The sequence below is a fragment of the Juglans regia genome, chromosome 4 (assembly GCF_001411555.2).
Source record: "Juglans regia cultivar Chandler chromosome 4, Walnut 2.0, whole genome shotgun sequence".
Classification (NCBI taxonomy): domain Eukaryota; kingdom Viridiplantae; phylum Streptophyta; class Magnoliopsida; order Fagales; family Juglandaceae; genus Juglans; species Juglans regia.
This window is the reverse complement of record NC_049904.1, coordinates 26,770,303-26,841,281: the sequence shown is the minus strand read 5'-3', so window position 1 is coordinate 26,841,281 and position 70,979 is coordinate 26,770,303. Positions and strand designations below refer to the sequence as shown.

Here is a 70,979-nt window from a genome sequence, read left to right as displayed (position 1 = left end):
AATTAGCATTTCTCTGATTTCAATCATTCCCAGTGTTTTTATCTAGCTCACATAATGCTGTCCCCTGAAGAGAAGCCTCAGCTGTAAGCTTAGCTCTTTATCATACCTTTTTGCTCCTTACATTCAAGTCTATCTTAAACCTATAAGACAGTCTCTAGGTAGGTTAAAGTATACTCTCCTTTTAGATAAAGATATTTTAAATGGTTTAACTCACTCAAAGACCGAAATTTTTGGACCACACAAAAATCCGCATCATTTTAAAAAAACTAAAACAAAACCAGCTTTATAAAGGAATGAAAAAATCATGTATGTGGTTTTAACTTCTACAGTATAAAAAGAAAAATAAACTAGACCAAGCACAACTACAGCAGCAACATAAAGTTACCATATAATTATTACAATTCTATGAAATCCAACTCCCAATAGAACAAATGTGAAGGGAGAAACAAGCAAAAACTACATAATTGGTAAGGATGAACTCAATACCCGCAAGGCGTCGGTTAATTGCCGTCCTTGCAGCCCTTCTTTATGAAGAGACCATTTATTCTCAGCAGTTTTCTTCTTTGAAAAGTTTGGCAAGCCGGTCACAAATCTACCAATAAAGTAATTCTTGTCGCTGCTAGAACTCACTCGAACAATGTATTCCTATATGTAATGCATAAAAGAGCACATAAGCGCTCGGCTTGCAACAAGAACACACTCTAGCCTGGGAAGTACTCAAAATAATAAAATAACAAAATTGGAAACACCGCCAATATATGCTGATCTGAATCTAGCTATATTAAACACAAAAAAACTTATCAATTATAGCTAAATTAAACACTAAAAACTTATCAGGTCCAAATATAACATGAATCTCTCAACCTATTGAGCAGTCCTTACACCAACCTCTTCATAAACAAAGAACAAGAGCTTGGAGAAACATGCCACCAAGTAAAAGTTAATTATGTATACATTTGAAGCACTCACAAGGCAAAAGTTCCTCAGTAGTCACTAGCATCAAAATTCATAACTCTGTTCTGTTCCAGAGAACAAAATTGAATTATAATTTACTCGTACAGATTATGAACTTGCTTTTCCAGCAGAAACAAATTAAGTTGAGCATTATAATAAATATAGCATATACACTGTAACAGGTCTCATAGCTCTTAATGAAAGTGGGCTAATAGATTGGCATGTGTGACTTAGCTAGTGGGCTGGTCTTTTATTAGTCATGGGCCCGTCAATTTAGCCCAGTTGTTGTAAGCAGTTAAGCAAGTGTATAAATAGTATGAAGTCTTGTAAGCAATTCATTCTTAAGATTGATAATGAAATTAGTTAGAATGGAGGTTTTGGCTTCCTAGAAAAGTAGAAAAGCCAGTCTACACTCTTGAGTTCTTGTCTTGATTCTACATTCCTTTGTTCATTCTTTTCATTGTTTTTCCTCCATTTTCAGTTAAACCAAACAAGATATGTTTGGTTCTTGACATTTAGTAAGAGTGTGAATCTCTGAAACTGACGGAATGTTCAAGTTTTTCACTAACAAATCAGAGACAAGCAAGAATTTCATCTACAAATAGACAACAAGAAGATAATCAAATAAGGGTATTTGCAGAAACACCTCTACAATTAATCAAAATTCAAAAAAAATGTGGAAAAACTGATAAAGAATTAGGGAGGAATTTGGAGAACAACAAAGAGAGTTGCAGAGTATTGAAGATGATACTTTTGCACTAAAAGAGAAAAAAAAAATTAACAATAAGAAGATAAACTTCTGCACAAATAAAGGCTGCAATCAACGTGGATATGAACAACGCACAAGAGCGTGGAAAGCAAGAACTTCCCAAAGAATCAAGTGCAATAGTTGAAGCTCTTACAGTGGAAAAAGATGTAATCTTTTTTTTTTTTTTTATAAGTAAGGATAAAATTTTATTGAAAGAAATAGGCATAGCCCAAGTGGCATGGAAAACAAAGAGAGAATAGTACAAGGAAAAGTAGCAGTTGAAGTTACAACTTACTTCTATAGAAAGTGGTAAGGAAATTTCACAAATTTCTTGTATTAACACTTTCAAGAATAAACACATTACCTATAAACAAGAACAAACATATGTTGCGGGTTCATGACGCACACAACAAAAAAGCCTATTAACGGGTGTGTGTTCGTGCGTGGGTTGGGGGGGGAGGCAGAGAGACTGAACTCGAATCAAGTGAGTGAGGGTGGCACCACAGTCGTAGCACTTGCCATGGTTCTCGGCCATGGTTTTGCCACAGGTCAAGCAGAGAGTCATGTGCTTGCAATTGCTTCCGTACAAGTCCGCGGTCGATCCACATCCACTACACGACGGCTTCAATAGCAAATCGGACGACATGTTCCTCCCCTCCCCCTTCAAAATGACGACAATATATTAATCTTCCAGGGTAACAAACAGAAATTCACGGAACGTCACAAACTACGAAGGCAAGGGTTTCAAAAAGAAGAGCGTGAATGAATGAACAAACGGTCAACAACATAGCATGCGATATTTTAGCCACGAAATTTAATTACCTTCGGAATTATTTTTTTATTTTTTGACATCATTTACTGAGAATTCAACTAGTGATAATATTTAAAAAAAAAAAAACTAGTGATAGAGTTTTGCTACTAAATCTCCTCTCCAATCCACCTTCCATATTTTTTTATAAAAAAAATAATAAAAATTAAAAAAATATATAAAATATAGAATGTGAGAAGGTTGTGAAGATTTATTGATATAATATAGAGGAAAATGAAAGTTGAAACCATATGCTCACACGAAACCGATTCACATTTTTGAAGAATAACACAGTAACTCCTTTTTTTAAGTTCGGAGCAATAGTACTCGTATGGATGCAATAATACACTGGGGTGTTTTTCAATGCTCTGAATTAATCTATAAATAGTAATATTTTATAAATCATAGTGAGATATATTTGAATATAAATAGATTGAGATATGTTTTTGAATATTTGAAGTAGGTTGAGAATAGTTTAAACTTTTTATAGGAAGTTTAAAAAGTAGTAAATCTCATCAATGATCGGTTTGAGATAAATTTGATCTTGACATCTAAACATATCCTATCCTCCTTACACAATTTATGTTTGCGATAGGTCTAGGCGGCACAAGCAACCCTACCTGCCAACAGGGGAAACAAGAGGCGAGGAATTGGTTGGGCCCGAGCCCACCCCTCTGCACCTCGCCCTTAAGCCCAGCCCAAAACATATATATTAAAAAAATATCATCAAAGCAACATTGTTTTGGTAACAATTTTTTTTAGAAAAAAAAAAAACAAATGTCGAAATTGCGTCATTTTGGAGTTAAGTTAACCATAAATCCCCACCCCACCCCACCCCTGTGCAGACTCTCTTCTCTTCCCCCTACCCCTCTCTCTCTTTTCTCTATGGCTCTCTACACCACTATCCTCTATCCCTCTCGCAATCGTCATCATTTGCTACTCATCCTCCACTTCAACTCATCCTCTTCTCTAAATCCGCGAGTTTGTTTTTTAGTAGTTTAGGTTTTTCTTTTTGTTTCCGATCCTAATCATTGTATGCATATGGCATTGTGGATTTTATTTGTATTTTGTTTATTATTGTGGATTTTTTGTGCGGTTTTATATTTTGTTGTGTTTTTTCTTTTGTTTGATTTTTTTTTTTTACATTCCTGTCGTGAGATCGTGGGCAGTGGACTGAGGGATCCACCCCCAAGATTGATGGATTCTATGGGTTAAACCCCCACCCCCCAATGCGGGAGCAGGATGTGGGAATGGGACAATCCGACCCCGTAGGGTGGGTGCGAGTAGCACCCTTAGTTTGCAAGTGGGTCAAGTAGTGGCCCCCACTACCCAACCCTAGTGGTCCTTGTTCTAGTTGCTACTAGGTGGACGAATGCTGGCTAGCAGGAGCGGCTCGATATGAACCACTCGTGAGTCGTGGGTGTCTAGAGGCCTAGCCATCGCGAGATGGCTGAACCAGGCCACCACACCTAGTAGATGAGATAAGTCTTTGCAAATCGGCCCATACGAAGTGACCAACACAAGGTCCAATATGGGCCACCATGGTTGTTGGGCTCACCTGTGGTGTCCAAGATCTAGTCGGCACGACTTGGCCACAACTAGGGTGGTCAACCCATTCATTTTTTTAATAAATTATTATATTTTTATTTTCAAATGGAAATAAGACTTTTTGAAGTGACAATATTACAGATTGCCATGTGTATTCCGTTCAATCAATTGGATGGAATCGATTATATTCAAAATTTGTCATAACGCAATTGGTCTTACTTAAAAACAAAAAAAAAAAAAGCATGGGGTGAATATAAAATGAACCAACCAAAATTTCAAAAATAAAGACTTTTATTTACAAGTCTATAGGGAGTCGAAGGGGGACGATGCACCGTTCACACCGTTAAAAAATGCTAGATTGAAAAGCAAATTAAATTCAAGTTTTTACAACTTCTTTTGCAAACGGGCTTCTATTAGCGGCTCCACATCAACTTGCAAATAAAAAGACTGATTATAAAAAACATTTAAGCGTCGATATCATGAAAAATTATATATACCATATCATTATCCTACTTTTATTTTTTTTATAATTAAGGGGTGCTACCCGTATATGTGGGGACGAGGTTGGCCCTTCCCCATGCCTCGCCCCTTCATATGCAGGGGTAGTATTTCCACCCCCACGCTCTGCCCCTATGAGGCGTGGCAGGGACGAACATCTCATCCACTCTGCCCCCACCCACTCCAATAATACCGATTAAAAAAAAGTTTGGGTCCAAAAAAATATCTTTTGACCAAAACTATTATATAATTTAAATTTGTAAATATAATCATAATTTAAAAACTAATAACATAGTTTTTAAATTTGTTAGACTTGGATTCACTAGATAATATTGTTTTGGCTTCCTAAGCCAATCTTTATATAGGAGGTCAAGACAATACAAGAGTCTTACATAAGCAACGTGTGACGCAATATATAAAGCTGGCCTAAGAGGCCAAAGCAATGCAATCTTGTGAATAAAAAAGTGGTGCTAACCACACCATACGGTGCAATGATGGGAACCAAGGTGGGCCTAGTCTTAAAGATATGTTGCAAGTTCCAGATGGGCCAAATACAAGTTCAAGGGCTTAAACGATGAAGATTATGCTTTGATTCATTTCATAAGCTATGGAAAAGGCAACAACATGACTTATAGACTTTGGACACTTGAAGGCTTTCAACTTATTTAATTAATTTCAATGACCTATTTTATTTGCTTAGAATAATTGGGTTTATACTTATGTAAGGACATGTTGGGAAAGTTATTATTTTATTGAACTAGGGTTAGTGTTACAGTAGCCAAGTCACTGTAGCGCGGCACTGTAGCCGCGGCACTATTCATCCAGGGTCACTTTTGGAAGATGGGGGCTTATTTTGGTTAGGGTTTCAATAGGTTTTGCTTTAAATACTCTATGTAGTCTCATTCTAATTAGTTTATGAAATTTATGAAATTTGATGAATTTATTCATTGTGAGTTGAGTTTTACTCCTCTTGTTCTTAATTGAACTTTTGAACTTATCAAAGGTAAATCACAACATTTGTGGCGTTCCTCCTTTGTAATCTGGGTTCTTGAGATGGGTTCTTCAACGGGTCTAGATTTTAATATAATCTAGGTTCTTGAAACAAGTTCTCATTGGGTCTAGATTCTCCATCCATAGACTTGATTTTGGCTTTCTTGGGAAGTTTTTCAAATTGATTGTGGGTTTAAGGGATTCCATTCCCGCGGGTTCATATCATTTTGTATTCAGAGCAAGGTTTCCAATCAGGTCTGATTCAATCTTTTATTTCTAGCATATTTAATTCTAGGGCTTCATTGTTCTAGGATTGATTACAAAAAAAAAAAAAAGTGGTGGCTAGCAGATTTCTTTACTATTGTTGAGGTTGCTGAAATTCATTGTTCTAGGGTTTGTGTTGGCTGAAATCTCTTGTTCTAGAGGCTGCCGTAGAACAAAAAGGAAAAGGAAAAGAAAAGAAAAGAAAATTCGAAAAAAAAAATGAAAAAAAGAAGAAGAAGAAAAGAGAAGGTAGCATATTCAAAGTTGCTACATAGTTACAACAAAGAGAAAGAAAGTATTTGTTGATTGAGCTTTTATCATCATAGGAGTTAAATACATATTTCTAGTTGGTATCTTGTTTTATAATTACTATTTCCCTCGTATAAATTCCTTGAGTCTCATATCATTTTATTCCTTCATTGTTTCTTGGATCTATGTTACTGGTTGGAATAATACAAGGTTGTATTGTCTTGATTTAGTTCAACTAGTTCTTAAAGAACTTGAGCGAGAAAACTATTGAGGTAAAAGGCAAGAGAGTGTGAGACTATTATCTTGAAAAAGCCAATTAAGAGTAAAACACAAGTGGAGTGCCATTATTCGAGTGTAAACACGTAAGGGAGTGTGTGAGGTTTTCCACTAACATTCTTTTTGTGCAGCGCATTACAATGTCTCGTAGGAGTGACTCATCACCAAAAGGAAAGGCAGATAACTCATCATTTGTATTGCAAGTCATGCAACAACAATTTGAGCGGTTGAACTTGGTGTTGGGTGAAGTGAGGGATAGTTTGGATAATCAAGAAGCAGTGATTAGAAATTTGCAAGGTGAGAGAGATAGGAGACGACGTGAGCCTAGAATTGAGAATGAGTATAAAAATGGAGAGTTTGGTGAGGATGAGGAAGGCTTAACATCTGAAGTTGGATTGGGTGGACATAGAGGAGTTAGGCATGGAAGAGGCCTTAGGACAAACTCAGGGGGTCGAGATAGAGTAGATAAGAACCTTGGAAGCATCAAAATGAAAATACCATCATTCCAAGGTAGAACTGACCCTAAAATTTATTTAGAGTGGGAGAAAAGAATAGAGTTGGTGTTCGATTGTCATAATTACTCTGAGGAGAAGAATGTGAAGTTGGTTGTAATTGAGTTCACTGATTATGCAATTGTTTGGTGGGATCAATTAGTGACCAATAGGAGGAGGAATCTTGAGAGGCCTGTAGAAACATGGAGAGAGTTGAAAACTATCATGAGGTGGAGATTTGTACCTAGCCACTACTATAGAGATCTCTACCAAAAATTACAAAATCTTATACAGGGGTCTAGGAGTGTAGAGGACTACCATAAGGAGATGGAGGTGGCTATGATTCGGGCTAATGTAGTGGAGGATCGGGAGGCCACGATGACAAGATTTTTAAGGGGGTTGAATAGGGAGATAGCCAATGTAGTTGAGTTGCAACATTATGAGGAGGTAGAGGACATGGTGCACATGGCAATGAAGGTGGAGAGAAGGCCAAAAGAAAAGGGTACATCAAGGTATACTTCGGTTTCTAGTACTCATTGGAAACCAAAGTTGGACAAAAATGATCAAGTTGTAACAAGGGGGAAGGCCGATGAACCACCTAAGGGAAATGATTTGGGTGAGACTGAAACCTCAAGAAAAAAAGAGAATGAGTTGCAAAAATATTGTGAGGCCGAGAGTTCAAAAAAAGAGGAGAGTGGAAGAAAAAGAGAGCGTGAAATAGAAAAAGAGAGTGAGAGGAAAAAAAATAATGAGGCCGAAACATCAAGAGAAAGAAAGAGTGAAAAAGAAAATAGAGAGGTGGCTGAGAGTCAAGAAAAAAGAGTTGCACAAGAGGAAAAAGAAAAAGAGATTGCAGAGAGAAACAAAAAGGCAAAAGTGAGTTTTTATGCTAAGGCAAGCTTTTATACTAATGAATTTAACGACTCTTTGCCTAGTGTTGTTGTTTCTTTGTTGCAGGGATATGGGGTCGTGATTCCTAGCGGTGTGTTTAGTGGATTGCCACCTATTAGGGAGATAGAGCACTACATTGATTTTGTGTCAGGTGCGACTATCCCTACCCGACCTTTCTTGGAAGAACATGAGTCATTGACACACTTAAAGGGACAAGGTAAGTTGTTGACTAGAATGCATGCTAAGTGGGAGGATTGTATTGAGACTTTTCCTCATGTATTCAAATACACACAAGGTATGGAAAATTTTGTAGTTGAGGCTTTAGCAAGAAGGTATGTCCTTATCTTCATTTTAGATGCAAAATTGTTGAGACTTGAATATGATAAGGAATTACATGCTAATGATGATGACTTTGCTAGTGTGTATAGAACATGTGAGAGAGCATCATTTGGTAAGTTCTATAAACTAGATTGGTACTTGTTTAGAGAGAATAGATTTTGTGTGCCTACTAGTTTTATGCGTAAGTTGCTTGTGTGTGATGGACATGGTAGTTTGTTGGGTGACCTTGGTGTAAGGAAAGATTTAGGTTTGTTTCTTGAACGTTTGTGGGAGTATTATTTGCCATTCATTGAATTGTTACATGGACGTTTCCGGGAGTATCATTTGCCATTCATTGAGTTTGCATATTGGAGTGGTCATTTTGGTTCGAGGAAGACTTTAGATGTGCTTCATGAACATTTGTGGGAGTATTGTTTGCCATTCATTGAGTTTACATATAATTGGAATGTTCATGCTACTACTAAATTTTCACCATTTGAAATTGTTTATAGACTTGATCCACTTACTCCTTTAGATTTAACACCTTTACCTGTTGATGACAGGAGTAGCTTGGATGATCTTTTCCAAACTCTTGAACAAATTAATGAAAATGCATGTCTAATGGATCTTTCAGGTAACTATCTTGTTTTTACTATTTTCAATGTTACTAACCATTTTCCCTTTGATCCAGGTGGAGATTCGAGGTCGAATCCTTTTGAGGAGAGGGGGAATGATGGGAACCAAGGTGGGCCTAGTCTTAAAGATATGTTGCAAGTTCCAGATGGGCCAAATACAAGTTCAAGGGCTTAAACGATGAAGATTATGCTTTGATTCATTTCATAAGCTATGGAAAAGGCAACAACATGACTTATAAGTTTTGGACACTTAAAGGCTTTCAACTTATTTAATTAATTTCAAGGACCTATTTTATTTGCTTAGAATAATTGGGTTTATACTTATGTAAGGGCATGTTGGGAAAGTTATTATTTTATTGAACTAGGGTTAGTGTTACTGTAGCCAAGTCACTGTAGCGCGGCACTGTAGCCGCGGCACTATTCATCCAGGGTCACTTTTGTAAAATGGGGGCTTATTTTGGTTAGGGTTTCAATAGGTTTTGCTTTAAATACTCTATGTAGCCTCATTCTAATTAGTTTATGAAATTTATGAAATTTGATGAATTTATTCATTGTGAGTTGAGTTTTACTCCTCTTGTTCTTAATTGAACTTTTGAACTTATCAAAGGTAAATCACAACCTTTGTGGCGTTCTTCCTTTGTAATCTGGGTTCTTGAGACGGGTTCTTCAACGGGTCTAGATTTTAATATAATCTAGGTTCTTGAAACAAGTTCTCATTGGGTCTAGATTCTCCATCCATAGACTTGATTTTGGCTTTCTTGGGAAGTTTTTCAAATTGATTGTGGGTTTAAGGGATTCCATTCCCGCGGGTTCATATCAGTGCGGGTTTTCACCCTCGACACCCGCACCGGTGTTCGGGGGCAGGGTACCCCGTCCGAATATCGGGGTGCGAGGCGGACACCTCCCCTCCAAAATGGGCCATCAACCTATAAGCTATTTCGGGGCCTAAAATGGACCAAAAAATCAGAACATTCACTCGAGCGCCTGTCGAGCAAACTGTCGTCGGGCACTCGCTCAAGCTGACTGTCGAGCGAGTGAAGAGTAAACTCATGGGTTGGTCTCCCTCTCGAGCTGACTATCAAGCAAGTTTCGAGCGAACTCACGGGTTGCCTTATCGCTCAAGCCAAGGTCAAACAAGGTCGAGCAACAGTCAAGCCAAGCCTTTGAAATGACATTTTCAGTAGGAAATCAAGGCAATTAGGTGATCCTTTTTTTTCTCTCTTCTTACACATGCAACACCTATTTATTGCTAACACTTATTTAGGGGCTCTTAACACCCTAGACCATAACGACGCCGTTTTGTATTTGACAAAACAGCGTCATTTTGTGACATGGGGTTTTTTTTTTTTTATATATATAATTATATCTATTAATAATATATAATATATGCAAGGCAGGGAAAACCAGAGCAACGCTAGGCCCCCTCTGTCGGACCGTCCCTTGCCTCCGCTGGATGCCCTACATGCACCCGCCCCCCACATCGGGGGCAAATACGGGGCAAGTGCCCCCATCACCCGTATCTGGCAGACGAGGGCAAGGTAGCAGAGCCCCACTGCCACCCCTAATTATGATGAGTTAGTATTATCTATCAACCCATTTTTTAAAAATAAAAAGTAAAAATGTAGATGATGAAAAGGTGATAAAAAGTGTCAAATTTATAAAATAAAGTATTATGCCTATAAAAAGATCTTATAGAAATTTGTTTACAAACTAACATGGTTTCATATGATACATTAAATGTATTTTATAAAAAAAAAATTATTTACATTTTGATATACCATACAAACTACATCAGTTTGCAATATTTTTGTTGTAAGATCTCTTTGTAGACCAAATAGTTTCCTATATATTCTTCCTCATGTGTAGTCTCTATGCTTGAAATTTTTTTTTTTTTTATCGCATCTGAAACGACAACAAGTGCATGCATTTCCCTATAAAAGCCCTTGTGGACTCAAATCGCCACTATCCCTGGCTGAAATTATATTTCATTTATTAAATAAATTTGTGTAATAGATTTCCTTTACTAGCCAATCGCACCTATTTGCTTGATTGATTGGCTTATACATTTCCTTGTAATTATATTATAGTATGCCATATACTTTATTATTATATACCACGTCGCATATAGAATATCTCTTCCTTTTAAAAAATGACAAAAGTAGGATATTAGTATAATATGCAGTATTAGTCTTAAAGTAATATGGACAATTTCAATGTCTCAAGACAATTTAATAAAATAATATTCTTTATTCTAAATCTTATAATCTTCAGTCACATAAGGCGATATGATATATTTCTAAGTGATTTATTTTATCAACTATTTAAATGGTATCTATTTGAAATGTGCTACAATACTAAATATGTCTAAAGAAGACAAAAATTAAGTATTCTCAAATTGAATTAAACAAAAAGATGGATATTCAAACATCATTAGTTTTAGAGTTTTGTTGTGAAACCACAATGACAAATAAATAAAAGCAAACAATTACACGGTACAAAATTAATGTAATTTGGTAACATGCCTATGTCCACAAATTGCAAGAGATTTTTCTCTATTCACACAGTGAGTTACAAAAACATCACTCTACTCACAAAATTTCAACTCTCTCTAGAGTTTTTTCTCTCTTAATATGCTCTCACACCTTTGCCTCTTTTATGTTCACTCTAATATGCTAAACATTTACCCAAGAGAACAAATATTACATATATATATATAGTGAAAATGACGCTGGAAATCCTAAACGACAAAACTGGGTTCTTCACTTGAGTGGATGTCGAGCACGCCTCGATTGAACAAGCAATCAACATTGGCTCGAGCGGTTTTTCAAGCGATGTTCGAGCAAACACAAGGATTAGTGCTTCACTCGAGCCCAACATCACGTGAACTTTAAGCGAACAATCTATTTATCCTTCGCTCGAACTCATTGTCGAGCGAACTTACGGGTTGAGCCTCGTTTGAGTGCCAGGTTAAGAGAAAATCGAACAAACTTTCTGTTTGCATCTTTTTCTACTCATAAACCAGGCTCCACGTGCAGCTCAACAATCTCCCACTTGGAGAATGGTTCTTCCCATGCCAGCCACTATTTCCAGTACAAGCCCTATTACCTCTACAGCTCACAGCTCCCGTCTTCAAGCCAGAAGACGCACTGAAGTCGAGCTCGACTTCAGTCTCTCACGTGCATCGCCATCAGTTAGTACATAGACTGGGCGACTCACAACTCCCACTGCACTAGGAATATCCGGTCTCAAACCGACCTTGGTAACCTTAACCAATGTCCACTTACTAGATCTCCCACCTTGCAAAATTTTCTTGTTCTTTCGTGGCTCACCACCTTCTGTCAACAGGATATAGTTCAAGTTAGGTGGATGGAGGTTTGGTCATCTTGGCAACTCTGCAAGCATCAACTGTAGGTGTAGACATCCCTGGAACACTAGACGCTCTGCTCCCATGTCTTACACCTCTACTCCGCACCATATTTATGGAGATTTCCTAGGCTTATATGAGGAATACCAAACTGACTCCCTTTTGCTAACCCATTTGATTCGCTCGACCAAGCATGTTCTTTTGCATTCATGTATTTTTCTGCACATGATTGGATCCTAATATCAAATACAAAGTGTTAAATCTCTTACCATGCGCCAAAACCAGCGCACCATTTGTGACCTTTCATGCTCCTCCAGAAACGATACTGTATGACCGTTGTCATCGATCTATCTCACATAAATCTTACTTTTCTTCAGATCTGAAACTTGTCTGACTTGCTGCAAAGTCCACACACTTCGGTTCGAAAGTGCGATGCGCACATCACCCACTCCCACTACATTCAGTGCCTCTCCATCAATCATATACATCTTTCCAAAATTACTAGCAATATAGTTCTGTATAATCTCTCGATATGAGTACTATAAAACAAAACCCCTGAATCCAACACCCAATTGACAACTGGACTGTGCACTGCAGGAATTAAAGCGTCCTGTGTCATTTAGCCACCATGTTCACATTGTCATCATCAGTACTTTCCTGATTTTGGCAGTCTCTCTTGATGTGGCTCGGCTTGCCATGACTCCAACAAGTGAGCTGCTTCCCAGATCTCACATTGCTCCTACCCCTGTTCTTGGAGCTTGACCTCTCGTATCTCTTGCCCCGATGGTCAACATGCAAGGCCAGGCCCAAACCCGAGAACTCACCAGAATCTATCATGCGTACCTCATTAGTAAGAATCATGTTACGTACATCATCGTAATTTAGTTTTATCTTACCGACTGAATTACTAGCTGTCATCCTCATGACCTCCCAACTATTTGGAAACAATATCAATAGAATCACTATTCTGATCTCATCATCAAACTTAATCTCTACGGAAGATAATTGATTTGTGATCGTATTAAAGTCATTCAAGTATTATGCCACATATATACCTTTTGACACATTCAGATTGAACAACTTATTCATCAGATGCACTTTGTTATTTGCCGACGGCTTTTCATACATACCAGATAGAGCTGTCATGAGATCCATTGTGGTCCTCTCCTTAATAACGTTGTGTGCAACCGATCTTGACAGTGTCAGCTGAATAACCTCTAGAATTTGTTAGTCAAACAGGTTCCAATCAGCATCGTCCATGCTCTCTAGCTTCTTCCCAACAGTGGAAGATAAAGTCTCTTCCCATAGAGGTAATCATCTATCTGCATCCTCCAATACCAGAAGTTAGTGCCGTCAAACTTCTCAATTCCAGGTGCTTTCACTTTGTCTCCAGCCATCGTTCTCCCTCAAACCTAAACCTTAGCTTTGATACCAGTTGTTGTGAAACCAATGATGACAAACAAATAAAAGCAAACAATCACACGACACAAAATTAACGTGATTCGACAACGTGCCTACGTCCACAAAGTTGCAGGAAATTTTATTCCATATGAGATTACAATCACACAGTGAGTTACAAGAACACTACTCTACTTAAACAATCTCAACCCTCTCTCTAAAGATTTTTCTCTCTTTTAATATGCTCTCGCACCTTTGCCTTTTTTTTTTGTTCACTTTAATCTGCTGAACATTTACCCAAGAAAACAAATATTATATATATATAGTGCAAATGGCGTTGGAAACCCTAAATGGAAAAATTGAATTCTTCGCTCGAGCGGGTGTTGAGCATGTCTCAAGCGAACACTAGAGTTAGTGCTTCACTCGAGCCCAACATTACACGAACCTTAAGCGAACAATTTGTTCATCTTTCACTCGAGCCCACTGTTGAGTGCACATCGAGCGAACTTACAGATTGAGCCTCACTTCAGCATTAGGTTGATCGACAGTCGAGCGAATTTTCTATTTGCGCCCTTTTTTTGTCACAAATCAGGCTCTACATGCAACCTAACAAATTATTTTACTTAACAATCTTACACCACACACATGCTGATGTGAGTTTTTATTTTTTTTCTCTCAATAGATGCGTGATTTAGGATGACTTACAGAACTTTACTTCTTTTAATGTTTACTTTTCCTTTGGCAACGCTAGTTATAGTAGTAGGTTATAAGATTAGATATGCTGCCCTGTCACATTGACATCAACCACGCCCAAGCTACTTGAAAAAATAAAAAAACTAGTCCTTCGTAATTAGCCAAAGAATATCCGTTCCGTTTGAACGATGGATGGCCATCAACCTTAAAACGTGACCAGGCGCCACTAGTTCCAACTACCGTACCAAATTATCTAACCCCTTTTTAAATGTTTTTCAAGATTTTTTTTCTTATAAATAAAATAAAAAACTAACAAACAAAAAGAGAGTGAGCCGACACCGCTGAACACTAGAACTACAAATAATCAATATTGTTGTCCATACTCCACGCCTTCACTCTCCTCCGTCTGTTACTCGTCGGAGCTTGAACTTCGTAGTACGACGCCTTTTCCAGGCAACCGCCAGCCCAGATGGCTCCGAAATCTTTCATCGAAGTCCACCCGGACTCTCACTTCCCCATCCAGAACCTCCCGTACGGGGTGTTCAGGCCAGAACCCGGTTCAGTGCCCCGACCGGGTGTGGCGATCGGGGACTATGTGCTGGACCTCTCCGCGATCGCCTCTTCCGGGCTCTTCGACGGCCCAATCCTTAAGAACTCCGATTGCTTCTCTCAGGTTCGTGTTGTATCTCAGTTTGCGTTGTCTTCGGATTGAGTGGTAGCTTTTGCTAGATTTTCGTGTAATTTATGTTAAAAAAAAAGGTCGCTACCAGTAACCACCATGTTTGGTTGCCGATAAACAGGAGGAAAAGAGAAGAGATGGAGTTGAAAATGAACATCTAATAGTTTTTCAGGGATCGTATCTCGAGAAAGTAAACAGGGATACTGTGCTTAGTGATACTTACTTTAGGTTGAAACTTTCAGTTCATTAAGAATTTTATCAGGAATTATAAGAGTGTCATGGTTTACTATGTAGTTAGTGAATGGAACCTTTTTTTAGTTAGTACAAGAACAATCACTATATCGGCGATAGATTGCCTGATGTTCTCATTTTTGCAGATGTTTGGTGCGGAATATATGACTATTATATCCTGCTTTGTTGATAATTCTGACTTTAGAGTTTGGGCAGAACATCTTAACTATTTTTGCAAAGTGTTATGTTTTCAATTTCAGCCTAATTTAAACAAGTTCCTGGCTATGGGACGCCCTGCTTGGAAGGAAGCACGTGCTACACTTCAAAGGCTATTGTCATGTATGCTAACTATCAGTTCAATTGGTCTTTAATTTAATTTCCACTTCCTGAACTTGTAGTGGTCCTAGCGGAAAAACTCCGAGTTTTGCAAATTGTAATTATTTGGCCATACAATAATACAGTATTTAGCTTGTTTATGTCGTAGCAATAAGCAAGCTCACGCTGAGTCAAATTTAAATGAAATATTGAAAAGTTCACTACCCTCTGATGCAGCAACTGAACCAGCATTGCGTGACAATGGAGCTTTAAGGCAGAAGTCTCTGGTGCCATTGGTAATACATTTGTATAGACCTGAATAAGTAGTCAATCTATAGATGTTTGCATTTCCAATGTTAATCTCATGGCCAAATTTTTAGGACAAGGCAGAGATGCTTCTTCCTGTTGCAATAGGGGATTACACAGACTTCTTTTCATCTATGCATCATGCGAAGAATTGTGGGACCATATTTCGTGGGCCACAGAACGCGATTCCCCCAAACTGGTACCTTGGCCATGGTATTTTATGACCTATACCCCCTCTTTTTTGTTTTTTTATGCTGAGAAAGTGTCATTTGATTTCCAGGTTCCACCTTCCCATTGCGTATCATGGGCGAGCATCGTCTATTGTTATGTCAGGAACAGACATTGTTCGACCAAGGTTTGAGATTATAAATTTTAAATCATTATCATCTTTGTTGTTGTTTGGCAATAACATAAAGTGAGCAACAAATGTAACTTTTAAAAAAATATGAAGAATAAACTAACATATACAAAGAATGAGCAAATGGGTGGTTTTGGAATATCTTACAACAATGATATTGCATTTATACATCTATAGCAGGCATTAAATGAACATATGCATGTGTGTGCGTGTGCATCTCTAAGTGAGTGAATATGTGAAACAGTGAGCATGTATGCATCTAATAGGTGTTTTGTGTGTCTTTTGGTTTATATGCAGTTTCATTTGCATGCATATGCATGTTTTTCTCATGCTTAATGAGATCAATAGTGTCAGGCAGAACTTTTACTTCAAGTGCACCTTATTGATCTACTTATGATTCCCTGGATATTTTGGTTTTGCACACATTGTATCTTTCCTCAATGTAGTGGGCTAATTGTTTTTTTGATAACTCAATGTAGTGGGCTAATTGACCAAATCTTGGATGGAATTACATCCATTTCTTATTATAATGATGAATTTGGTTCCTTAGCCCACCAATTTGGGTTGGATAGATTTAAGAGTGACATTATTCCCCCATATCATATTTATCTGAATTTTATCTCATACAGTTTAAAATTTGATTTCTTCCAGAGGTCAAGGCCAACCGACTGGCAACTCTCCACCATATTTTGGACCATCATTGAAGCTAGACTTTGAGCTTGAAATGGTTAGCCTTTTATAGACACTCACCTGGTCATATATTTCCCCATAACCCATAATCATATGAACATGTAACTATGATTTTAGAATATAAAATTAAACTAATATCCATCCATTTTTCATTTTGGTTATGCTTCTTTCTTTTCATTTGTAGTTTTGCTTTTTTTTGGCCCTTCAGTTTTGGATTTGCTAATAGCCTCCTTGTACTTCAGCATTGCAACTAATTTCAGGTTCCTTTGTTTCTTGCAGGCTGCATTTGTTGGTCCTGGAAACGAATTAGGAAAACCTATTGATGTTAATGAGGCGGCAGATCATATATTTGGACTTGTGTTGATGAATGACTGGAGTGGTACTAATACTTTCTGGTGCTTCATTTTACTGTTATTGTTCATTTAATATTTGATGCTATATTGATAAGAAGTTGTTTTTGACAGCTAGAGACATTCAGGCATGGGAATATGTGCCTCTCGGTCCTTTTCTTGGAAAGAGTTTTGGTAAAAGGATTAAATTCTATTGCTACATTTTTCGAATTCCATTGGGCACACTTGAAGTTCAAAATATATGCACTTAGGATTGCATTTTGCACATGTACATTGCTTAAAGTGATATGTTAGCCTACAGAGAACTGAAGTTACTTTGTCTTACATATCTCCTTAGGTACTACAATATCCCCTTGGATTGTAACACTAGATGCTCTCGAACCTTTTGCTTGTGATGCTCCCAGACAGGTAGCTCCTATCTATCATTTATAACATGAAAGTTTTCATTTTATTATATTTTCCCCCAATTTTTTGCATGAAAGAGGTGTGACAACATGCTATACGATATGTTCTTTAAATTGCAGGACCCTCCTCCGTTGCCATATCTGGCTGAGAAAATATCGAAGAACTATGACATTGCATTAGAGGTAGTATCTAGCTGCTTTTTTCTACAAGTATACTTCAATGGTCTTGTTTTGTAGATTATCTTCCTTTCTAATTCTTGATATAGTGTCCCCTGTTTTAAGTGATCAATTTGCTGTAATCTTCTTTGTATGTCATATGGAAATGTGTTTTTTAAGGCTTAATATGGTACAAAAATTATTGCATCATCATGATAATGATGAAATTGCCCTCTTGCTGGAAGGTTCAAATTAAACCTGCTGGACACAAAGATTCAAGTGTGGTCACAAGAAGTAATTTCAACAATCTGTAAGTTCCATTACATTCATCCCCTCTTACTTTAGAGGAATGTTTACAACTTCCCACTAAATAGAAAGGTTTAATATCTGTTTCATTTCTGGTATTCTATATGCAAGTAAAAAAAATATCTGAAACTCTGGTATAAAAATCTATTTCATTATTATCCATTTGTGTATACTATGTGGTGCTTCTGTTATGCATCTTGAATTTCTTTTACTTGTATTGCAGATATTGGACATTGACTCAACAGCTTGCCCACCACACCATTAACGGTTGCAACTTGAGGCCTGGTGATCTCCTTGGAACTGGGACAATCAGTGGACCTGTATGGTTTCTTCTTTTCTTTTAGTTTTTATTTTTTGAAATTCATAAGGTCATGCCTTGGAATTCTGTTTAGTTGTAGTCAAATAACTGCACAACTGAAAAAAAACCATGTAACTAAGGTTCGAAGCCTGTAATACTCGAATCGGGCAGTTTAAATTTAGCCATCAATTGTGTTTCCCAACAGGAGCCAGAAGCTCTTGGATGCTTGCTAGAGTTGACGTGGAATGGACAGAAACCACTATCCTTAAATGGGACGCCCCGAACGTTCCTAGAAGATGGAGATGAAGTCATTTTTACTGGTTTTTGCAAGGTTCTTACCCTTACAACTTCTCTCCCCTCTCAACTCCCTTGTCATATTTTCACTATCATAACCATAGGAACTCATGCATGGATCTTCCATCAAATTTCAGGATATTTTCTCAGTGTAAATATTTAATATGTATCATGTGAAAGGAACTTCAATTTCAGCCGTCAGCAACCCTTAGGGATTGGCCAAGTGGTAAAGGTTTTGGGCTTGGGGGTATGCTCTCCCCAGGTCTAAGGTTCTAATTCCCTTGGGTGCAAATAATCTCTAGGAGCCATTGGGCTGAGGGATTTTCCCTTTGAATTACCCGAGGTGCATTTGCGGGAAACTCCTTGTTGAGGGCCTTTGCACTCTCGGGATTAGTCAGGACGTTCCTCGACACCCGGTACTAATAAATAAATAAATAAAATCAGATGTCAGCATTGTGTTTGATGCTTCCTTACTGCATCTTAGAGTTCAAAATTTATAGAACTAAATGCTTGAACTTGACATCATTGCCAGGGGAATGGTTACAAAGTTGGTTTTGGGACATGCTCTGGAAAGGTTATTCCATCACACCCTTGAGAGGATGTTTCCTGATTAAAGTAACTGCGTTAAGATCCAATAACCTCAATGTGAATTGAATTTGCTGGAGCTGGGCTAGATTTGATGTCTTTCTGTAATCTTTATATACTCTACTAAATTATTTTTTTGAGAAGTTGCGTCAGATGATACTTTGTGCTAAACGAAACAGTTAAAATCGTTTGATGCATGTGGCTTTTGTCGGTGTGCCCTAAAATAAACTGAGGAAGTTCGGGGACTAGAACTAGAACTAGAATGCTTCGTTTGCTTCTATCTGAGCTTTCCCACAATTGTATGAGCCTATGAGATTTTCATCTGCCATTGTTTGCCAAAATATGTCCACGCACCAAACCTTGTGAGTCGCCTCCAGCTTAAAGCATTAGTATTGGTTTCTCTATATGCAAATACAAAATCACATGTTTTGGAGATTGTCTTTGCCATTCAAGAAAAATTCTTACGTTGGATTATCCATCTTTGAGTCAAAATAATAATAAAATATTAATTTGTTTCCTAAAATTAATTTTTTTTATATATTTTACAATTAGCACCCACTACATATATTTGGCATTAATAATACATAAAAAAATATTTTTTTATATATTATATTAAAATATAATAAAATAATAAAAAATATATAAGATATTATAATAATAAAATGAAGATGAAGTTGATGGTGAAAGTTCTGTTGTGTTGGTGAGGGAGGGAGAAGAGAAAAGGGTTGTGAGAGAGAGTGGGAGGAGAGAAAAAATTAATAAAATAGCATTTTAGGAGTGAATAGTGCATCTCCAAAGATGTATTGATACTGTTTATAGCTATGGAAATATTTTCATATGTATAATTCAATGTAGTCAATTTAATGGTCTAGTTATGCAAATATGTGTTTGCATTTGTATATAGATAAATCATTGCCAATGTTCTTGCAGGTTATAGTCGTTATTTCTTTTTAATTAAATGATTCTAATTTTATTTAAAATTGAAATTTAAAGTATTTAATTAAAAAATAATTAGTTCATAAAGAATGGTAGGTATTGTTTATATTCTAAAAACAGAGAGACTGATTTCCATGGGATTTGCTACGCCTTGTGCACGAGTACATGTGCTGGGCCTAAAGCAAGCCCTTATTCAGAAAGGGGAAAATAAAGTCGGAAAAGTTACATGCAACGCATTTTCACAATATATATCATAACAATATTGTAAGATAAGGGTATTTTTATAAAATGATCTTACTTATACAAAAATATCCATAATTTAAAACACATATATATATATATATCATTTTTCATGTAGAAATGAGGAGAATAGTGTAAAATATTGTGTATAAATCATTTTCTAAAAAATAGAGAGTAAGCCCGGTTTGATTTGCCAGATAAAATGAAACTATCTAAGTCTGTACGGTTGAGATAATTTTATATATCTTAACCATTAATTTCACATATCTATTTCATCTCTATTTTATCTCTAAGTTTTCAAATCCATCTCATTACTTTATGAAATAAACAGTAAAAAAAATCTACACAATAAAAAAAATTCCTTTGTGATTAAAATAGAATAATCAATAAGTTATTATTAGAATAATATATTTTCACAAAGAAATTGATAATTTTGTGAGTATTGAATAGAAGTGCATTTTGGGGTTTTATTAGAAAATTCGAAATTAATAAATTATTTTAAACAAATCTACACATAATTCATATACTTATTTATTACAATAATAAAAATTATTATAATTTATAATTAGAATAAAAAATGACAAATTTCTTATATCTAGAAAAATAAATAGATAAAAATATCTTTTAAAAAAGAAAAATTATAAATTTATGCCAACAATTTCTTAACATATTTTGGGATTTAAATTATTTTTTAGAATAATAATATCTTTAAGAATAATATCTTTTAAAAAAGAAATTATTTTTTAGAATTATAGAGTAATTTCGACCAACAACTTTCTAATATATTTTGAAATTTAAATTTATTTACGATAGATTTTTTAATTACTCATAAATATTATTTTTTATTAATATATTCATAATTATTGCTTAATTATTGGTGAGACCTACCCCTGTATGAAAGAGTGCTACCACACCCACACATGAGGGATCCGTCCAGTGTGTATTTTTGTGTTTGTTTTTTGCTTTTTTTTTCAATTCATTTTTGTTATCATTTTTAAATATATTTTTAAAAAAAATCACAACATCAATAAAAAAATATTTACGTAATCATTAAGTAAAAAAAAAAAAAAAAAGCCAGTTCGAATCCCAATCCAGAATTCCCAATTGTGGTTTTAGTATTTTCCTTTATCTTACATATTATTTCATCTCATCTAGGCTGATTTGAATTTAGAGATGAGATGATATAATTTTAAATGAAAGATAAAAAGTTAAAAAAAAATATTGTTAGAATATTATTTTTTAACATTATTATTGTTTTGAGATTTGAAAAAGTTGAATTGAAATTTGAAAAAGTTAAATTGTTTATTATATTTTGTGTGAAAATTTGAAAATGTTGTAATAATGAGATGAAATAAAATAAAATATTTTTTAAATCTAAATGGAACTTTTAGAAACATCTCATCTAATCCCATCTGAACTATGTATCCAAACCGGGCTAAATGTCAGTGGGTCCCGTTTTTTAACGGACGGTCGTCACGCAACTGATACGTATTGTCCAAGCTGTGGCTTGAGCGAAGGCCCTGGAGTGGGCCAGGTCTCTCTCTTTAGAGAGGAGTGGGTCAACGTGTGAGGCTGGTTTCACGGAGGAACGAAAACCTCCCATTCTCAACGGTGGAAGGATAACGAGCGGCAGCACTTCCCCATCCACATTAGTAGAGCTAGCTCCCATGAACTAACACATTTTTTTTAATAATAATAATAATAAAAATCTGTTTTAAAAACAAAACTACCATTTTTGCAACACACGAGTTTAAAATTTGCAATCTATATATAGTCTTTATTTATCCATCTTAATGGTCATGTCTTAAGAACGAATAAACTGTAGCCTATATTTCAAATTGATGTTAAGTGACAACTTCGATATAGTTTGGTGACAATGCTTTGTTTTCTTTTTTCATTTTCTTCTTAGAAAAATATCCATAGGGTACTTCTCTCTCTCTTTTTTTTTTTAAGAGAAATTTTCATCATTCATTCATCAGATAAACTTATATCCATGACCGAATACATTTTGAGATGTCTTCATATCAAACATAATATTATAAATCAAAATAATACATTTGGAGCTCCACCAGTATATTATTTCATTTTGTGACTAGTTTGATCTTTACTATTGCTGATATTCTTTACAGACAAATGTTCAAGAAATAACACTCTCTATCTAAACAGTAGAGGTGAGCAACGGGGGCCTGCCTCCCGCCTCCGTCCCCACATGGGCAGGCGGGCTACCCCGCATCACCCATGCAGGGGTGGGGCCCCAGCCCGGCATGAAGGACCCCTAGCAGGGGCAAGGGGCGGGCTGACTCTAGCGGGGTCTCGCTCTGCATACTCCCAAATTTATAATAAAAATATTATTTTTTTTATATTTTTATAAATAATTTTTATAAATATATATTGTATATAAATATATACAATTTATTAAAAATTTGAATTCAAGTTAATGAATTGCCTTGACCTCTTAGGCCAACCTTTATATAGAAGACGAAGACAATATAATAGTCATTCTTAAGTAAGTCTCACATTACTTAAAAATGACTATTGTATTGTTTTGACTTCCTATATAAAGATTGAGCTAGGAGGTCAAGACAATCCAAAATACAATTATAATGAGTTTATATTTTTTTAAATAAAATTTATAATTATATTATATTATAATTTAGTCTTAAAAAATTTTAGACCCAAAAAAAAAATTATAAACCCAGTGAATCACAGGGTTGAGCGGGGGGCGAGGCAAGGCGGGGCACGGTTTCAAACCAACCCTTGCTACCGGGGCAGGGGGCGGGGAGGGGTGCCCCTGTCTCGCACCATGCGAGTAGCATCCTTACTAAACAGAGATTCAATCTCACCATTTATAGAAAAAAAGGACTCAACCTCTATAGATAAACGTCCAAGAGACGAACTTTTTTTTTTTATTTATTAACAATAAGGAAACAAAAAAGGAAATCAATAAGATATATGTAAAAATAATGGATTACAGTTTGGATTAACTTCAGTAGACTTTGAAATCTTTGACGGCTTGCGAAGGCAACATACTTGTCTCTTTTCAAACATAAATGTCATATTTGAAAGGTCTGGTGGTGGCGAGTTCGGTGATTTGGTGCGTGTGTCGAGAAGAGCTGTAAGTGCGTGAGAACCATGCACGATAATTTTTGCAAAACCACCACTTTCCTCCAAACGATTTTTTACCTGTGAATTTGTTTTTGCCATGCTTGTCTTTTAGGAGTTGTCAGAAAACTGTAAATCTATTTTTTTCGATTTTTAATAAAGTAAAAAAAACTAATAGAAAAAAATCTTAATAGATAATATGGGTGAATGAAATAAGGAGAAAATGAGAGGGAGGAAAAATTACATCTAGAACTCGCTTTTGAGTTTTTTCTTTTAAGTGTAGTAGTTGAAAAACGATCCAGAGATATATGGGATGCTTCTCGCTTTTTCAACATCGATTAATTCCAGCCTCTTTTAACCCAAGCTGACATTTTGCAACAAATCAATAATTCATGAAATCGAGTTATATCCTTCCTAGTTGGAGTGGAAATCCATACACAAAGAAATCCGGTCCATTGTCGTAACAATAACATGTATATCTGCAACGGCAATAAATAAATAAATAAAATTTTATAAAGTTAAATTCACAAACTAACATAATTTTATCTGATACATTATATTTATTTTATAATAAAAATAATTTTAAAATTTAACATATCAGATTGTTAAAGAATAATCCAATATTGACTGGGGACAAGGTCTTGAGTATTTTTCTAAGCAATGAGCAATCTTCTCTTGTATAACCGGTTTTATGAGATGAGTTAGGTCCGTGAATTTCTTCATGATATCAAAGTTTGCTACAGGACGAATGGGGGCTCACACTACTTATTCTGTAATAAGGATCAGAAAAAATACTGACTTGCACGTGAATGAGGGTGTTGAGAAATAATCTCACATTGACTGTGGATAAGGTCTTGGACATGTTTATAAGTAATGAACAATTCTCTCTTGTACAACTAATTTTATAAGATGAGTTAGGCCTATAAATTTCTTCACAGATCAAGTATGGTAAGTTTAATTTCATAAAATAACTTTTTTGTCTAAAACATTTATCATATCTTATTTATTGCCTTTCTTATTAACTTGCTGCCGTTGAATAACATGTGCAATATTGTGGAAATAGTGACTCGTACCCTCTGAAGTGACTTACCATGTGCATGAAGAAAAGAATATGGTTTACAGAACGATTTATAGTTAAAGTATTTTATTTTATTTCATTTTATTATTATAAATTTTTTAAATTTTTATATAAAATATAATAAATAACAATATTATTATTATTAAAAAATAATATTATAATAATATTTATTTAATTTTAAACTTTTATATCAATTCATTTCATCTCAACTTACTATTCAAACAGTAGCTTAACTTTGAGTCAAAGACATAAACAAAAATATAAGTAAATTGTTATATACAGTCGTAGAGTGCGTAAACGTTATTTAATTATTTTTAAAAAAAGTGAAATTTATTATTAAATAATTACTTTTTTTTATGTAAATTTCTTATTTATTTATTTTTTTAAAAGAGATTATAGGACACTCACGTACTGCAAATACAATTTCTCAAAAACAAAAATACAAACCATTGACCTCACTTCCCGTCCAACAAGGTGGGCTGCTGCCAATGACTGAACTAGTAAAGCTAGTTTTCCCGCACCCTGTACTTTCTTTGAAAGCAAAATGAATGACGGGTAGCTTTGCACGACATCATACGTCCAGAGGTATGAATGGACTGGTTAGGTTACAGCCCTTAATTTGAAAGGATAGTTAATGGCCATCACCAGATTCATTTCATTTCAGGATTTTCTCATACATAGAAAACAGTGGCTCAACATGGTTCACATGTTGCCCCCCACCAAAATCCTTTCATCCAGCGTTGGCATTCCACTACTTTCTGATAACCTTTTATTTATTTTTGTTTTTTTGTTTATTTTTGCTTTTTTTGGCTTGATCTTGTTCCATTTTCTTTAACACAATAAATACGTGGCCAAGAGATCTACAATGGGACTATTCATTCTTCTTGATTCTTCTAATCTTTTCGTTCAAAAACAACCATTTTCATAAAGTGCTGCAGCTAAAAAAGAAAAAAAAATTTACAAATTAATATATCTTCATATAAAGAATAAAAATAATTTTATAATCTAATATATTACGTCAAATTATATCAATTTACGCATTTACTTTTATAAAATCTCTCAATGACTAAAATATTTCTCTTTCAGATAAAATAATTTGCATCTTTCCATTGTCACAAATATAGAGTTATGGACTATCCTCAACAGCCAGCACTAAAAGTGAAAGATAATTATTGAAGAGTCGGGTTATTTTGCTGTCCACAACAGCCTGCTCAAATTGACCACTTGGTATTTTTTAGATGTTTTTTTTAATTTTTTAAATATATTTAAATATTTTTTTTAAATATCCCAAAATACTTAAAATTACTTCTTTAATTACTAAGTAACAAAAATAAATAAATAAATAAATTTTTGTCAAGGGTACAACTTAAAAGACAAAGTAGTTTTTTCCATTATCGAAACAGCTTCTTTCACATTCACCATTTTTGGAAGTATAGTTACTCCAAAGAGGCCCCGCCCCATATGTGTATGTCCATTCTTTAATTGATTAACAATGATAATGATGCCAAACAACTTCGATCAGTGAAAAAGATGGGAAGAAAAAGGCATGAGAATACTATTAAGGAATAATAATTAATTTGTGGTCAAAGCATAAAAAGGGAATATTTAGGAAAAAGAATATGACTAACCATACAATAGATCGAACACTTCTCCTTTACATTTCTTTTAAAAAATATATAAAAATAAAAAATAAAATTTGTACTAATGGACACGCCGCTGGGCGGCACATTACCACTACCCTTTGTCATGGGAGGTGCAGCTTTGTTTGATTATTGGCGGAGAGTTGCCTCAGTTGGTGCTTGTCTTCTTCAAGAAGTGGCGCCAATATTACCTCTATAAATACAGGGCTATGGTGACAACAATTAGGCCTTGTTTAATAGCAAAATCTTCCAAACTCATCTCATCTTATATTATCTCATTTTCATATCCAAATACTATAAACACAAACACAAATACTTTTTAATTTCAATTTTTTAATTTTTTTATCTAATCATTACTTAATTATTATAACTTTTTCCAAGTTTTAAACAAAATATAAAGGACAATTCAACTTTTTTAAATACTAAAATAAAAATTATATTATAATAATATTTTAACTTTATACCATTTTTATTTAATTTTTTCTCTCTTATTTTTCAAAATTCTATAAAATATTTTAATACAAATTAGTTTATTACTATTTACAAATCATCTGAACTCACTATCCAAACTAATCCAATGGAAACTTTTCTTGCTTGACACCTCTCGTTACATTATCAACACCTTCATGATCGAAATTACCACTAATTTTCTTGCACTACTTCCGTAAGAAAACCCCAATGTTGGGTGATTATTATTATTATTATATGAAAAATTATAAATTGGTATTGATAATACATTTAATAAAGCTCTTACGTAACAAAATTTAATTTAGAAAATAAATTTTAAAATTTAAATCTTATAAAGCTCTTACGTAACAAAATTTAATTTAGAAAATAAATTTTAAAATTTAAATCTTACACATCAAATTTTATTATTTAAGTGATATAAATGTTATATTCTATAGAAAATATAATAACTCTCATTAAAGACGAACCTCAGAAATGCTAATATTGAGGGTATATATAATGATGGTCACAGCAATAGGCAATTGCAAATAGCTAACCAAATACAACACTTCTTTTTTAGCTTTCCAATTATAGAATCATCATGCATTTCACATTTTACATTTGTCATTTCTTAATATCTTTTGTATCAAAATTTAAAAAACAAAAAAATAAATAAATGAAAAAACCATTTTATAATCTATTTGTCGCACCCTTTTGCAAAAGATTGCATTTCGCATTCTCTCCCTAGGTTCAATGACAGCATTGGTTTACATTAGAGTAATGTTAGGTATAGTCATAAAATATTTAAATATTACACAGTCGTTTTGAAAAAGAATATAGTTTATTATTAAAAAATTAATTTTTTTTATATAGATCTCATATTTATTTATTTTTTTTAAAGTAACTGTATGACGTTTATACACTCACAATTATAATTACCATTTCTATTACTTTTATGGCCCAAAACAGAAATGTTACGAGAATGTCTTATGTCACAAGCTTTCACCAAACAATATGTGATTTAACTTGTATTATTTTTAACTTTACATTTAAACACACGTGTATTTAAATATTAAAATAGAATGATAAAAATAATAAAGTTTCCTATGAGATAAGATAACATGATTTTAGATAAAAATTAAAAATTAAATAAAATATTATTATTATTTTAAGATTTAAAAATATTATATTATTTATTATATTTTATATAAAAGTTTTTAAAAATTATAATAATAAGATGAATTAAAATAAGATGATATAAAATATTTTCACAATTTAACAGAGCGTAAATCACGTACTGATTAGAAGAGGTCATATGTATAAGACTGTTGAAATTCTCCACTAATAAATGAGTGTACAAAATTCATCTATCGAATTATGCCGTTCGATGCAATTAAGTTTTAATTTTAAACCGTCCGATGAACTGACTTATGAGAGTATGTCCGAGACCTACATTCGTTTACAGGGTTGCTGTCGTATTGAGAGCCGTCCAAGTTAGACCATGAAAAGCATTCTTAAAAAACGCGCCAGCAGCCGCGTACTCCTCAAACGCCCTAACATCAGCCTTACACCGGAGGAGCTGGGGGAAGAACAGCCAGAATCCGGTTACCATCACGAATCCGATGGTCAGGGACCGTGCTACCATCGTCGGCAACCTGAATCTTCCGGCGATAGCCTTCTTCAAAGCGATCTCGACCATCAGACACACCCCGTGGAGGAGGAAGAACCCCGTGATCTCCCAGGTGGGCCACACACGCCCCAGGTAGTAGAAAATCAGCTCGTGCATGAGCGCCGATACGACAAAGGTACCGAGTACGGCCGGTAGTGATGCCCACCTGCGGTTTCCCATCACGCGAGTAGCGACGTGGAGGACGGGTTCGTATACAGTCGGTCGTAGGATGCCGGTGACCATGATGTTCCATCGCCTGCCCCAGAAGTCCTGCAACGAGGTGGACAGGTACGGCTCGTCGAACTGTGGCTCGAGCTCGAGACCCAGGAGGGTTCGAGCCAGTGCTGCGAACATGGCCAGGATGATTTCGAGGCAGAAATATATGTGAAAGCAATATAGAATGAGTAAGACGGTTGGATGAATATGCTCACTGTAGTCATAGACTCGAACCAACATTGCCAATAACAGACCCTTTGTTGCGTAGTTCAGAGGCGATTTCTGTCCCATTTTAGGCTTTCCAGGAACTGGGTTTTCTTTTGTTTTGCCATTGGAATGTGATTTCCGATCCGGACTATGAGTACCTTTTTGGCCATTTGATTGTGATTTAGGAGCAGGGTTTTGCCGGACCTTAATGGGCAAACAAGCAATAGCAACGAAGCGCCCAAGAGGGATTGAAGTGTTGGAGGATAAAGGTCCTTTACCAAAAGCAAAGAGCAAAAGCTTAAAGTTGGCAAGCCAAGCAACAAAGAAAGCAGTGATGCCTCCCAGGTGAATGGAGGAGATGTTAAGAGGAAGGACAAGAAAGAGGCAAACGATGGGGAGCAAACCAAAGAGTCTTGGAAATCCTCTGGGAACAAACTTACCTATGGCATAGCAGTAGCACAGAGATACGAAGACTGAAAGCCATGCCTTGGTGAAGTTCTTCATCTCCTCGGCGCCCTCCATTTTCGCTCTGATAATCTAGCTAGCTTTACGGAAGGTACTGATCTTATTGGCCAAGAGAGTAGGAAGAGAGGTTTCAGAACCACAAGTTTAGACAAGGAAGAAAGTATATATATGTGAGAGGCAGCACTCACCAGGAAGAGAGGTTCGCCTCTACCACGTCTCTTTGGCTCAGAAAAGAGAGAGAGAACGGCGTTTATTTTGATTTCGGAACTCAAAAGTCTTACGGGGCTGTGGGTTACGTGATTTTCACACGTGACGCTCCAGAAACAGTACTGTTCATGATACTGTTTCATATTCCGCAGCTGACTCTCCGTAAATTTTTCTGGACTAGTTTTATAATTTCAAAAATGTTTTAAGTACGAAGAAAATAAATTTTATTAAATATAAATTTATAAATTAACGTATTTGATAAGTTAAATTTTAAAATTATTTTTATTATAAAATTGATGCAATGTGTCGTATAGATTTATTTTTATATGATATTCTTTATAATTATATCAATTCTCTAATAATTTATATGCAGTCTTGCAAAGTCTCATCATACCTTTCCGTTAATTAATTTATAATAGAGTGACTTGTTCAAAATTTGTTCAGATTTTGTCGTTGCAGTGTTATTTTCTTTAAAAAAAAAAAAAAAAAATATGAAAGGATGTCTCACCAAATCCTCATGAACCTACATATATATAGATATAAAATGAGAATGTTAATGCCTTATTTTCATTTTATCTTTATAAATGCAATACTTTTTTGTTACTTTTAGATGTCATATTTTGAAGAAAGAAAGAAATTTAATCGTGATGAGATAAAAATAAAATAATGATGTAGCAACTAAAACTTTCTTTTCTAGTATCAATCTTAGGGCATGTTTGGACATTTTGGAGTATTTCATAATTTTTTGAATAATAGTAAAATAGTTTGAATGAAGATATGTTATTGAATTTTGAAAAATGATTTTAGAAAAATTGAATAAAAATATTATAAAGTTAAAAAATTGTTTGAACCTTCAATATTATTATTTTTTTAAATTTATAAAAATTATATTGATTTTTATGTTATGTTTTGTTTTGAAATTTATGAAAGTTACATTGATTTTTATGTTTGAATAATGATTAAATAATAATTAAATAAAAATATTAAAAATTAAAAATTAAAAAATATTTTATATTTAAATCATTTTTAAAAATAAAATTAATAGAAATTTTGACAATTTTAAAAACTCTCGTAATGTCCAAACATGCCAGCCACGTTTGCTTTAAGCAGAGAGGTGCACCTGACGTGGTCCTGACTCCTTACCATGTATGGTTTGAACTTTGATGTCAAAACTATATTTGGAGATCCCTAAGGGTATTTTTTAAAGAAATAAAAAGTTTTAAAAATTATTTTAAAAGGAAAATTGGGAGAGCTTACGGACACAAGTCTCCCAACAAAAATATCTTTAAATATTAATAATATCTATGCAATATATTTTATAATATATATTATAAAATAAATAAATAATTTGTATAAATTTTAAATAGATAAATCACTTTTAAATTTTTATAAAAAAGTGAATCTCATCTCGAAAAAATATAAAAAAATTATTTTTTATTAGTGAAATCTATTTTTTTTTTATTTTATAAAAGATTTGCATATAACTTGTCTATTTTAAACTTATACCTAATATTATTATGTAAAATAAAAATATTTTTATAAAATTATGTTATTTTTATAAGAAGTTTTACAAAAATATTTCTAAAATAATGTCACGTAAGTGTTGTGAAAAGTAACTATGTTTAGCATTTTGCACCTCCTTTCCGTTTTCCTATCTCACAGACAGAAAGAAAGATGCTTACGAAAAAAATAAAAAAAGATTTGCACGAAGATCAGTACGAAATAGTGGGTTAATTTTATTATTTTATTTAAGAAAAAAAAATAGAAACATTGAAAAAATAGAAAAGAAAAAAAGAACGTGCGCCGCGGGGACATTGCATTTGGGCCGTTCTGCAGGAAGACGTACTCTTATATTAATAGACTTCCTCCAATTCATCATTCCGCATTATATATTTTATATATTTTAAAATTATTTTTTATTTTATTTTATTCTTCTTAAATTATTAAGTTGTTTTATTCATTATTTATAATTTATACATCACATATTTATTATATATATATATATAAAATAATATTTATAATCGTAAGTGTGTAAATATCGTACAGTCGTTTTGAAAAAAATAAATAAATATTAGATTCACACGAAAAGAAATTAATTTTTTAATAATAAATCTCATTCTTTTTCAAAATAATTATAATATATTTATATATTTCATGATTATATATAATATTATTTTAAAAAAAATTAAAAAATATATAACGTATGGTATATAAAAATAATAAATAGAATTATTCACGTTAATAACTAACGACAAAGGAGTCTCTTTCCTACAGGTCTATAATCAGTGCATGTTTTAAGCCCTCCCCTATGTTTGAAGGGTAGTTCTACAGCCACCAACGATTGCTCCCGCTCATAGCTACCGCTTGACATGGCATGATACAGTGACTTTTTTTAATTGAAAAAAAAGGTAAAGAAAAGAAAAGGCATTTCTCTGGTTTCGTTCCCCCTTCAGATCCGAAAACTCCCAACCCCTCAAAGGCTGCCCCTCATTTCCCTCTGTTCGAAAGCCTGCTCGAATCGAATTTGATCCATTAGATCTATAAAAAAACCAGGCCATTTTTATACAAGTTACCATATATAGTATTAAACCCAGAAGAATTTAAAGGGTGGTGACATTAAAAAGAATTTAAACCCACATTGCATCTACAGGCCGCAAGGAATACTGGCCGCAAAGAATTTAAACCTGTTTTTATACAAGTTATGGTACGGTTATCATCTGGAGCAAGATCTTGAAATGGATGCTTGTGTTTGTGTTTTTTTTTTAATTTTTGTGTGGTTAGCTAATCTCTGTGGAGATTTTGAAAGGAGTTGGAAATTCATGACTTCTAGGTTATAATTTGTACTGTGTCTCAGCTGTATTTATTATAAGTTGGAATTTAATGGCTTCTGGATTATAGTTTAGCAGAGAATTTTACAAGGGCTGTATTTACTAGGTTTTTGCTTGAAGAAGATGGAGGTGACGGATTTTACGAGGGCTCTATTTTTGGGAGAAAGGGCATAGCTTGAGCTTGAAGAAGATGAAGGAAATGGCGTAGCTAGAAGACGGAGCAAATCTAATTTTTTGCTTGAAGAAGCTCTGTTCTCGAGAGAAAATGCCTAGCTTGAAGAAGACGAAGAGATGTAATTTTTTGCTTGAAAAAATTTAATTTTTTAATCAATTAAGTCATGCCACGTGGGATGCCACATCAAGCGGGATGGTCAAGCGGGAAGGAAAAGCGGTGGGCGTAGCTTTTTCCATGTTTGAATCTGCTCATGGAAATTGGAATTGGTTGACAGTTGTAACTTGTTACCAACATTCTCCTGTGAAAGCAATTACAGGATTTGACTTTCAATGGCTCTTCATTCCGCCCATTGCTTAGGTCTCCGTGTCAAACACTCCAATCTGACTAACTCCAAAGTTCCTTTCTTTTTCTTGCTGCTTTATACAGTTTTCCTTTTAGGACAATGGCATGGTTATAGGTAGGAGTGAGTTTCTAGAGAATACACATTGCTTGTATGCAATTCAATTTTATAAACGGATAGAATGTGATCATGTTTACGGCAAAAAATTAGATAGTTACTATTTTCTGACTATCACTTGATCATGGTCTGAAATCTAAATTAGAGGATAGATCTCTTGAAAAATTATTAAGTGCTCTCGATGTACGGATGACGTGGTATTTCTATAAGTTATGTAATAAAATAGCTTATACATGTATTAATTTTCATTGACATAACATTTTATGATAAGATAAGAGTATTACGTATCAGATACTCTACTATGAGATAAACTAAGAATTATTTATTATTTTAAAATGAGTAATGATATTCTTAATGAATTACGACCTTAGAGAATGTCTTGATTCCTTGTGGACAAAATGTATGAAACTCTAATCTTCCAAACTACCATATTCCCAACTTATAAAATGTTGTAAATATAGTTAAAAGATGCCTCCACTAACTGCATTGATTGATAATTATTCCTCAAAGTCGATAAGATGGATTTTGCACATTAATATGACCAATGATATCGGAAAGAAAAATACTTTACATCAGCCATGGTTTGGCCCATCATCAGCCATGGTTTGGCATGGGCCAAATCACACCTTACGTGGCATAAGCCAAACCACTCATCTCAAGCCCCCCAAATTTGAATTACTACCAGACTATGAGAGAGACCTAATGAGAGAGAGAGACCCGAAGAGTGAGAGAGATGTGATGATTGAGAGAGCTTGATGAGTGAGAGAGTCGTAGATGAGAGAGAGTTGAGAGTTGATAAGAGAATTGATGAGAGAGAACATTTAAAAAAAAAAAATGCGTATGCTACTGATCAGTCGTGAACATAACTCTATTGGAAATGGTATCATTGGTGTTGATAACGCATTTTAAAATGACCAATATTCTCAACGTGAGAGATCAGCTCGACTCCTTGATGTTGAACGCAAGACTTTGATTCAACGTTGGTGGCGCTATCTAGAGGACACAAGGGCACTCATATTTTCATGCAAAAAATAAATAAAACCTACTCAAATTATCAATTAGCCCCTTCCGTTTTGATACAGAAATAATTTTATTTTATTTTATTATTATAATTTTTTTAAATTTTCACACAAAATATAATAAATAATTAAACATTTTCAAATTCTAAAATAATAATAATATTAAAAAATAATATTCTAACAATATTTTATTTAACTTTCATCTGAGATTAAATAGTGGTATATTCTATTAATATTAGTGAAAAAATAATAAAAAAATAATAAATAGTAGATAAAAAATAATAATAAAATAATAAATAGTAATAAATATCTTGACACCCAATGGGACATCATCTCATATGAATAATCACTATCCATTTTAAGATATCTGAGAGTATCTATTTTAAGATATCTGAAAATATTTTAAAATTATCTCATCTTATTTTATTATCGACTCCCTAAAATTGTTAAAAAGAAATTGCAATCTACCACATCAATAAAAATAATTTTGACATAAAATATTGTTAATACAATTAAAAATAAAAATAAAAAACCAACAAATATGACAAAAATTAATATTTTTAAAATAGTTAAAAAAATAAAAGAAAAACATAAAAAAATGAATTGTTTTTTCAATTTCAAAAATAATAATTTGAACAAAAATCATAGCCAGACAATACCGTAATCATCAATACAGACTGTCAAAAATTCTGATACTATAAAAGATTTTACCTATAGAATTCTTTCACGACAAAGTAAGGACGGTTTTACAGCCAAAACTACCAAATGGATTGGTGCTTCAGCTAATCTCAGGAGACAAAAAGATGATGGCCTCAATTTTCATAGAACTAATCGGCTTTTTCTTGTGTCCGGCAGCTTCCTCCATATATCCACATATCACCCTGATCTCCGAAAGGTTAAGCTCTTTCTATCATCACATTTCATCATCCATTGGAAACAAATTACACTGCGTTTGCTTAAACATCATAAACAACCAATAATCACTACATTACTGCTGCTGCTCATAAATCTGCATATACGTCTCAGAGAGTGCAACCATTTGAGGAAGTGTTTCTGAAACATGCAGATCCTGCATCTCATACCTGAAAATATTGATCGTCATCAGTGTCGGTTACAATATTTGTTACATTTTCAGACAAAAATGTATGAAAATATAAGAAATTCGGAGTTACCATAGTTCTTCTGACTTCCGCTGCACAAATACCCTGTAGAACCCTTCATCGGGTTTACCATCATGAACAATATTGGCAATCAAATCATACTTTGAACGTAGTTTCTCATTCTCTTTAGGTGTTGGCAAGGGAATGTAATCCTTCAACTCCAGATTCTTCACAGGAAAGTTGACTGTGATAAGCAAAAACATCATTAGCACAAGGCAAATGAGCTGGCAAATTCCACATTATGATATATTAATGAAATCTTACCTAATGTAGGGTTCTTTTCCACAAAAAAGTTGTTCTTTGTAAATCGACGCATGTGGAGAATTACATACTGGGGTAATCTGGTGACATGATATCTCATCCTTGCTATTCGAGGACGGACAACCTCAGTGACTGTTTCACCATCAAACTTCTTCAGGATGTTGAAGAGCGGAACCTATAATAAAATCAGATGCAAAATTTGATCCACAAGAAACAGTACTAAGAAAATAAATAGAAACCCACAAAAATCCTTTTGTACTAGTATCTTTGAAGTTCATTTCCCTAAAATATAGTACAAAGAAGGCCACTTTGATCCTGCAAATAATATTTCATTAAACAATGATGCAGATGTTTGGTGTTGCAGTCAAAACTTTTCTAAATCTATTTTTTTCATTGGCAAGTGGTACACGCATCCGATTGATCTTGAATCCACGAATTCACCTTCCACCCTGTTCTTCAGCGAGGAGGAAGCACCATTTGAGCCAAATCTCATTGGTGGTAATGCGTTTTTTTTCTTGATAAGTAATAAAAGATTTTATTCCCATGAAATAGGCAAAAGCTTGTACACAGGATGTATGCAAAGGAAATACCTACTACTTTCCACAAATGAAAGGAAAACTAAAACTGATTCTGGAAATTATCTTCCATTACAAAAGCTTTAGCCCACAAACTCAAAGTACTAAAGAAAAAATCCCTAAGTTCTCCCAATGAATGCATTGTTGCATGTGATCCTTTACTTTTTAAATAAATAAGGCCATGCCAGTTTCAAACAATTTTTGGTTCTAAATAAAACAAAAAAAATTCAAACAACTTGCATACAGAACCAAAGTGATGTAGAATGAAGCATATGTAGATCAAAGAAAAGACTCAAGTTAAGAACTCTCCCACCTTTCAGTTTCATGTTAATTTTTTGAGAACCAAACAGAACCTTAAAGGATTCACCAATTCCAAGTCACTTTAGAGAACTATCATTGGCTCTTTATCTTTGACACACTACTAAAATGGCTCTGAATGCTGCCTATGTATGTTGAGACATGAAACAAGCATACTAACCCCTCTTTCCATGTCACCCTTGTCATCTCACTTTTCTAATTACTAAAGAACTGTGTTAAAAGAATTCACAACTCTTAGTTGATTCGAATCAAACCTTAGAGTGGGAAAAATACTTCATAAAGAAAAAAAAATCTTCCAAGGACAGCAGAAAATATATATCCCATTTATTTGGAAACAAGGTAATAATGAAATAAAAAACTACCTGGGGTATTATGTTTTTCTCCATGACATCTTGGAAAAGAGGAGGTGGGGGCAAATCTAGTCCAAGCATTAAAAATGGCATTCTGGAAGTTTCAGTCACAGCTGCTTCAAGTTCAGTTCCGCCACCTGTGTGTTTGGAAACAGCATTCTGATCATTACCGTATTCTTTCTTCTCGGTAAGAGCTTTGTTATGAATCTCTTTGACAACCTCCAATTCACCCTATCAAGTATACAGTAGATTTTAGATAAGCACCAGCGAATAACCAGCTACAAACAAATGACATGAACAAGAAAAGGACGACATAAACAACCTGAAAGCAATCATAGATAATGCTTTTATTTTTCTTTGTTTTAAGATCGGAATGAAGCGTGTTAAGAAGCCATGACATGAATTCGACTGGGTCTGACTGCGCACCTATACGAAACCGTTTTTTACTTGCTTTCATAACTGCCTGCAGAAACTCGTGTGGGCTCACCTGTAAACATTATAAATTATTAATACGAATTTCATGTTTTGGAACCATTAATTCTAAGTGACAATCAGTGGAATCAAACCTGTCCTTTAAAGTTCCGTGAGTGCCAAATCTTTCGTGTGAGTTCTCCAAATCGATGAACAAGTAGAGATTTGCTATGCTTATAATTTTCGGGGATAAGAAAAAAATTCCGTAAAGGAGTAACTCTCATCAAAGATTGTATTATGACATTCACAAAATCTGTCTCCTTAATGTTGTTAAGACCCACCTGCAATTTATCATAGGCATTATTATCACTTTTCAGTTAACATCTCTAACAGTAAAACAGAGATGCAATTTTGCATATTGCCAAAGATAGGTACCATTCCTGGGAGGTAATCAGAACCATCAAGTGCCCTAGACCATTGTTTGTTCTTGTCAAGTTGTTCAACTATTTCTTTAGTAAACCTGCAGATAAGGTAGCCAGAAAACAGCAGAAGAATAAAACTAAGTGCTTAAAAGTACCTACTTCAGTAAACTGAAATTTTCAATTAGAACATAGGTAAAATATGGGCAATTGCATGCGATGAAAAAACCTAACTCTTAAATATAACACAACAATAATTTATGGAAAATAACATGGGACAGCAAAGATTACACATCATTATCACAAATATCACTGAGAAACTTGATGAAGCCCACCCAACTAATCTAAATCAAAACTATAATCCACATGGATCAAGGATTCAAGGTGCACACAGCCAGTGAGTGTCAAAACAAGAGCATGACCAGATGCAGGCACATATATATGCATAAAAATGCATCTGGGCATCATAGCCTCAAATATATATGCAGGCACAGCTGCTCACAATAAAAGCTACTTGTATGTGCATTCCCACACACACAATAAGACTTGCAAAGAAAGGGTGGGGAACAATGTGAAATAGAGAACGAATAAAGTCAAAGCACATAAACAAACCATAAGCACACCTTGGACTCAAGACATGCCGAATGTCATCCAATGAGGGGTCGTCAATTTCATATCCATCCGGAAGGCAATAAACCTGCTCAGTTCGAAGATTGATATAAACATGATGGCCTGCTTCAAGGCTGTGAGTGTATGCATGAGACTTTTTCCCTCTTCCTTGATAGTACTTTCCACAGACCAAACATGCATACACATTCAAATTTGACAGGGAAACAGAGCAGAACTTTTCAAAATCAAAATCCAAAACCTGCAAAACAGAGAAGACCAACCACAAACAAAAGTTTAAAAAAAGACTACTATCTAATTGAGAAACAATACACACAAGGACTGGGAATGCATTTACATAGATGTATGCCAATAGTTAGAATAGATATACTAGAAATTTGACACACGAAGGAAAATAATTCTCAAAATCATGACACAAAACGTGAAAAACATTTAAAAACAACAAAAGCAAGACACTTAAACTTATTGAGTAAAGTAACAGACACATACAGAGGCAAGCAACATAGAAATTCCCCCATAGTGCTGTTAAATTGTTTAGAATCCAAAACTTGCATACCTGACGATTAACAGTGTCAAGATATGGACAGTCCCTACGGCGCTCAACCTCACGGCTTCGCTTTCCTTGACTGTATCCTTGCTCATGTTCATCCTCGTCCTCCTCGTCCTCCTGTTGATCACCTCCATTTCCATTTTGCTCAACCCTTCGATCACTACTTTCCTCAGCCCTTCGCCACTGATTTTCATCCTCCTCATCATCATCGTCATAATTTGCTAGTCCAGCAAGAGGATTCGCAATGGGAATAGGAGGCGGGGACGGAGATGACTCCTCTACCACTTTCCGCCTCTTCGATTCTGAATCGAGCCCTTCCTCATGATCCACCAAATTATCATTTTCTCTCTTCGGCTTCATTCCTATCAAGGTTCAACCAGCTTATATGAACGCTAATTTTCACCAACCTGCACATTTTATAAGGCATTCATTTAATTAATTCAAGTGCATTAAATCTAAAAACAATGATACTAAGAACAAAAAACGCGAACTAAAAATAAAATAAAAATTGCTAAAGATGAAGAACTAAGCGTTTCCGTTTATTAAGCGCAAAACTAACTCCTCCGTTTGGTTGCAAAATAAAACTCGAGAGTTCCCATTCATTTATTTACCCTCAACTTGCTAGGAAACCAAGCTATATTGTTTCAAGGTTCTAGGGTTTTCGCGAAAGAAAAAGCTGGGGAAAGAGCGCAAGCAAAAGATTTAAATAAAGGATTTAATAACTTAAAGATAATTGATCAACGAACCCGAGAACGATACTTAAAAGCAGGGTGAAGTGAGAAGCTCAGCAACTTTCGATCTCTCCGAAAGTCGGTCACTGGTAACTCGGAACGAGTCGTGAGGGCCGCTCGTCGAGAACGCTCTGCTAAGATCGGTCTTCGACAGATCGAGCCTGTGGATAGCACCTCCAAATGGAAAGCTAGCTAGTCATGGGCTTCAGCTCAGGGCAGTCTACGGGCTTGGAGAAGTACACAAGTATGGCCCGTTTTCTTTTTCATTTTTTTGTTCGCACACACGTAGGGCTCATTTGGATATTAAGGCATGATTTGGTTACACAAATTAAACTATCTCATTTTATATAATTATTATAATTTTTTAAAATTTTTATATAAAATATAATAAATAATTTAATTTTTTCAAATCTCAAAATAAAAATAATATTATAATAATATTTTATTTAACTTTTAACTTTTATCTCATCTCATCTGTATAACCAAACGAGACCTTAATATCTCTGAATACCTGTGAATATTAGTGAAATAGTTTATAAAAAGTAATAAATAGTAATAAATAAATTGTGAATAATAATGAAATAATTTGAGAATATCTGAGAACAATTGTGGTTCCAAACAAGCCCTTTATCAATATCAATGTGACTTCATGTGATCTATTGGATCTATTTGACGATAAAAGTAATTTTACAATCTGATATATCATATAAAATAATATTACTTTGTGAATTTACTTTTATCTAATTTCTTTGTGGCTAAAATATTTCTCTTTAAGATATAAATATACGATATTTTATAAACTACATAGATACGTGTCCTTAATAATGCTTTATTAAGAGATAATTAACCTTTGAATAAAGTCTTAGGACATGTTTGAACACTTGGAGTATCTTAATATTTTATGAATAGTAATGAAATTGTTTACATAAAGATATTTTATTAGATTTTGAGAAAATAGACAAAAAAAAAATTTAACATAAATATTATAAAATTAACAAATTGTTTAAATATTTTTTTTGTTTTAAGATTGTAAAAGTTGTATTGGTTTTATGTTTTGTTTTGAAATTTATAAAGATTGTATTGACTTTGTGTTTGAATAATGATTAGGTAATGATTATATGAAAAAATTAAAAATTAAAAAATATTTTGTATTTGAGTGATATTTGTGAATGAAATTATGAGAAATTTTAAGAATTTTGAAAATTCTTGTAGTGTCCAAAGATGTCCATAATGTAACATATAAATTTAAATGAAAATATGTGGTTTAATAGAATTATAATTGTAAGGGGTTTTTTCCCAGCCCATAGAATGTTATAGGCCCAACCATTGAGGGGGGACTCACTAAAAAATAAAGTACAAGAGAAGGAGATGGGACAAGAAGGGATTACGGCAGGTGGTGTCAGGAGGCATGAGAAAGTAATGTCAGCATAAGAAAATAGGAGAAGTGACATAAAGTAAGGTATAAGGTGTCGGGAGAGAAAAATGAAGAAAGTGACTTAGAGCAAGTGGGGGATAGGCGATAAAAGGCAAGGGAAACCTATGGACTCTTGATCTGACTTCTAGGACTCTTGGGTTTTTGAGATCTTCCACTCTCTCTTTGAGGCGGCTTCGACTTCTTTAGACTTGGGGACTTATTCTTCATCCAGAGAGAACTGATTCTCCAGTAAATAGCTATACAACTTTTATTGTATAATAAGAATAAAAGCCTATGAGAGATTGTAAATCAGCTTATTATAGTGGAATCTTCTCTCCCCGAACTCCCATGGACGTAGACCTAGTGCCGAACCATGTAATATTTGTGTGTTTATTTCTTTATTTTATGCATTTAAATATTGTTCATCATTATTGATATACGAACCAAAGCCGTACAGCCGCACCAGACCACTTATAGGGGCTCACACACAGCACTGATCGAAGCCCAATTCTGAATACCCGAGATGCCGAGACCTGGCCTAAGGGCGTGCGAAATACGACATCAACAATAATATTACCTTGATTCATTCGCTTCTAACATGGATAAATAGTCCAAGTTGAGAGGAATTAAATCCGAGAAAATAGAATATAAATTAGTATGATAAAATATAGTAACATGATAAGGTCGTCAAAATGAACAAACAACACGTTTAATAAAAAAAAAGTTATGATTCAAATAAATTAATATTTTTTTTTCTTTTGCTATGATAATCAAAATCTGGATAGCAATTTTTTTGAACAAAACATCAATCCGCCTTTGAGTTTGTATTGGAATTTTGCTGGACTATTCATTCTCAGAGATGTACCCACCAACAGAATTCCTATCATTTAAAACAATTACCATTCGAAAATGAAAAGTCACATGTGAGATGATGAAGGATGAGAAAACCAAAATAAGAGAAAGAAAACATGCAAAGAAGCTAAGAACGGAACAAGGCAGCCCCCATAATGGTAAGAACATGACACAGAAGAAGTTAATATGCTTCGGTGAACTTAAGTCGCGATAAGTGTTTTAAGTTATGAAGGAATTTTATAAAAATAAACTTACAAATTAACGTAGATTTGTATGATCTGATAGATCTAACTTACAATAAAATTAACTTCACAAAATGACGTAACACATCAAACAACATTAGTTTGTAAGTTTATCTTTGTAAAATTGTTTTATACTAAAAGCATTTATTTTCTACATTTAAACTCGAAAGCTCCCAGAGGTAATTGTTATTTAGCAAGATCAAAGCACGTAAACAAAGCTTAACATAAACCCAACTAGTGACTCCCCCAAGAATGATGATAATAATGACAATTGGAGAGAGAGAGAGAGAGAGGCCCTCAAAAGCTCAACTTTGCTTAACAAGAACCTACAAAAATAACATCAATTTCTTTCACTTTTTTTCCCCACAAAATCCTCTCTTCATTGTTTAGGTGCTGGTTTTATACAGATTCGAAAATATATCCGATACTGAAAATGAAACATGTCGACACAGACATCATATTTTAGCTTAAAAAACAACACCACTGAAGGAAGATTTATCAGCTTAAGCTGACTGCCAATCATTCCGAATATCGAATGTGTAATTGATCTCCAAATAGCACTTGTCGTCATCATCAACAAACTGAAAATAGAGAAAAACAAATGGAGGGGGAGGATAAGTGAGACAAGTCCAAACTTAAAGTCTTTGACAAGAAAATGGAGCCATAACATTCAATTTTCCAACACTGGATGGCCCACAATTTTGAATTTCACGTGTATGATTTATAATGCACAGGAAACCTGACAACAAATTAGTTGGATGTATAAGATTAAGTTCATTTATGCATATGTAGGAGAGGCATTAACTCAGCCTAGCTTTATGTACTCGTCTCTGGCAGCAGAATTTCCTTCATATTATTTGGCATAATTGAAGTAATTAAACCAGAGGCTAAGGCGACATAGAAAATTGATTGAACCAACCTTACTTCTAGCTGAGTAGGACCCTCTTGCAAATAGACCAGATGGTGTAGTCTCTTCATGCATCTCATGTGTGCAAGGCTCTGCCTGAGGACTGAAGGTTCCAATCATCTCTTTTGTCTTGTCCACTGCTTACAAGATTCATGAGACAGAACAAAAATAAATATGAATCCAAGGTCTGTAAAAGTACTAATTCTTTAGCAGAGAGTTCAAGTATTTGTATGGTTGAAAGAGAGAATTACACTTTATTCCAGTTTTCCACACAGTTTTGGTGTATCTGAGACCTGAAACAATGTTATTGTTGACCTGGAAAGTAAACTTGAGGCTGTAATGGCTTCCTTCTTTCAAAGTGAACCACAAGCCATTGGGTTTCCCACTCTCAGGAATTGGAAGAATGATATTAGGTCTATCAGGGGACTTAATTGCAAGGCTAAGGATCTTCACTTCTTGCTCTAGAGTTTCTACATCATTCAAAGGACAAAATTAAGCTATGTTTGGATTCAGAGATGGTTTCATCACATCTCATCTTATCTCATCATTACAACTTTTCTAAATTTTCACACAAAATATAATAAATAATTCAACTTTTTCAAATCCCAAACCATCTCTAAAAATATTTTATTCAACTCATCTAAAACCATTTCATCTCATCTCACTATCCAAACCAACCACTGACAAACACTAATTTAATGATGAGATGAAAGTTTTAGATAGTGAGATGAGAATTTTTGGTTTTAGATAAAAGTTTAAAATATTATTTTTTAATATTATTATTGTTTTGAGATTTGAAAAAGTTGAATTGTTTATTATATTTTGTGTGAGAATTTGAAAAAATTGTAATGATGAAATGAGATGAGATGAAAATTTTATATTTTGTTAGTCAAATACTGACAAACACTAATTTAATGATGAGATGAAAGTTTTTGATAGTGAGATGAGAATTTTTGGTTTTAGATAAAAGTTTAAAATATTATTTTTTAATATTATTATTGTTTTGAGATTTGAAAAAGTTGAATTGTTTATTATATTTTGTGTGAGAATTTGAAAAAATTGTAATGATGAAATGAGATGAGATGAAAATTTTATATTTTGTTAGTCAAATACTGACAAACACTAATTTAATGATGAGATGAAAGTTTTTGATAGTGAGATGAGAATTTTTTATTTTAGATAAAAGTTTAAAATATTATTTTTTAATATTATTATTGTTTTGAGATTTAAAAAAATTGAATTGTTTATTATATTTTGTATGAAAATTTGAAAAAATTGCAATGATAAAATGATATGAGAATTTCGTGTCTCATCCCAATTGCCAAACCTGCCATTGAATTGAATTGGACACTGAAGATGAGAGGAAAAAACTCAAATGCACCTCATTATAAGACTTAAGAGATTGGCCGTCAAACAACTGAGATTTAAAGCAAAAGTTAGGAAAATTGGGAAGCAAAATCGTTTCAAAATGTATAATTCTATTGTCATACAATTAATTCTGGAAAAGTTAATCTATCTTTTATTATTTTCCACGCTCCGCTGTTGATCTTTGCTTTCCTAGAGCGTATGATTAAGTTATAACTGCAGATTTCAAGCGAAAGAAAAAGAAAAAAAAAATTGAACCTCACAACAATGAAAGATTCTAAGCTTATATATTTCCCCCCTCCATTTTCTCTGCAACCAAACAAAGTTCGTAAGTGACAAACAAATTTGGATAAAAAAAAAGATTACCTCCAACAGAATTGAAGTCTACACTTCCAAGAAGTTGTTCCTTCCATCTCGTCAAGCTCTCATCATCCTGTATAACCACAAAACAAGGCTTACACGAGTTATAATCAAGACTCAAAATGAAAGATTACAGGATTAATGAAAAGCATAAACGCATGCATAAACAAAACCTTATCCTTCTCGAATTGTTCCTTCAGAGTGTATTGAGGACCCAATTTTATCTTCCTTCCTTCCTCATCTTCCTCATCCTCAGTCGCACAAATGGAAACCTCACTCATTTCCTGTATTATCCCTCCCTCCTGGTTCAGTACCAGCATTTTCTTCATCCCTAGCGGCTTTTGCTCTTGTCTTTGTTTTTGAAGCTTTGTTGTGTTCCTCACCCTCGTTGCTTTTCTCGTCAAAACCCATTGCTTCTGGAACTTGAAACCAACCCAACGGCGAAATACATCATCAACTAGCACATAAACAATGACAAAAGGAAGAATCGAAAGGCATTGGGATCAGACTCACCAAATATACGAGCAACTAAAAGCAAGCAAAAAAAAAAAAATACTAAGAGGATAACCTCGAAAGGTAATATAGCAAATACAATCAAGAAAACCTACAAAAGGATAACCAGAGACTCAGAGAGAGAGAGAGAGAGAGAGAGAGCTCAAGCAGAGAAGGAAATAGTCATGTGGTGATCCGAAATTCTGAACCTTCCAAGAGAAAAAAAAAAAGAAAAAGAAATGATAGAGAGAGAGGTGGTGTGATCGTGAGGGTCACTCCTGCACGAGCTTCCACGGAAACAAGGGGCGTGCTTTTGCTATTTTGTATTTTTATAATTTTCAAAACGAAAATATTGTGCTGTGATTTGCGTCCATGACAATTGGTGGAAAATATATTTGACGATTAATTTTATAAAAATAAATTTATAAACGATATGATTTTATATGATACGTTAAATTTATTTTATAATACAAATAATTTTATAATTTAACGTGTCACATCAAATCACGTTAATTTGTATATTCATTTTATAGAATCTCTTTATTGTTTAAATATTTCTCTATTTCAAAATCATTACATTTGAGTCGGGGACACATTTGTGTGCTTTATATTCCTATTAAGTGATACATGTATTATTGGTAACAGAATGATTACATATTGTACAAATGATTTTCCTAAGCATAAATGTATGTTTGCTAGTTCTAACTCATGACCTAATATGTCTGCCAGATTGAAAAAACTTATAAGTCTAATTTATCTCATAAAATTGGTTGAACAAAAGAGGATTGCTCATTCTTTATAAACATGCTCAAGACCTTATCCACAGGTAATATAAGATTATTCCTCAACACTCTCCATCACGTGCATGCCAATATTTTTTTCTAGTCCTTATCACAGGATAAGTAGTATGGCCTCCTCATTTATCCTGTGGCAGACTTTGATACCATGAAAAAATTCATAAGTCTAATTCATCTCATAAAATCGGTTCTACAAGAGATGATTGTTAATTTCTTATAAACATGCTCATGACTTTGTCTATAGGCAATGTGAGATTATTCTTTAACACATATCAACTTAATTATTCATTTTTAGAATCTATAATTTATTTACCAGTAGAACATTGTGCATATATTTTCTTTAAATTCCTTTGGTGGAGGAAGGCCTAGCCTAAATGATTGAGTCTCGAGGGATATTTAAGTTTGAGAGCTTCTATGTTTTAGTTTAGTTTTATTATTTTTAGTTATAACAATTAATGTGATACATTTTAAATAATTTCATAACTCAATTGTAAAATTATTTAAGATATGACATATCAATTAATATAATTTCATGAATCGCCAAAATTTTTGAATGTTCATTTTTTACGTAAAAAAGGAATGTATACACGTCCGCGCGTGCACACATCTCCTCTCAAGAAGTTGTTGTGTGGTCTTGGGTCTTTCTCAACTTCAAATGTTAGCTCAAGAGATGAGACTTTTTCTCATACTTATAAACTGACCACCAGTCCATTCCACAATCGATGTGGGACAACCCCAACAATCCTCCTACACATCGGGCCCTAGGTCGGAGCAGCGATAACCAGTTCCTTCCGCGGACTATTGGGTTTAAGACTATTGATAAACCTGGGCTTTGATACCAGTACTTAGTAGTCTTAGGCCACTCTCAGTCTCAAAAGCTAACTCAAGAGGTGAGACTTTTCCTCACACTTATAAACTGACCACCAGCCCTTTCCATAGCCGATGTTGGACAACCCTAACAAAAGTAAAATACTAGAGAAGTATTGTGTGAAAGCAGCCTTGATATCACTATCTTTATGCCGTACCATTTCATTTTTTGTTTCAATCTTACTGATGTGGTTAATGTATCTCATCTGGTTGGCACAAGTATGGTAAACTTTGTGTTTTTGTTACCAAATTTGAGCCAATCAACTTTTGCTGTCTACTTCCATTTCATACCATCATTCTCAAGTAATAAGTTTATTTCACATTATAGTGCTCTCAACTTAGTCCAAGATCCCTTAGAAACCTCATTCTGCAATGTCTTTATTTTTGCCTCTAATTGCTGAAGTTCTTTCCTTTCATTGGAAAATTTACCTTTACTCCAATCCTTCAAAGCTAATCGACAACTTGAGATCTCCCAAACTATCAGATTGTGGTTCCCCATGGTTCCAACTATTCATAATGACTCATTTACAACTATCATCCAGATTCCAACATGCCTCATATCTCCATAATTTCCTTCTATAGTGACTTTCAACCCCATTGACTGAAATGCAACTCAAAATAGGAGTGTGATCTGAAATTGAATTTGGGATAACCTGTGCAAGAGTTCTTCCAAATGAAGTAAGCCACTCATTATTAGCAAAAGTTCAATCCAATCTCTCCAATGTAAATGTGTCATCCATTCGGTTAATGCACCAGGTAAATTTTGATTCTTGATAGCCCATATCACACAAACCACTATCCATCAAAGTAGTCTGAAAGTCTTTCATTTGTTTCACTGATTTACTAGCACTACCTTTTTTTCTTAGAGGAAGTTAAAATTTCATTAAAATCACCTATTACAATCCAAGCAGAAGAAATCCCTCAGCTTAAATATTTGCTTAAGTCCCCGCCACCCGCATCTACATGCGGAGGTAGGGCTGAGTAGAGGCAGGGCAGCTGGATGCGAGGCCCCAATGTCCATCCTTAATATGCTTGAGTCAAAATTATTCTGATACAATTGATGATGCAGACAACTATAAGTTAAACTCATGTAATATATTTAGAGATTTTTTTTTTTAGTTTTTGTTATATATCTTGATTTTGTCATTTTTTTTATACTAATGTCTTATATTTTAACATCTTAATATAGAATTGACCACTAGCATGACTAGTTTACTACATGAAGATGATTGAGGTTTGAGGTGCATTTGTGAAATTTTGTAACTTGTTATTTGCTCAATTTTGTTTCCTCTATTTTTATTAATTCTTGTAGACCTATCTTACTTCCTCACTAATCTTGCTCTATTTTCTTCCGGCATAATTTGGAATGGCACTTAGAGTTTGGTTAATTTCTTTGGTACAAGATATTTGTTTTGTTGTTGTTGTTTTTCTTTTGTTGTTGGAATGAGAACTTGTTATTGTTGTAGATGATGGGTGATGAGTGGTTGGATAATTGGAAAGGATAGATGATGGATGATAGATGACAGATGATTGATGTTGTTGGCTTTCTTTAGTTTTATTTGTTGTTGGAATGAGACAATAACATATGATTTTAATTTGTATTGTTGGCTGTTGTAGTTGGGAACAAGTAACAATATTGATGGCTTGTAAATTTTTTGTGTTTTTATTTTTGTTTTTTTGTTTAGTTTTGGCTTCATTTGCTTGTAAGTTGTAGTAAATCAGTTGTGATTAGTTGTAAATTTAGTTATGCTTTTTTAATTTGTAGTAAATGATTTAATTTTGTAATTTTGGTTATGTTTTTCTATCTTGTAGTGAATTATTTAGTTTTACAATTTTGATTATGTTTTTAGTAAAATTGAAATAAATAGAAGTAAATGATTTAGTTTTACATGTTAAATAAATTTTTGAAAAAAATTAAAATTTAAAAGCTTATTTAAAAAAAAAAGTGTTAAACATGGAGTTAGAAAAAAAAGGGTTTTGCTACACAACCTCCACCACACTCCACACTCCACCATTTTTTTAATTTTTAAAATTTTTAATATTTTTTTTAAATTTTTTTTGAGTTTATTTTTTTAAAATTATTTTAAATTTTCTATTTATTATTCATATAATAAATATTTAATAAAAGAAAAAAATAATAAAAATTAAAAATAATGTGAAGTGTGGAGTGTTAGGAGGTTGAGAAGATTTATTCGAAACAAAATCCGTTTAAAAAGTTGAATAAAAAAATTTAAATCTGACTTTGATCCAACAAATTGGAGTGGAAGTCAGAGCGGAGGATGGACAACTGAGTTGGAGTTGTTGTTGGAGGTAGGCATTCACACTCCTGACTTGGTCAGTGCTGATTCCAATACCCCTGTCAGCCGTTGGATGAAGTGACTCTCATTATCCCAGATCACTCCAACGGCAGTCTATAGTTCGCTGAGCAAACCCCTATTAATCCTAAATTTTATCCGACGATTCAAAAAGTCAAGACTACCAAAACCTAATCACATTGACCAATACGCCCAGGACACGTCTTCGAGATTTCATTTTCCTTTAAAAAAAAAGTGCACATATCCACTTGGCAGTCTGGTAAATTTGATAATATCCCTTTATCTTTACTCTTTATTTTTTTAAGAAAAAAAAGAAAAAGAAAAGGTGACCTCTGCACCGTCACGCTTCCCAATTACATCTCTGGGCTAGCCTTTTTCGCACTGCGATGTTAGCAGGCTACGAACCGAAGGGATTATCTCGTCATTGCGCATCTGACGGGTATTCTAGTCTTTTCATGATTATAAAATGAGAGAGATTAGACAGAGACAGAGAGACAGAGACGAAGAGAGAGAAAGAAAGAGAGCAGAGAGACGAGAGCCGTTTGAGTCCGTTTTTTCAGTTAGTATATGAAGGTGAAACCATGGCGTCCGACCAAGAAATAGCAAAAGGCGTGGAGTCTGTGCTCAGTCAAGCGGACCCTACCGTTGCCACCACTTATAATAGCGTTGTTCAGCAGTTGGAGGCAAAGCTAGGGCTAGACCTATCCCACAAGGCTGGCTTCATCCGGGACCAGATCAACCTCCTCCTCCGCGCCCACGCTCAGCCACCGCCCCATCCACAGACCCACCACTACCACCCTCAACAGAAAGACCATTTTGCTCTCCGAAATCACCCTCAATTCCCATCCACCCACCCCCAACAATTCCCTCCCCATTTTGCCCTCCAGCCCCACCCTCACCACCTCCCCGACGAGCTCTCCTTCCGGCAGCCCCAAAACCCGCCGCCGCAGCCCCAGCATCTGGTTGCACAGGTCCAGCCGCAGCCGTCGGTGATCAAGCCTGAGGCTTACGCTCCGAATGCCATCCCTGAGACCCCGAAGCAAAGGTTCCATTTTTTTTTTCTTTGGGAGTACGTTTAGGGTTTTTTCGGGTGTTTTTGTTCAATTTCAGGGTTGGGGTTGCTGGAGTTGCAAAGTTAGGGTTTTTCTATTGCGGCTAAGTTTGTTTGGTTTATCTTTACGATAAGTATGTCTGTTTTGACTAATCTAGCATCCATTAGTTGCATATTTTCACTATGTGCTAGCTAATTTCAATATTTTGAGTTTGGTACATATTTCTGGGTATTTAATGAATTTGTCACCTTTTGTAGGGATTAGGTTCCATTTATTGACATTCTTTTTTCTTTTGAGTTCAGTCTTTAATTGGTTTGGAAGAGAGTTATGAGTACGGTCTGATAATAAGATTGGTATTTATACTCTCCCATATAGTGAGAGAGTTTTTATTTTTATTTCTTGGCTATTGAAATGCGTTTCAGGCTGTGTTATCTTCTGTCTTTGAATATAAAAGAGTAATTCATGTAGTCAATGTGTCGGCATATCCTAGGAATACGTTTCTAGTCTGTTTGGCTAGCGACTAAAATTCTTGCTGGAAAATGGAGGCCTTGATGGGTTCTTACAGTTAGTGCATGGCTTGCTTCTGCTTTGATCTACTAAAAGTTTTATTAAAGAGATTGTCCCCTTTCCATCTAACTGGTTTAAAATGTGATCATGCTTATGTGTTTTGAGTGAAATTACTTGTGAATAGATTTTCGTGATAATATTTTGGTTGGGGGTGGTCCATTTTTTGTGTCTTTATTATGGAAATTCTGAACATTTATGTGATTACATTTTCTTTTTTAATCTTAGGAGTGCCATTTATCTTTGCATGGTGATAACTAGTGGTGTGCTACTCGACATTGCCTTTGCATGCATTCTAATTTTGTTTCACCCTTGTATCTGCACGAGCAAGCACTTTCTGGCATGTTCCTAATAGGAAGTATAACTCTGATGGATGACTTGATGTATTTGTGTGTATTGTGTTTTGATTCAGCACTTCGGTGGGAGCCAAAAGAAGAGGTGGTCCTGGGGGTTTAAACAAAGTGTGTGGTGTCTCACCTGAACTTCAGGCAATCGTTGGTCAGCCAACAATGCCAAGGACTGAGGTTGTTATTTCAACATGTTTTGCAATCTTATTGGGCTCTTTTATAATTTATATTACAGAAGTGTGAAGGTTTATGAAGTAATTTTGATATGGATACTGAAGAAACTCTGGTTTGCTTTGTTCAGATTGTGAAGCAGCTGTGGGCCTACATAAGGAAAAACAACCTTCAAGATCCAAGTAACAAAAGAAAGATTATCTGTGATGATGCCCTGCGTTTGGTATTTGAGACGGACTGTACTGACATGTTCAAGATGAATAAGCTGCTAGCCAAACATATCATTGCACTTGAACCTTCAAGTATGTAATGTGGCATAGAACACATTATCTGTCTTATAATGGTTTTCATTTAGTCAATGTTCCCCCACTTGATGTCTGCAGAGGAGTCAGGTCAAGCTAAAAGATTGAAGGTAGATACTGAGTCTGCAACTGAAAGTAGTGAACCGGGTTCATCTGCTGTCGTTATATCTGAAGCACTTGCCAAGTTTTTGGGCTCTGAAGGAAGGGAGATGCTCCAATCTGAGGCTTTAAGGCGTGTTTGGGAGTACATTAAAGTTAACGGTTTGGAGGTAGGTATTCTGGTGCACGAGTTTGCTCCCCTCTCTCTTGCTCTCTTTCAAATCTAAATTGGCAGCTTTATCTAGGCTCATTTATACATACTAGTATTCTCTTTGGTTCCTTTTCATTAACATCATCTTCTCATGCAGCTGGCCTTCTCCGCTATTTAAAGCGATTTCTTTTATTTTTATTTATTTATTTATTTTTTTTTTGGGAGGGTGGAGGGGTGGAGTTTACCATTTACCAATTAAATCTTTGTGGCTTTACTTGTATGATTTTAGGATCCTTTAAATTCAATGGTGATATTATGTGATGCAAACCTTCGCGAGCTCCTTGGATGTGATAGCATTTCTGCCTTGGGGATACAGGAAATGTTGACACGCCATCATTTATTCAAACGGTCATGATGCCTGCAAGCGTTCACTGGTATTAACTAATGCAATGTTAATGCTGTCCCATTTTGCCTTTCACATTTAATTGATCTATCTGCAAAGTTTCTGCAAATCTCGTGCTTTTACATGCGTATGTATAGCATTCGGTGTGAACTTCACACTTCATGTTGGATTTCTCGTTTACAGTATTTTTCCTTTTATCTTTTGGGTAGCATTTTGATGGTCCATGGAGTTCAGAGTTCGGGTTATGGTTGGCATTTCTATCTTTTATATCATTATATGCCTAACAACCTCAAATATCTTAACCCACGCTTTTTCTGTTTTTGGCATAGAAAGAAGCTTGATTTGCAGTTGTGATTCATTGGCTGTTTCTGCCAACCAATATATATCTTGCAACAGTTAACCAACAAATATATTGTATACTGTCTAGGGGTTGGCTCAAGTGGTAAAGGCCTTAGCTTGGGAGTATGCTCTTCCCAGGTCTAAAGTTCAAATCCCCTTGGGTGCAAACAATCTCTAGGGGCCATTGGATTGAGAGATTTTTCCTTTGAATTACCCGAGGTGCACTTGTGAGAAACTCCTTGCCGAGGGCCTGTGCACCCCCTGGGATTAGTTGGGACGTTGTATATTGTATAGTATAAAAAAATATATTGTATACTATCTGTTTTGTGCTAAAAAACTGATGGAATGATTTTACTATACACTTGCAGATGCTTTGATTTGTGGTCTCTCATATGATGGTAGAACAGATGGTGGGGACTCGTTATCTTTTTCCTTTTTTTTTTTTTCCGTTGCCATGACATGGTTAGATGACATATTATATTACTTGGTGATATCTCAGAATATGTACCCCACGGGCCAATGGCAAAGGAGTATCTTGTAGTTATGCCTTTGACCTGGATTTAATTTTTCTGTTTTTTCTTTCCATTCGATGCTAACCTCTGAACTGACTGACGGAGACTGGTTAGAATGCTAAATTCTCTGTACATCCTTATGGATCACTGTGTGTATCTTAGATGGCAGAAATGATTATTGCACTTGACTATCTATAACTGATCCTATCTTGTTAAGACCCTTTTTAACTGCAGTTCCTACTTATTTGAGTGGTCAACTAACTAGAAGTATATCCATCAAGGCAAATGGTCTTTGGTCATGAGTTGATGTAAGTCAAATTTAGAGTTCAATACACCTTTTTATCCCAAATTATGAGTGTTTTATACGTTGCCCTCAAACTATCAAAAGTGACATATTTTACCCTTGACTATTGCCAATCATCAATGAAATGCTCTATTTTCAAGCCGGTGTATAGAGCATATTTAATAAAGTGTTTATATGATATAATTTAATCAGAAAGATAAATTTTAAATTTTGAATCTTACAAATTAAATTTTATCATTTAAATGATGCCGTAACTCTTTATATAGCACTCTTACTATAAAAATGTGTCATATTGGAGTTTGTAATGTATCCCTTAGATAATTTAGGGTGGAAAGTATATATTACCAGCAATTTGAAGATGAAAAGTGTATTTAACTAAAGTTATTTAGCAACCGAGGTTATACTATTTCTGCCACGAAGGTAATTGCATTTTCTGTGGGGACCGAATGGTATAAAAATCACATCACTATGGTCCATACCTTAAGATGAATGCCAAGTGAATTTAAATAAGAACAGAGAGACACCAATGAGGAACAGAGTGAGTAAAACATATACAACTCTTTCGGCTTTGCTCTTGGACCCCTTGGAAGTATCCATCTTGTCCATCATATTCATGACATATGCCATCAATTTCTTCAAAAGAAAAAAGAAAAAAAAATATTAACATTGAGAAAAAGAAAAGAAAAGAGAAACAAGGAAAAGGAAAGGACCAATGAGTCTCATACCAGTCTAAAAGGTTCAATATGAAGCAGCGGCTCCATGAACATCTCTACGTTTCTGGAAAGTAGAAAAATAAATCATTCGCATAAAATGCCAAAAACAAAGGGCAATTGTTTATGTAATGTTCACGTACGTGTGCTCTTTCTGATTTTTGAAACTTAATTGCTCATTAGTTAATTTTTTTTAGATAAGTAGTGATTTTACGTAGTATCTAAACAGAAGTCTTTAGTTCGAATCCTGACTCTATACTCTATCCTGTCTAATTCAATATTTCATTTGTTGGACCCACTTATTGAGAGAGAGTCTACCCCACACGTGAGGAGAAATGTTAAGAATATAATAAAAATAATTAAATCTACATATTCTCATCAGTTTAAACTTTTAGGATAAATAATAATTTCATCCTCCCTATCTTCTAAACAATAAAAATTAAAAAAAAATATAAATAAATAAAACTGAGGCAGAATATCTGTTCAACCTTATGTACACCTTCCCCTGGTACACTTGCAATATATGGAAGCTGAAACCCTTTCCTAGAGGCACATGTACTTTGTTCCATTCTGTACATAAACACCACCACAGAAGAAATTTGATAGAATCTGTCAAAGAACTCTCTGAAGATAGACAATATCATGGCTATATAGAAGAAGATGGATAGCATACCTAATCTCCATGAGACACCAACACTCAGTCCATCATGGAATGTTGGTTTCACAACAAGTTCAACATGATTTCCCAAGCTTTTAATCAGATTGGAGAAAAAATACAGCACTTGCTGCAAGAAAGAAATGCCATAATAATGCATTTTTTTTTTTTTTTATCATGCTCATAAAAACAAACAAACAAAAAGACTGATCAAGTAGTTCTTAATTACCATTTTCCCTTGAAATTGTTGGAAAAATGAGAAAAAATTGCAGATGCATCTGCATTCATCTCCAATAACATCAGATAATTCAAGGATGTTTTTGTTCTTGATTGCATCATAAAGCTTGAGGACTGTCTCCAGAGCTCTATGGTCTTCCTCTCCTGATCCTGAGTTTTTACTTTTAGCATCAAATGGCACTAGTACTGCTGCTAAACGCCTGTTCCTGGAAGAGAAGCTGCTATAAACCAAAGGTTGGTACGAAGTTGGAGACTGAAAATTACGAAGAACATAACCATTCTCTTGTGATTTTCCAGTATTGCTTGTTGCTAGAGAGCTATATGGAAGGGAAGAAGAGATTAGCCTACTGCTGTATTGTGGGGTGGGGAAAGAGACCAAAGCCATTTCTACGTTAAGAAAAAATGGAAATGATTCGGAAAGCCATTCAAAATCTCACAGAAATACCTAAAGAAAGAAAAGTCAGGAACATATGTAACAAAAAAAAGAATCAAGACGCTGGACTATGCATCAGCAGCAAGCTAGGTATCTTTCTTGAAACATTAATTGCATGTGACCCTACTTGGAGAGAGAAAATTTTGATGTGTGATAGGACAGATTTATTTTATAATTAAATAAATTTATAGCGTAAAGTATTATATCAAATAATATTAATTAATTATTATTAAATTTCATCTTAAAAATTAAAAAAAATATTTTATTTTTATTTAAAAAATTTTATTTTTAAATCGGTGTGTAAAATATATATAATAAAATACTTATATGATATGATTTAATTTGAGAAATAAATTTTAAAAATAATTCTATGTTTATAGTGTTTCCATCGTAAGACTATATAATTACTTAAGTTCTAGGAGATAATCTCATTAATTTAAAACTTCTACGGCGACAAGTTCCGACTTAGCAGATTCATTCTCCCATATATGCTTTTGTTATAAAGTTAAGGAAACTTGCACAACGGAATTACTTCGCCGTAACTGAAAAAATAAGAGCACTGTATGAAGACTGTGACACCCGTAATCAGTCGTCACGATGTCATAAAGGTTCATCGAAGCATAACAAAGAGAAGGGACGAGGGAGAGTGATCAGAATCACAGAATCAGAAAACACGGCCTTCATCTCTATAGTCTGCGAGGTCCATCAATGGCGGAAGATCTGGTGCTAGACACTGCGATCAGAGACTGGGTGCTGATCCCACTTTCGGTGGTGATGGTCCTCATCGGCGTACTCCGTCACTTCGTTGCCAAGCTCATGCGCTCTAACCAAGTCCCCGATGCCAAAATCGTCAAAGAAGGGTATGTCTAAAACCCCAATCTGTACACACGTATATGTATGTCTAGCTCTCTTATTACACGAAAATTTGAGTTTTTGTGGTGGTGGTCAACTTTTTCAGGCAAGTGGTCGTTAGGGCTCGGAATTTACGTGCCAGCGCTAACTTTATTCCTCCCAAGTCGTTTCGTGCTCGCAGACTCTATTTTAGCAATGAGGTATATTGTTTAAACATACATATGTTTGTCTGAATTGTAATATTATTGTATTTCGGCAATTAAGCTTACGATTATTTGAAAATTAGATTAGAGAATGATTTGAAGTCTATATGATTTCAGTAATGGATTGTTTGAGCAATCTCCTCTTAAATTTTATTCCTTGAGTGCTACAAAAATTATAAAGTGGTCTTTATTAACTTTTAGAGCTTCGAGAATCTAGTACTAACCTCTAAGTAAGACTTGAAAAGATTCTAATGCTGACGGAAGTCCAATTTAAGTGCAAGTTTTTGGTTCTTAACTAACGAATATTATTGTAATGTTCCAATAGAAGGCCTAAACCACATGACTTATACTTCAAAAGGACCAGTCAATAATACCACTAGAGCCCCATTGGAACCTTATAGAGAGCAATAACTTCTCATTCCCAAGCAATGTGAGATCCCATACACCAACTACCCTTATCTTTATTATACGGGTATCACAATCTATCCACCTTAAATTCCTGACTTTCGTAATGAGCTAGTCTATCGTAGGTGGCATGGCTCAAATCCCATATTTCTGGTTGGGATAGACTCTGATATCATTCATAACGCCTAAATGGAAGGCCCAAATCATATGACCTATATTCCAAAAGGACTAGTTAATAATATAATTGGAGCCCCATTAGAACCTTATAAAGAGCAATAACTTCTCCTTCTCATGAAATGTGGGATTTCATACACCACCTACCTTTATCCTTATTATATGGGGTATCACAATTATCCTCATAGTCAAAGATAGATGGATTATGCTAGTTTTAGAGTCGAATTCTAATATAAATTTCTATGGGGTTAAATTGAATTCTTGTTGTGGCTTCTTCATAAACTACCTATTCATAAAAGTATAGATTACTATGTACTAATTGAATCGATTACATATTGGTTACAGTAACCTACTAGAAAAATGTTTTGCTAAAAATTTGTTTAAAAACCAAACTTCTTTTTAATCCCTAGGGGTTGGCTCAAGTGGTAAAGGCATTGGACCTGGGGGTATACTCCCCTTAGGTCTAAGGTTCAAATCCCCTTGGGTTTAAACAATCTATAGGGACTATCGGATTGAGGGATTTTTCCATTAAATTACTCAAGATGCACTTGTGGAAAACTCATTGCCGAGAGTTTGTGCACTCCCAGGATTAGTCGGGACGCTGTTCCCGGACACCAAGTGCTAATCAATCAAAAAAACAAACTTCTTTTTATGTGTGTTACAGCTGTAATAATCAGGCTATTATGTGTATTTTTTTTTTTTTTATCTTGTCTCTAAAAGGAATAAATTTGCTTAGAATAGATTGTCGTCTACATTTGCTTCTAGTCTAGACTCTGATATTTTAGTTATATGTATGGTTTGATGTGGCAGGAAAATGGGCTATTGTATGTTCCTAAGGGCCAGGCTCAAAATGCCCAGGCACAAATGTTCTCTGATCCAAATATGGCTATGGATATGATGAAGAAAAACCTTTCAATGATTATTCCCCAGGTATAGCAAGTTGCATGGTTTGTCTTCTATTTTGGCAAGACATTGTGAAGGCATCTTTTTGTTACAGTAACTTGGTGGTTGCTTGAATTTCATACTGTTAGTTGGTGGTGTAATTTCTTGACTTAGATAATCAATCACATTAATGTTTTCTTGTTGGCCAGACTCTTACTTTTGCATGGGTCAACTTTTTCTTCTCAGGATTTGTCGCAGGTTTGTCACTATACCACTATGTTAATTCCCTATGCATGGGTTGTGGTTTCAATCTTGAAAAAATATGGAATAATCGCTTCAGTTCTCTTCTGTTGCATGTCATCACTTCATTTTTTTTTATTTACCTAAAAAAATGTTAGCTTTTTAAATTATTTCCTTCAATATTTCATTTTGTCAATAGTGATTTCAACGTTCTTTACCATTTTGAATCTTCAGTGTCTCTCAGAATTTAGGCAGTTCTTGTCAGTCTTAAACTCACTGTTTGATTGATCCTTTTCTCTTTGTTAATGTCCATATATTGATGTTACCATGCAATGGTTATCTAAATTCCTGTCTTTCCTGCAGCTAAAATACCATTTCCATTGACTCAGAGGTTTAGGTCAATGTTACAGAATGGAATTGACTTGAGTACCGTGGACGTTAGCTATGTCAGTAGCCGCTCATGGTACGAGTCAAACCTTGTGATTCTTTTAGTTAAATAAATTTTTTAAATTTCTTTCTACCTCGTGTAGTTGACTGGTTGCATCTAATAATTCAAAACAAATTCTTTCAGGTATTTCCTCAATTTGTTTGGACTAAGAGGTTTATTTAGTCTCATTCTGGGAGAAGAAAATGGTTAGTATTAAGCAGCTCAGGAAATAAAAATAAAAATAAAAAAGACCCTGAAGCCCTGGAGCTGTAATTCAGAGTTTCTCTGATGCTGAGATTTTTTATGCCCCCTTTGAATTTATCATATGGTGTTTTCTGATGCAGCCACAGATGACACACAGCGTATGATGCAAATGAGTGGGTTTGGCTTTGATCCAACAAAGGTACAGTTTTAAGGTTTTTGATATTGCCCTTATTAATGCATTTGCATTGGGTCTGATAAAATGAATTGCTGTGAAAAATTTAGATAGAATTCCCCGAAATTACACACATCCAGTTAGCCATTCCCAATCCAAATTACCAATGAGCTACAGTGCCTCTCCAAGTTGGTGATACGCTGTAGCAAAGCTAAATAATATTGCCCAATTCTCTCTCTGGTCCATGAGCACGTATACACAAGTGGGATGGGTTTTTTGGCTTTGCCTGGCAGCCTGGGGTATCAGCATTCCTTAACACTGGGTTGAGCTCCAAAGAGGGATGGTGGTGTGTGTGGGTGGCGATGGGATGAAAACAAGTGGCGAACTTCAAGGTTTCATTGATGACTCCTTGATTTTTTGGTGTGGTGGTTGTTTAGGCTGATCCCATGTGGGGGTGTTGAGGTGGATTTTCTAGGTTGACTGAGATTTTGTTGGTGATTTTGGGGATGTTGAGACTTTCTGTGTGGAATTTCAACCAGACAGGATTGAGTTCTTCGACCAGAATGGGGTGGGATGGTTTGGGGGAGGGGGAGGTTTTGCGCTGTTTGTGCACAAGAGAAGAAAGTGAGAATAATTATTGGACAAAATGAATATAAAATTATTGGACAGATAATTTAAATAGAGTAGAGAAAAACTTCAGATTTACTCATATGTGGTATTTTTGAATAGTGGATGGATAAAATCGAAAAAGGGGGTTTTCTGGTTAAAATTCAGTTGGAGTGTGCATGAGCTTATGCCAATGCTCTTAGGCTTAAGAAGTTTTTACTCATCAAGTTGCCATATATCTTCCTACAACTTTAGCACTGCAGTACTTGTAATATTTACTAAAATTTTGAGCATAAAAATAATACTATCACCAGATTTAATAAAAGAATGTCTGTTTTTGGAAGTATTTCGTTGGAAATCAACCTCCAAATTCTACCGTTTTCATTTCTTTCCCTTTTTTTTAGACAAAGCAATACTAATAATAATAAAAATAATAAGCGAGCGAAAGATACTCTTTTTATTGTGTAGGATCATGGCTTGTTAAATTTTTGGCTACTCTGGTAGTTCTTGAATTGACACCCTACTTTGTTGGTTTTTGTTGGGAAATGCCAGCTATTTTGAGCACCTCAAGTGTACAGAACAACCCGCTCCTGTACACCCCTCCCACCTTTCTTTTTCTTCTCACTATTGCTCGTGTGCCCATATTACCTGACCTCCTCCACCTCCATGTCTCTCTATCTCTATGTGATATAAATATATCAGCATGCATTGTCAGCTTAGGTGGGATTGTGGTTGCACTTTTGTGTAAGAGCTACTGGTCTTGACCAGTGAACTAGGACAGCTGATTATGCATCTAGAAATATCTGCAATAGTTGCCGTAAATGCTTATTGTCAACATGTATTCATAGATTGTGAGTGACCAACCTAGAAATAATATGTAGGAATTGGTAAGGGTATTCATCCGGGTTCCAACCCGGGTATACCCAGATCGGGACCCGGGTTTCAAACCCGGGCTGGAACCCGGACCGGGTTGGTCCGGGTCAGACCCGGGCCGGAACCCAGCTAGATTCGGGTTTTTTGAAACCCGGAAATCCGGGTTTTTTTTTTTTATTATTATTAATAATTGTACTTCAAATATTTTTTCTCCATTTAGAATTTCAAATCATATTCTCAATAGAAAACCAATATAAATCTCTTTTAGTCTTACTTCTTAATACAACATAAGCCTATAAACAATTAATTAACTTTTAACTAAATGCATGTAAAAATAAATAAATCAATATTCATCATGTAAAATGCATGCGACATACAAGATGCAATCAACTACATATTACATTGTTTGAACTAATTTGCTAAGAATATTACAAAACACATGCATTGCTTTAATCAAACTCTAATACACAACAAATTGTTTGCAAAAAATCAGAAATTTTTCCATCAATTAGCTCTTCTTCCAACAATCATAGGATAACTCTCTTGGCTGAATCAGAAACTAGTATTTGATGCTGTTGCACGCCATATGGGAAAGGAGCATTTGTTACAACCTGTACAAACTAGAAGCAATATAATAGGTGTACATAAACTTGACAAAAATAAAACTCTAAAAATCTGGACAGAACCACAATGATAATGGCATCTCAGTTTCATGCATGAATGGATTCTCAATCAAACCTCTCTCAAGTCCATTTTCCTTCAACCCCACCACTGTCTCCATCATTATTAATTAGAAGGCTTTAAGCATTTGGAGCTAACAGCTCTAAATGCTGAGCTCAATCCCAACTAGATGCTATAAGAGGGAAAAAAAACCTCCTTCCTTCCAATTGCAATCAGCTGGGTCAGGTTTTGTTGTTCTACTTGGGAAAAAAGAAGTATCCCACTGTTTTATAAATCTTTTGGTAGCAGCCCTTAATTTATTGCAGCCTGGTTCAAACAACCAGCCAAAATCCATGCCCTATGAGCCTATAGACCAGAATGGTAGCATTATTCAGTCAGTTAAAACATATGGCTCGGAGTGATGTGCTCTGTCGTATATACCTCACACTGCACATACCTTTTGACAGCTTGAAAGTTTTGGCCATGACAAAGACGTGTGTGTAAGAGAAATTAACATTTCACTTTAATGAGTACCAAACAAACAGGAAACAGCAAGCCCTACCATGTATATATTATAGCTAATCGAATAAATCTCAGCCTGCTTGCCAATTTTTGAGCTTTGGGAGGACATAACATTTGCCAATGGTGGCATTAATAAGTACCAAACAAACAGGAAACAGCAAGCCCTACCACTTAAAACTCTAAAAATCTGGACAGAACCACAATGACAATGGAATCTCAGTTTCATGCATGAATGGATTCTCAATCAAAATAGAAGCAATGATAATCATTTTCTAAACATCATAAATAGTTGTAGCCTCTAGATTATGCAAGAAGAAAGCACTTACTCACAGAATCTTCTTCCATCTGTTATTGAGTAATAAAAACCACCAAACACAATATAATAAATAATCAAACACTAATAATCAAGTATAACAAAATAAATAATCAAACACACAAATTATGCAAACATATAAAGAAACACACATATAAAGAAACAGAACCGACAAAAAAGAAAAAGGTAAATATGCTGCTGTGTTCCTGTTGATATGCAGTAATCTTATTAGGATGTATAAGTGTATTACATGATTATAAGTGCAGTAGTCTTGTGCTCTCTGAAGCTAATGGAAATAATTCTGGTTGTTTCCAGGATGATTTAATAGTGATTCACAACTTACTGTCATGGATTTTCTCAGCCATGAAACTTTAAAAGTATTTAGCTTTCTTTTTCCTGGATAAAGAGCAGACCATCATTATTTTTGATACTACAGTCACTCCGTTAACAAAGTACCAATAAAGGCCAGATATACACAGTAAAAGGAGGGGTTATAGGAGAAAAACAATTAAGTCTGGTATTGAGTCACAGACATACAGTAAATGAAAGGTTGCATGCATTCTTTCTTTTGGTTCTCTGATCTCTTGAGCATATTTAAAATTTTAAACTCTGGCATTTTATGGATCAATATTTTAAACTCTAGCATTTTATGGTTCATTACATGGCAAAAACATAACAGTCTCAACTTTGGTCATATCATTTTGGTCAATAACCTTTTAAGTGGGAATTAAGCATATCATTTTGGTCAATAACAGAACAGTCCCATAGTCCATGATATACATAATACCCATGTTTGTTAGATAACAGTTGTTTCGTTGCATAGTCCCTTTTTTTCCTTCCAAGTTGGGGGAAATAAACAAAGTGAAAATCAAATCAAATCAAGACCAGACAGTGTGTGAAAGGTATTGGTGCTAACAAGCAAAGCTAAACCCAGAAATCTTCAACAAAATCAAGCTATTTCAGCCAACAAAATCAACATAATTAACGAAAACAGAAGCAATTGACGGAAGAATTCAAGAAAGTCTTACATACAGTTTTGGACGACATTACAGACCCTAAACCTCTCGGTATTGTTGTGCTACTGTGCCTAAGTGAGACGAGAGAGAGAGAGAGAGAGAGAGAGATGAGAGAGAGAGAGGTTGAGAGTCGACTTGAGAGTTGTGGCGCAAGGGAGAATGGGAGATGAAGATGAAGTCCAGAGAAAAACCCTAATGATTCATGCCCGTCGTTTTGATGCCCGTAATTTTTTTTTTTTAAATCCGAGTTCCGGGTTTCAAATCTGGGTACTGGGTATAAAACCCAGTACCCAGCCCGGGTCCACCCGGGCTAAGTCATGTGGGTACCAGCTTGGGTTTGATCCGGGCCGGAACCTGGAACTGGAACCTGGTTTTCCGGGTTCCGGGCCGGGCCGGGCCGGGAAAAAACCCGGCCCAGATGAACAGTCCTAGGAATCGGTAGGATTCTAATATGAATTAATTTGAAACTTTTTGTCTGGGATTCAGCTGATATTGCTCCATATACGTATATCTGGTACTGTACTCTCAGTGGAACAAATTCTGCCAGATGAGACATTTGATATAGGGTGGCTCTACAAACACTGCTGGGAGCTCCCACTGGGGACACCCACTAGTGTATTTTGTATGTGTTTTTTTTTTTGTTTTTTTTCACAGGTATTTTTTAATACTTTTAAATATTTTTTTAAAAAATAAAAAATTTACAACATCATTAGAAAAGACTTACTTAATCACTAGGTAAAAAATAAAAAATAAAAAATAAAATTCCAGTGGGTGCTCCTGCTGGAAGAGTAGCATTTTCTTTTGATATATGTGAACTTTCAAAAAATTGATTGCCTCGGTGACTTTCTTTTTCAGAGTTTGGGGGCTGAGAAAGACAGTCTCGACATAGTTCAGCATGACTGGGCCCTACCCAAATTTGAGCAACGTGCTGAAGCGGTTTTGAGAAAGGCTCTCTGATGAGGAATGGCGTCTGCTGATTCACGAGGTTGTACACAGCACAGTTTTTTTCCCCCCATGTTGTTACCAACATCTTGAGTACCATGGGGACCATGGCTCCACAGCTCTTTCCCCCATGTTTTCAGTTCTAATCTTTAGGTGTACTCCTTAAAAGGATATTGGTGGCGCCTCCCAAAACTCTCACAACAGCATGATAAATCATCCCCAAGGGTTTATCTTTATTCTAACACTTCATTTCTATTTAACATTCCAAAGCTTCATTTGGAAAACAATTCTATGGATTCATTTTATTTGCATCTGAATATGAAAAACATTGTCTTTACGGTCTCCAATCCGCATTCGGATTTACGCACCTGACCGTAGTGTTTTCATGTGGTGCTTTTCAATTTCCTGCATGAGTTCCTCCATGAGCAATAGGGTTGTTTATTGTATTCCAAATAGCTCAAGCCTTGCTAAATAAGTCGGCCATAAATAACTTGTCTGTAAACAGAGAGTGGGTGCAGATGAGATGATCAAACTCTCTAGTCTGGTGTTCAACAAAACGATTTTGTCACAAAAAACGTAAAATTGAAGGAGGTGGGCAATGATTACAACGATTTAGTAAATCTCGCAGCAATTTCGACTCAAACGAGCTTCCAAAGTGGTGGATATTTTGAGCTCTTTTGATTGATAATTGAAATATTCAGTGGAAGGTCCACTCCATGAGCAACGCCTTTTACAATGGCAGGAACTTGCTAGTTCAATTGACAAGACAAATTAAGCAACATATCAATAAAATTTATAAACTATTAAACGGTAAGGGTATTGTGATATCCTATATGATAAAGATAATAGTAGGTGGTGAATAAAATCTCATATTACTTGAAAATGAAAAGTTCTTACTTTTTATAAAATTTCAATATGGTTCCAATTGTATAATTGACTAATCTTTTTAAAGTACAGATCATGTAATTTAGACTTTTTATTGAGACATTATAGGTACGGCACGAGTAAGAGAGGAGAAAAAAAAGATAAAAAAATGATAACTTTTTTCTACCTCATCTTTTGTACGAAATTTGATTCAATATATTTAAGTGTAACTTCATAATATTTGGATTGATAATATATTTTGAGATTGCGACAACGTCACGGTTTACTTTATTTGTTTGTAATTATTTATTTATTATAAAATTTATGGAGGTAGACTTTAATACCAAATAAATCAACCACGAAACCTTAATGCTTAGGATTCGTTTGGATTCGTAAGTGATCTCAACTCATCTCAACTCATTTCAGCTCATCTCAACTTATCTCACTACTATTCAGCAACTTTAATTCATAAATCTCACTACTATTCACAACTCATCTCATTACTATTCACAATCCATCTCAGCTCATCTCAGCTCATCTAAAATCATCTTCGAATCCAAACGTCTTCTTAGTCTTCTTGATGTTGTAAAAAGAAAGAGGGAAATCTACGAGTCATTGAGTGGAGAAAAGTAATGTTTGCCAAACCAGTCGCAATTAAGAAGAAATACATGTTGGCATAATAAAAGCTAAGATGCAGCCATTGGAGTGGGACCAATTACAGTACACTGTGGTGAATCAAAGCAAGCATGGCAGAAAATTATTAATACCTTGGTTGGCCAGCATGATCCTACGTGTATACACGTGGGGAGACATCAACATTTGAAACGTTAAAACAAAAAATCATGGGACGGAGAATTATAGCAGTAATTAGTATTGACTATGCATGGGACAGTGGGTCCTACATAGGCATCAAAATATTTGTAGGCCCACTTCGATGACCTCATCCGAATTAAAATTTCCCATTTTTCGATGACTATATACACGTGGCGTTCTACCACTCGATGACCGTTGCTGAGGTCCATAATCTAGGTGGGACCCCACTCCACCGTCCAACTTTCCACCAACTTTACAGTTTAAGAATACAATGAGCCCACCTTGTGAGGCTTTCGGTAAAAATAATTTTTTACAAGTTTTTTTTTATTAATATTAAAGTATTATTGTTGAGGATTTTTTTTATATTAATTTGGAAAAATACATAATTTAATTTTTTTTCATAATTATAATCAGCTCTGAAATTAATGGTTTAGTGATATATATATATATATATTTTAATAATTTTTCGTTTTATATGTCTGAATCATAAGGAAAAAATAGTCATCATTAAATTATATAAAATTGATGAGTGTGTCCATCTCACATGACTTACTGTGAACTATCTATCAGTTTATAATTTTTTTATATTATAAAGTACATTTTATAAATTATATTAAGTCACTTCAATGTATAAAATAATTTTTTTTTATAAAGATCTTTATATAAATCTAAAAGAAAATTCAAAGATTTATTATAAAGTTATTTTTTTATTCAAAGAAAATATTTTTGAAAATTCATATAAAAAAAGACCTGAAATATCAAAATAAAAAATTATTTTCATAAACCGATATAGATAATGAATACTCTACATTATTGATGAGACAACATTTAATTTATAAAAAAATTACAAATTTAAATTTTATAAATAAAATTGTATCACATCACTAATAAACACCAGAAAATCTTATATCACATTTTTCTATCTAATAATTTTATCATTTTATCTTTAAGATTTGAATATATGTATTTAAATTAAAAGATAAAAATAATAAATCGATTAAAGTAAGGATTACATTGTATCATTATTTCGAAAATAATATTAAATGAATCATAGGACTGACTGTGATCCAGCACGGCAAATCCGACGGATGTAGATAGGTCCGGAGTCACGAGGAATACGAACTGGAAAGCATCCACAGGTGGGCCCTCCTCCCAACGGCGTTCCGACTTTTATAAAAGGGGCGGTTCCCAACGCTAGGAGCAATGGGGCAGGGTCAGGATCAAGGACGGAGAAGCAGGCCACGTCATCATATATTATATTTTGGGCGGGGCCGACTGGACAGTAATGATCGCAGTGGGTGGTAAAGGGTCCCACCTCGGGCACCGCCCTAGGGCAGCTTGTTGGCTTTTTTTCGGTTCATCTCCATTACATAGCATTCATGATGGAATGTGTTTGGTTTCTAAGAAAAAATAGTGGTGATTTGCTATTTCGACAGTGAAAGAAAACCTTAAAAACGGTGAACAATCAATTGAAACACCCCCCAAAAATAAAGGCAAACTCCTAAAGTAAAAGGTGCTCCTGTTTTGTTTTTTTCCAAAAATCAATGTTTAATGGTCTGCTTGAATAAGGATTAGTTTGGACAGTGAATAATATTTTTTTTTATTTTTTATCTATTATTTATTATTATTTAATATTCTATCATTATTTTTTTATTACTATTCATAAAATTTTGAGATTACCTCAGTATTCAAATGCAACCTAAGTCTTAAATCGATCTTTTGGGTATTTTAGATTTTGATTGGTACATTTTTATTCATTCAATATAGAGCTTGAATTATGTCCACACACATATTTTTATTTTTTTTCATTTTATTCTTTCTAAACTAATTAATTTCTTCTATTTTTCATCTATACATCACACATTTAATAAGAGAAAAAAAAATAAAAAAATTATGTGTGATGTGTGGTGTGAGAATCATAGGTAGAATTTTTCATATATATAATGTTGAGAAATTCTACTCATCATTCATACATCACACACCACACATATTTTTTTTTATTTTATTTTATTTTTTTCCTTAACAAGTATATGATATATAGATAATAAGTAGAAGAACTTAATTAATTTAACATAAATAAAATAAAAATAAATATAGTGTATAAAATAATGAGTAACAAAACTCTTATAATATTTCATATTTGGACTTACCATGCTGGTTTTATGCCTTGCCTGAGTCAGGTACTCAAATTGCAAATAAAATTTGTAGCATATTCGGTATTTAAATAACAAATATATATATATATATATATATATATATATATATATATATAAACACTATCATCACAGGTACAGTACTTACTTTATGATGAGGGCTATTGATGTTGTTTTGGCCTCTAAAGCAGATTGTAATATTGCACTGCCTAGTGCCTACCCTATTGTTCACATTTATATATTACATTTTGAAGTGATTATTATTTAAGTTATTGACATGTAAGATTATTTCAAATTTATGATATCAGTAGAAATATTAAGCTTCAAAATGGAAAGTATTATTGCTAAAGAAATAAATCATAACACATGAAATATGATACTGATATCACATGATATGATATTGATATCACATACATATATATATATATGGTCTCCACCATTTGGCATTCACAATTAATGGAACTTTTTTAAAGGTATAAATAATACATATGACGTTGTTTGTTTTTACAGATAAGATGAGATGAAATGAAATGAAAGCTGAATAAAATATTATTAATAAAATATATTCTAAAATATTATTAGAATATATTTTTTTAATATTATTTTTATTTTAGAATTTGAAAAAGTTGATTTATTTATTTTATTTTGTGTGAAAATTTGATAAAATTGTAATGATTAGATAAAATAAAATTAGTTAAAAAGAGTTATAAACACAAACGAGACGTTGTCTTAACTTTTATATTTTTTTTTATTTTGGGAAAATATATACATTGAATTCTTTAGAAAAAAAAAAAGAAAGAAAGAAGAAAGGAAAACATTCACAGCTAGACTTACTAATTATAATGTGCTTTAGTTTGTGTCAGTACTGAAGTGAGGTGTCTCGTTGCAAAGATTCTTCTGGCGCTGATCACACTCCCTCCCTTTCCATCTCTTTTGTTATTTTTACACAGCACTCACGCCTCTATATATAGCTCTCTCACTCGGATCAGCTCCTCACCTCAGCTATCAACTACTGATCATATTTCTCGCTTCCTCCTTCCGTTCTCTGTTCCAACTTCTTTTATACTTCTCTTTGTATATCAAATGGCCACTGTTGAGGTATATATTCAACTACTACTTTCACTTTCACTTTTGCTTATATATATACATATATATATCGTCTGCTTTTCGTAGAATCCATTTGCATACAGTTTCTGATAGATCATTCCATGATTCCATCTTTGACAGTGTTTGAAGTATTTGCAGTAGGGTTCTTGTTTTAGACCAATGGTAGATTTCCTGCATGTCTGATCAACCTGATCAGCATATATGATCAGAGAAAATATGTCAAATATTTTGGTATTTACCGCACACACTCTAGCTTCCTCGCAAATGACGGATCATCCATCTTCGGCTACCCTTTTCTTCTTTTGCCTGCCGAAGAAAAAAAGATTTTTTTATTTTTTTTGTGACAACAGATCGTAATGAACATGTGCTAGGTATAGCACTAACTCGATCTGATCAGAGTTATGGTAACGCTTTGTATCAAACTAAATCTAGCTCTTTTGACTGATCAGTTCCATCAACCTTGATAAAAGAGTATTGATCTGATGAATCCAAGGCTTTTCTTTTATTGTTTTTAACCTCATCAGTCATCAGATTGTTATACAACAGAGGAACGATATGGAGAACTTTTGTTGTAATGTCATGTCTTACATTTGTCTTGGCTACTTTGTCATTGCCTTTTTTTTCAATGTATTATTACTTATTAGTCCCAAAACTTCTGTTTACGTTCAGCTTTGCATAATTGAGTTTTACTGCTTGATATACAAAGCATGAAGTCGTTTTAAAGTTGTTCAAGAACTTTTGCATTGGTTCATCTCTGTCATTTAAGGTAAATCGGGTATTGCAGATAGCATCGGCTCCAACAACATTGCCAGAGTATGAAAAAACTGAGGTGACCACAACTAAGGAGACAACACCAGAAGAGCCAGTGGCAGCACCTGCTGCCCCAGAACCAGTTACTGAGGATACAAAAGAAGCAACACCTGAAGCCCCAGCAGCAGAGCAACCCGCCGCTGCTGAATCTGAAGCTCCAACTGAAGTTGAGACCAAGGAAGTGGTAGAGGAAGCCAAGGAGACTGAGGCAGAGAAGCCTGCAGCAGAGAAGACAGAGGAAGAGACTCGAGAAGTGGCAATAGAGCCTGTTTCTGAGGAGGTGAACAAGGTAGAGACCAAAGTAGAGGCTGCAGAAGCGGCTGAGGCCCCAGCAGCCCCGGCTGAGGCAGAGAAAACAGTGGAGGAAGAGAAGCCAGCTGAAGCGGCAGAGGAAACTAGCACTGAAGTTCCAGTTGAGAGGATTGAGTAATAGTTCAATAAAAGAAGTGAAACAAGAAGAGGGTCTTAGTTTGGATCTTCTTAGGTTGCATTTCTCAAAGTTGGTATGCTATTATTTAGTTCTATTTTATTTTATTTTTACTTTTATTACGGTTGAAATTGAGGTAAGGCTCTGGATGGGTGGTTTTTGATATGGTGTGATGAGATGTGATCTCTAGCCTTGAATAATAAAATTTACTGTTTTTGTATTAAACATAAGAGATTTTTGGTTTCCCACCTCTGCTACAATTTGTTGTGAAATGTTATGCAAAACACACACACCAACGATGACAAATAAAATAAAAACAACACAATCAAGAACACGACACACAATATACGTGGTTCAGTAAATTACCTACGTCCATAGAGCTCTAGAAATCTCACACAATATGCACTCACTAGACAATTGTTCTCTCTCAAAATATGTTTGAGGTCCTCTAACACAAGTCTAATATGATATATTTATAGTGAGTGGCGCTGGAAACCTAATATGGCAAAAACTGTGTACTTTGCTTGAATGAAGTGTCAAGCGCGACTTGAGTGAACAATCAAATGAACATTGGCTAGAGCGGAATGTTGAGCGAACACTAGAATTTGTGTCTCGCTGGAGCGGAGTGTCTCGCGAGACTCGAGCAAACTCTCCGATCTTCGCTCGAGCGGTTTGTTGCAGAGCGGTTTGTGCCTGAAAGCTGCCAAGGGGGCAGATCAAGATGTTATATAGGGCCATTTGTTGCAGACATTGTGAACGTAACCAAAACCTCCATGTACAGCAATGAGATGTGAAATGGCACATAGATCATGGCTCAAGGATTCCCGTAAAATCAGGAGCTTTCTGATAATTTAGACTTGCCACAAGCAAAGCTCTATAATTCTATTACATCTCTCCCTGTCTCTCTCTCTCTCTCTCTCACACACACACACACACACACACACACACACAAGTAGATAGATGATTTACAAGGAAAAGATGAGAGTTTAGTAAAACACAAGGCATGAAAGAGAACTTGGCTGATTACGTCGAGCATTGGAAATCCCACTTTCGTGATAATCCCTTTTATGGACACCCCAGAGCCCAACTTGGCCTGATAAAAGATTCAAAGGAAACTGACCTTCCATGATTCCATCTATATTATGTGCAGAAAAAGTTCAGGGTATCACATTATCAATTTCCTTTAAAGTCTTTCGTTCGTCTTCAAGGGGCATTTCCACTATGCGTGTAAAAATCCAT

General features: G+C 34.6%; 7 protein-coding genes and 2 pseudogenes across 9 annotated transcripts; 4 read left to right on the top strand and 5 right to left on the bottom strand.

Moving 5' to 3' along the window:
* LOC108996267 overlaps positions 1–2,461 on the bottom strand; it is a 7,894-nt pseudogene extending 5,433 nt beyond the window's left edge.
* Positions 2,462–14,443: 11,982 nt separating this feature from the next.
* LOC108996262 (fumarylacetoacetase) lies at positions 14,444–19,530 on the top strand. Its single transcript, XM_018972040.2, has 14 exons — positions 14,444–14,798; positions 15,296–15,374; positions 15,588–15,646; positions 15,731–15,855; positions 15,937–16,011; positions 16,666–16,741; positions 16,984–17,083; positions 17,169–17,228; positions 17,392–17,462; positions 17,579–17,641; positions 17,860–17,924; positions 18,144–18,240; positions 18,424–18,549; positions 19,045–19,530. Exons 1-14 carry the CDS (start codon positions 14,595–14,597, stop codon positions 19,105–19,107), a joined length of 1,263 nt encoding a protein of 420 aa, XP_018827585.1. The 5' UTR covers positions 14,444–14,594; the 3' UTR covers positions 19,108–19,530.
* Positions 19,531–27,856: 8,326 nt separating this feature from the next.
* Positions 27,857–29,339, bottom strand: LOC108996250 (acyl-CoA--sterol O-acyltransferase 1-like). Of its 2 annotated transcripts, XM_018972027.2 has the most exons (2): positions 29,073–29,339; positions 27,857–28,904 (listed from the first exon to the last, which is right to left on the bottom strand). In XM_018972027.2, exons 1-2 carry the CDS (start codon positions 29,152–29,154, stop codon positions 28,000–28,002), a joined length of 987 nt encoding a protein of 328 aa, XP_018827572.1. In that variant the 5' UTR covers positions 29,155–29,339; the 3' UTR covers positions 27,857–27,999. The 2 variants fall into 2 exon arrangements, with proteins under 2 accessions (XP_018827572.1, XP_018827563.1); XM_018972018.2 differs by having other exon boundaries at positions 27,857–29,339.
* A 5,331-nt stretch (positions 29,340–34,670) lies between these two features.
* On the bottom strand, positions 34,671–39,363 carry LOC109007121 (U4/U6.U5 tri-snRNP-associated protein 2-like). Of its 2 annotated transcripts, none has more exons than XM_018986662.2 (10): positions 39,201–39,363; positions 38,461–38,861; positions 37,901–38,145; positions 37,294–37,378; positions 37,014–37,199; positions 36,770–36,934; positions 36,460–36,678; positions 35,208–35,379; positions 34,956–35,127; positions 34,671–34,865 (listed from the first exon to the last, which is right to left on the bottom strand). In XM_018986662.2, the coding sequence occupies exons 2-10, from the start codon at positions 38,812–38,814 to the stop codon at positions 34,772–34,774; spliced, it is 1,692 nt and encodes a 563-aa protein (XP_018842207.1). In that variant the 5' UTR covers positions 38,815–38,861; positions 39,201–39,363; the 3' UTR covers positions 34,671–34,771. The 2 variants fall into 2 exon arrangements, with proteins under 2 accessions (XP_018842207.1, XP_018842209.1); XM_018986664.2 differs by lacking the exon at positions 39,201–39,363 and adding an exon at positions 39,066–39,152.
* A 2,833-nt stretch (positions 39,364–42,196) lies between these two features.
* LOC109007112 lies at positions 42,197–45,023 on the bottom strand (annotated as a pseudogene).
* Positions 45,024–49,274: 4,251 nt separating this feature from the next.
* Positions 49,275–52,931, top strand: LOC109007119. Its single transcript, XM_018986661.2, has 6 exons — positions 49,275–49,841; positions 50,825–50,936; positions 51,061–51,232; positions 51,314–51,501; positions 51,772–51,916; positions 52,593–52,931. Exons 1-5 carry the CDS (start codon positions 49,378–49,380, stop codon positions 51,895–51,897), a joined length of 1,062 nt encoding a protein of 353 aa, XP_018842206.2. The 5' UTR covers positions 49,275–49,377; the 3' UTR covers positions 51,898–51,916; positions 52,593–52,931.
* A 444-nt stretch (positions 52,932–53,375) lies between these two features.
* LOC109007115 lies at positions 53,376–55,073 on the bottom strand. The gene is made up of 5 exons (XM_018986658.2): positions 54,635–55,073; positions 54,424–54,535; positions 54,239–54,320; positions 53,766–53,817; positions 53,376–53,673 (listed from the first exon to the last, which is right to left on the bottom strand). The coding sequence occupies exons 1-5, from the start codon at positions 55,025–55,027 to the stop codon at positions 53,521–53,523; spliced, it is 792 nt and encodes a 263-aa protein (XP_018842203.2). The 5' UTR covers positions 55,028–55,073; the 3' UTR covers positions 53,376–53,520.
* A 590-nt stretch (positions 55,074–55,663) lies between these two features.
* Positions 55,664–63,929, top strand: LOC109007117 (ER membrane protein complex subunit 3-like). Its single transcript, XM_018986660.2, has 8 exons — positions 55,664–55,935; positions 56,034–56,127; positions 57,520–57,639; positions 57,801–57,849; positions 58,195–58,294; positions 58,403–58,464; positions 58,603–58,661; positions 63,480–63,929. Exons 1-8 carry the CDS (start codon positions 55,784–55,786, stop codon positions 63,579–63,581), a joined length of 738 nt encoding a protein of 245 aa, XP_018842205.1. The 5' UTR covers positions 55,664–55,783; the 3' UTR covers positions 63,582–63,929.
* A 4,442-nt stretch (positions 63,930–68,371) lies between these two features.
* Positions 68,372–69,990, top strand: LOC109007116 (major latex allergen Hev b 5-like). The gene is made up of 2 exons (XM_018986659.2): positions 68,372–68,494; positions 69,288–69,990. Exons 1-2 carry the CDS (start codon positions 68,480–68,482, stop codon positions 69,741–69,743), a joined length of 471 nt encoding a protein of 156 aa, XP_018842204.1. The 5' UTR covers positions 68,372–68,479; the 3' UTR covers positions 69,744–69,990.
* The last annotated feature ends 989 nt before the right edge of the window (positions 69,991–70,979 follow it).

Excerpts from the sequence above, each read along its gene's own strand:
- LOC108996262 (XM_018972040.2), top strand. The coding sequence starts at position 14,595 with ATGGCTCCGAAATCTTTCATCGAAGTCCACCCGGACTCTCACTTCCCC. Across the intron at positions 16,012-16,665 it reads ACAGACATTGTTCGACCAAG|AGGTCAAGGCCAACCGACTG; the intron begins GTTTGAGATTAT and ends GATTTCTTCCAG. Across the intron at positions 17,463-17,578 it reads CTTGTGATGCTCCCAGACAG|GACCCTCCTCCGTTGCCATA; the intron begins GTAGCTCCTATC and ends TTTAAATTGCAG.
- LOC108996250 (XM_018972018.2), bottom strand. The coding sequence starts at position 29,154 with ATGGAGGGCGCCGAGGAGATGAAGAACTTCACCAAGGCATGGCTTTCA.
- LOC109007121 (XM_018986662.2), bottom strand. The coding sequence starts at position 38,814 with ATGAAGCCGAAGAGAGAAAATGATAATTTGGTGGATCATGAGGAAGGG. Across the intron at positions 38,146-38,460 it reads TTGACACTGTTAATCGTCAG|GTTTTGGATTTTGATTTTGA; the intron begins GTATGCAAGTTT and ends TCTGTTTTGCAG. Across the intron at positions 37,379-37,900 it reads CGGCATGTCTTGAGTCCAAG|GTTTACTAAAGAAATAGTTG; the intron begins GTGTGCTTATGG and ends CCTTATCTGCAG.
- LOC109007119 (XM_018986661.2), top strand. The coding sequence starts at position 49,378 with ATGGCGTCCGACCAAGAAATAGCAAAAGGCGTGGAGTCTGTGCTCAGT. Across the intron at positions 50,937-51,060 it reads CAACAATGCCAAGGACTGAG|ATTGTGAAGCAGCTGTGGGC; the intron begins GTTGTTATTTCA and ends TGCTTTGTTCAG. Across the intron at positions 51,233-51,313 it reads CATTGCACTTGAACCTTCAA|AGGAGTCAGGTCAAGCTAAA; the intron begins GTATGTAATGTG and ends TGATGTCTGCAG.
- LOC109007115 (XM_018986658.2), bottom strand. The coding sequence starts at position 55,027 with ATGGCTTTGGTCTCTTTCCCCACCCCACAATACAGCAGTAGGCTAATC. Across the intron at positions 54,536-54,634 it reads AACAATTTCAAGGGAAAATG|CAAGTGCTGTATTTTTTCTC; the intron begins GTAATTAAGAAC and ends TCTTTCTTGCAG. Across the intron at positions 54,321-54,423 it reads TGGTGTCTCATGGAGATTAG|AATGGAACAAAGTACATGTG; the intron begins GTATGCTATCCA and ends GTTTATGTACAG.
- LOC109007117 (XM_018986660.2), top strand. The coding sequence starts at position 55,784 with ATGGCGGAAGATCTGGTGCTAGACACTGCGATCAGAGACTGGGTGCTG. Across the intron at positions 55,936-56,033 it reads GCCAAAATCGTCAAAGAAGG|GCAAGTGGTCGTTAGGGCTC; the intron begins GTATGTCTAAAA and ends CAACTTTTTCAG. Across the intron at positions 58,465-58,602 it reads CATTCTGGGAGAAGAAAATG|CCACAGATGACACACAGCGT; the intron begins GTTAGTATTAAG and ends TTTCTGATGCAG.